Source organism: Pantherophis guttatus, chromosome 15 (genome assembly GCF_059756535.1).
Source record: "Pantherophis guttatus breed Tessera chromosome 15, ASM5975653v1, whole genome shotgun sequence".
In the NCBI taxonomy this organism is placed as follows: Eukaryota; Metazoa; Chordata; class Lepidosauria; order Squamata; family Colubridae; genus Pantherophis; species Pantherophis guttatus.
In genome coordinates this window covers 12,799,092-12,859,632 of record NC_142077.1, presented here as the reverse complement: position 1 = coordinate 12,859,632, position 60,541 = coordinate 12,799,092, and the positions used below count along the sequence as shown (strand labels likewise).

Sequence of the window (60,541 nt, the reverse complement as noted above, 5' to 3'; positions counted from 1 at the left end):
TGATAGGTTACCAATATGGACAGTACCCAGACACGCGATAGAGAACATAAATTTAGAGCAAAAGCAAGATAAGATTACATATAAGGAACTCCTTTATAAGGAAGGAGTCAGACTACAGTTAAAATCCATGGAACAATTAAAAGAAGAAGGGACTATTAAGACTTGGTTTCAATATGGACAGCTGCTGGCCAGATGGAGAGAAGATCAAAAAATTGGTATTTTGCAGCAGGATGAGAATTTGATAAAGCAAATAAGAGATGAAGGTCAAATGCACATAAAAAGGTTGTACAATGCATTATTGGAAATAGATTCAGAAACAGACTTAGTCAAGGGTTGTATGATAAAATGGGCACAAAATGTAGGTGAACCAATAATGATGGAAACATGGGAAAAGATATGGGTTAGAAATGTAAGATTTACACAAGCACAAAATTTAAGGGAGAATTTTTACAAAATGTTTTATAGATGGCATTTAGACCCAAAAAAACTAGCTTGTATGTATCCAAATTTACAACCCAAGTGTTGGCGATGTGAGTGTGAAGATGCTACATATTTTCATATATGGTGGACATGTAAAAAGATTAAGGCTTTTGGGATAAAAATATGGTGGATTATTCAAAATATTTTGAAGAAAAAAATTAAATTTACACCACAGTTTTTTCTGTTGGGAATAGTTACGGATTGTACTGTAATAGAGACTAAGCTGGTTTTGAACTTAATAACAGCTGCCAGATTACTGATGGCACAGTACTGGAAGAAGGAAGATCCACCTACTATTGAGGAATGGACATTAAAAGTTGTGCATTTGGCGGAAATAGCAAAAATTTCATCATACCTTAAAGACCATTCAAATGAGAGATATATATCGGAATGGAGAAAATGGATTGATTACATACAGAAGAAGTATCCAAATAAGAAGATTCATATAGCTTATGAATGAAATAATATTAAGTAGTTTATGTTTGTTTTTTCTGAGTTATAAGGAGTTAAGGACCTAGGGAGAATATGAAATGTAATAATTTGTTAGCACATTTTAGTTCTTGGTTTGTGAATGCTATACCCTGTGCTCATTCTGGGAAGTCTAGGGAGGGAGGTGGGGGGAGGGAGGGGAAGGGAGGGTGGGAAGGGGAGGGGGGGTTGAGGGGGGAAGGGTGGGGGGTGAAAATGTTTGTATTTTTCATAAAACTTTTCAATAAAAAAAAAAAGTAAAAAAAAAGGTTCCGATGATCACAGCTGTGCTGCGCGATCGTTGGAATCTTTTTTTTCCCCCTTTAAAAGTATTTTTTACTACCAGTTCACCCGAACTGGTAGTTTTTATTACTACCGGTTTACCTAAACCAGAGCAAACCGGTAGCATTTCACCCCTGCTTTGCCCACTTGAAATGGGACTCAGGCTTTGGAAAAAAGAAAAAAGACACAAATTTCTCCCACCTTATTGAGCAACTTTAGCCATGAAAGAACACCTTCTCTGATAGTAAGTCTCTGTCTTAGAGAATACGCCAGAATCTCTCTCCTGACATCCCCCTTGGGGAGAACCAAGAAGCTCTCAATGCCCAGATCTGCTGTTATCTCTCCATTTTGGTCCAAGTACAGTTTCCTCTCAGAAATATTCCAAAATTCATTCTTCTCCAGAAAGGGATGAAACTAGAATGGGAACATCCAGGAATTTGAAAAGTTCAAAACTTTGTTTTTTATCCCACATTGAATCTTTCTTCCACAATTGTCTAATCTCCAAATATGGTTAAATAGGATACAAATATGACCATTATCTTCATAAGGGGATGAAAAGGTTTAAGAAAAATTTGTCCATCATATACGGACAAAATAGAGAGAAAATATAATTGATACAATTCGTCAATTAGAGGGAACATTCTAGAGGCGATGACAAATAAAATGAAGAGAGAAAAAAAAAGATGATTCATAAACTCTTTGAAAACAGCAGATTGATTCCCAGAAAGCATGGGTTGATCAAGAAGAAAGTTGTCAGGCTAATCTTCTCCCTGGTCAGCCTGATGGAAAACACCTCCAGATGGAGAGTGGCTGGCTCTGGAGAATTTGATCGCTGAAGAGGGAGCCGGGCTTAGAGAGGGGAGGGGCACTACCGATCAGTGCTTAGTTCTTCATCAACTGATGGAAAAATACATATCAAATAGACCTGCATCATTCTACGCCTGCTTCATAGATCTCAAGGCAGCCTTTGATACGGTTCCCAGGACTAAGCTATGGGAGAAGCTGGAAGCTGCCTCAATTGACCACAGGCTTCTTCATCTATTACCTGCCCTACCTGACCATCTGCAGCCAGCAATGGCTTCCGATCGCCCGGCATTCTCACAGGGAGGGCTTTCTCCGGGTGCCGTCGGCTAGACAATGTCAGCTGGTGGCCCCCAGGGGTAGAGCTTTCTCTGTGGGCGCGCCCATTCTTTGGAATCAACTCCCCCTGGGGCTTCGGTTGGCTCCTGACCTTCGCACCTTCTGCCGCGAATTAAAAACATGGCTGTTCACATCGCCCAGCCTGGACTGAGGGGTTTTTTGATTATTTTAATTGGTTTTAATATATGTTTAAACTATATATTTATACACCCAGTTTGTGGGGGCAATAAGCTGACTTTGTATAAATATACAAAAGTATGAAGGCTATTGCTTAACGCATTTTAAGCCACCCTGAGTCTCCGGAGAAGGGCGGCATATAAAAAAAAAAAAAAAAAAAACCCGAGCCATTTTGCTCAAGTACTGAGCTGTATTAAATGTTGTTTTCAAATTCTGGCTGCAGATAAGGTGAGTCGCTTTGATATGGGATTCCCAATGGGTCCTTCGTTTGGTATATGGACCAAGGTACCTGCCTCTCACCCTCTTATGCAGGCAGCAATCAAATGGGATGTGAGCCAGGTCTTCTGCCTCTGCCACTCTGCAAATGCAGAGACGTCCATTATAAGGTCTAGAGTGGAATCTCCCATATCTGACCATTGTGTCCAGCTGTTTGAATCTCCCTCACGTAAATCTCTCCCTAAGATGTTTTGGCAGTTGTAACTTTAAATAGTTGTCTAGTTGAAAAGTAGGCTTTATTAGCTCAGCCATTTCAACTTACCCACCTTACTAAGAATAGCCATGTCATTTTGTGCTTCTACATCCTTAATTCTTTGGGCAGCTGTTTTTTTGAATTGTTCTCCTTTTACGCAAGAGACAAGAAGGACACAGCTAATCAGTTTAGTGATCCAAGAGGTTTGTGATTGTGAGTTTATCTGCTCTAGTAAGCATAACTTGGGGAGTCTAGCAGTCTCCATTTCATTGACCTTGTGCCAGTGGTTAAATGCTTTGATCTTGGATAGTGGATGAATTGTATACATTCCCAATTCAGCTCTAACTGCTGCAGCAGATGTCCTTAGATCTACACCCACAATACAGCTCAGGTGCTGGGACTGTGTTTGTTCTAGTACTGTGGTTGAGTAGAAATCCCAAACTTCTGCTCCATACAAGAGCATAGGGGTAACCTTTATATACTTCAATTAATGGGCCAGGGATTGAAGGCTAGGGATAACTTTTTGCTATTGGACATCAATTTTTTTATGTTATCATTAATATGGTCAAGTTGATAAATCCCCTTCACGCAAGATTTGATCTAAGATGTAGATCCTAGAGTAAGCTAATTTGATGTGATTTAATTTAAAGACTATAAAGTTTTTCTACTTAGAAACCTTATTTGAAACTTCATTTTAAAAGTTTGATAAAATAACAATGGTTTTAAATCAATTTAAAGGTGATAATCAGAAGCAAGCAACAATTGTTGAATCGGATGGATTGAATGGATGGATGTACTGGAACTGAATTTGCTGCGGGCATCCCTGAAGGAGGAGTCTGGTTTGAAGGCAGGCTGCTTGGAGATGGCTGGAGAGGCCATGGACCCTGAAGACTCAAAGTGGGCAGAACGGATGACTGAAGAAATGGATTCTTTCAAGAAGATTGAGGGAGATTGAGGGAATGGACTTGTCATATTTAACTGGAAAACAAATCTTAAGAGTCATTGACTTTCAATTTACAGGCAGTCCTGTGACTTTGGGGAATGGAAAGCAGTTGCTGGGAAAGTTCCTAATTAAAGTTTTAAGGAAATGAATTATTATTAAGAATCAAAAAAAAATATTGAATCATGAACAGATTCATGATGGATCAGAGATAATAATTGTGGTGGTTTGTGGTACATAATAACCCCCTGCAAATTTCTGAGAATTAAATAGAATAGCAGATAACAGACAGTTTTGAAGTTTTGACATTTATTTATTTATTTATTTTTGGATTACCTGTTACCTACATTTGTTATATACAGCAGACAGATGACAAGTCAAGTGGTTGCAAATTTATCGGTAGAAGTTTATAATTGTGGGCCTATTTTGCAAGGGGGGAAAATGTATATCTGTCAATATTCAACTGGGGAATAATATATGGGTATGTGGTTTTATCTTTTTTTAATGCACAATTTTTTTAAAAAATGTTTCATCTAATTTTGTTTTGTCTTTGTAATAGTTTTATTTTTTGAAGTTTATATTTTATCTTTTTGAATAAAATAAAATTTAATGAGAGGAATATCAAGTTTCCAGAAACAATATTTATCATTAGCACACAGAGAAGGGGGCATATGTAAAAAGCAGTAGAAAAATATCTGATTTTTAGCAACTAGGACTTGACTAACAATAGAGTCTCATATATAAGAACATGAATGATGGACTGGAAGAAAGATGAGGGATACCAAACTTGATATTTATGTTTGTGAAAATGATCTGAAAATCGTAGTTAGCTGGGAACAGAATCTGAGTCAGCAGGGAAATAAATGTCCATGGAAAGAAGGCAAATGCAGCCATAAGAATCTCAGGAAGTGAACGTTCTGATTAGGGGAGACCCCAACTCAAGGACCAGGATCCCTTGCAGGCACCACGCTTGGAGGAGAATTTTTAAAAAATCTACGTGAACTTCAGGGAAGGAGAAATAAGCCAAGGAAGAGATCAAAGGAGCTGGAGGAGAGAAAAAATATGATAAAAGTTTGAGCTGTTTTAGAGCTGAGCCAGTAAAGCAGAGAAGTTCAGTCTCCTCTTCATGGATTATCTGAGTGCAAAGACTAAGCAGCCATCAGTCAGAGAAGCTTTAACTGGGATTCCTGCAGAGAGGAGGGGTTGGGCTAGATGGTCTCAGGGTCTCCTCCAAATTTATAAAGGCTGTCATGCCACAACATGTATCTACTGTGCTGTTGTTGCTCTAGCCCCACCTAGTGGCCGGGGGCAGATAAGCCTCACTGTATGGTCTGAAGCCAGACTCCCTTTTCTGTCAGCCTTTGGAGGAGACGGAAGCAGCCGGTTTGACCGAGACACATGGTCATCCGGAGGCCTCCGTCCCTCACATGGAGCATCGCTGGAGAGGTTCCAGCTGCTTCTTTGTTGGCTCTTAGTTAATGCTGCCTATCTCCTATTTATATTTGATTCTCACTCTTTGCATTTCCTCAGTTTCTCCGTGCCCTTTTCTCCCAATGAAACACCCAGATCCACCCCAGGCTCCCTTTCACTGGAGGAGAAGAGGGGGGTTTAGCTGCCTGTTGAGCTGCACACAGACCCACCTGCAGTGGGGACGGAACAAAGGGGAAATTCCACCATCCTCATCACAAACCCACAAATACAGGAATTCATTTAAGAAAGAATACAGCATTTTCAAATGAGCAGAGTTTAATATCAAAATGCCATGGTATCTACTCTTTGAAACCATTATTCCCTGAGTAATCGAATTGGACAGATCTGTTGAGAAGGTTCCCCTCCTTCTCCTCTGGATTCCTCCTCCAAAGGATTTAAGATTGATGGATCCATATCGGGACCCCCATACCTGCCATGGCTGCAGCCTTGGAGACCCCAAAGTCTTTTCTCCCTCCTTCCTTCTCCTCCTCGATCTGGAGGAATAAGCGGCATTCAAGGCCTGGGCCAGAGTCTGAATGATACTGTAAAAGTGATAGTGATTTGGGAGCCTTCCTCTGTTCCTTTTCCATTGGGTCTCCAGTGGGGCTTTCTGGGTGCATCTTCTGCGGCCTTTGACAGAAAAGACATTCTTTGAAAGAGAACAGTGGAAATAATAATCTTGAAACTTTTCTTCCACAAAGAAATAAGGTTCAAAGGCAGAATCCCTTGGCCTTATTTTCCCCAGATAAGCAAAGTTCCAAATACTATGGATGTATTTGTAAAGTCTACGATTTTTCATTGCATACTCAAAAAAATTTGTGAGGATCCAGACTTTCCCTTCAATGGGTCCTGGCAGACGCATAAACGTTAAATGGAAAGGAAGAATTCTCTCCCAAATGGAAATAAATTCTATGAAGTGAACAAAGACGTTGACTTGTCTCCACTTAGAGAGGGAATCCCTGAGGGATGCTGTATATCCAGTTGTTGAGAACACTTGTGATATAACCACACAAATTCCACTCCTGACAAGCACAGGAGGAAAAATCCTCATGAAATTCTCTCCATTTTCTGTGTCTGAAGCAAAGAGGCCAATCAGGGTCCATCTGAAATGGAGGAGCAGCTGGACAATAACTGGGTACAGGATCCGTTCTTTGGGGAATATCTGGTGGAAAAAGGGGAATTTCCTTTTATCACTCAGAGCCTCTGAAACAATTGTATGACTGATCTGAAAAAGCAATGAAGAATGCTGTGTTATATTTGGGGTCAGATCAAGTCCAAAATATTAGATTTTAATAAATCCAACCTGGTTCTCATGAATGTATTAGAATAGTTTGTTAATCAGACATTGTTTAAAATATTAAAGACAGAATATTAGCAAGATTGTATCATAATAATGGAAAATAATAAGGAAATTAAAAAACAATGAAAATGTAAATCATATTACTGTATCACCCCTACAATTTATCACAATTAGATTAACATGTGCAAATGCCAATTGGAGTATTCTATTCCAATAAAGGGCCTATTATAATTTTCGAGGATTGCTGCATCTTTTTTTGCTTCTAAATCCCAGATTCTTTCTAGAGGATTTTTTTTTTTATTGCAAAAGTTTTACAATTACATTTTCACCCCACTTTCCCCCCCCAACCCACCCCTCTCTCCCCATCCTAACCCCCCCAACCCCCCCTAACCCTCCCCCTCTGACTTCCACAGAATATAATCCCATCAAAATCCCCCTTTTTTATAAAAACCTGAACCCCTCAAGCCCCCTTATAATTTTTTTCTCTCTTCACAATTCATACATTTCTATTTTTATATAACTTTCAGTGAAAAACAATTTGATACTTCCTAACTTGGTATTTTTTCTGCACATAATCTATCCACTTTTTCCATTCCCATTCATAAGTCTCTTGTGAGCGATCTTTTAAATATGCTGAAATCTTTGCCTCTCCGCAAAACTGGCCATCTTGAAAGTCCATTCTTCAATGGTGGGTAAAGCTTCATTTTTCCAATATTTACCTATCAATAACCTCGCTGCTGTTATCATGTACAATATCAACTTAGTTTCATCCAATGTAAAACCCTTTACTATACCCAATAAAAACAGTTGTGGAGAAAATTGAATTTTTTTCTTCAAAACATTCTGCATAACCCACCATATTTTTATCCAAAAAGCCTTGACTTTCTTGCAATTCCACCAAACATGATAATATGTAGCATCTAGACTATCACATCTCCAACATTTTGGCTGAACATTAGGATACATACAGGATAATTTCTTGGGATCTAAATGCCATCTGTAAAACATTTTATAGAAATTTTCCCTCAAATTCTGCGATTGCGTAAATTTAACGTTCTGAACCCATATTTTCTCCCATGTTTCCAACATCACTGGTTCTGCAAAATTTTGTGCCCACTTAATCATACAATCTTTAACCAATTCAGTTTCTGAATCCCTTTCTAACAAAACATTGTAAAGCCTTTTAATATGCATTGGACCTTTCTCTTTTATATGTCTAACCAATTCTTCCTTATGCAACATAATACCAGTTTTTTGGTCCTCTTTCCATCTCAGTTGAAGTTGATTATACTGTAACCAGGTTAAGTTAATCCCTTCATCCAACAGTGTCTCTAATGTCTTTAGTTGCCATCTGCCCGCATCTGTGAAAAGAACTTCTTTATATAACCCCCCCCCCCGAGTGACATTATATTTGTATTCCACATAATATGACCAAGATCCAACCATAGCGGTATTTTGTAATCCCATTTAAATCGGTGCTTCTTCCAAACTCTCATCAACGAATCTCTAAGTATGTGGCTTTTAAATACTTTATCCACTTTGTTTTCATAAAATAAGTAAGCATGCCAACCAAAATCAAGGTCAAAGCTTTCTATATTCAATATTCCAGTCTTTTTCCTTCCAAACCAATCGCTTGCTTGAGTCAAAGCTGCTGCTTCATAATATATCTGTAGGTTTGGGAGTTTAAGGCCTCCCCTTTCTGGAGCATCTTGCATTATTTTTAATTTCACTCTTGGTTTTTTCTCGTTCCAAACAAACTTATTCACTCCACTTTGCCATTCTTTCAGTTGTTTATCACTTTTAAGCACCGGAATCATTTGAAACAAAAAAAGAAATCTTGGGAAACTTCCGGTTTCCTTGTCTTCGGCGACGGCGGCGCTCTTTGAAGCTCCGCCAGCCCCGCCGCCTGTAGAGCCACTTCGAGACGAAGAAGCGGCTCGAAAACTTCTAAATCCATAGGATTGAAGAAGGAGAGATCGCAGGGCACAGGTTGAGCCCCTGTAACCCCCCAGGGAAGTTTCTGGGGAGAGAACAGGCGTGGCTCCCTTCCAACCTGCTGGAACTCCGGGCGACGTGGGACGATTCTGCTTTTGCAGAACAAGCCGGCTGCAGGAAACTTAAAGCGAAAGAACCAGCTTTAATAAACAGCGAAACTACCTGAATCCGAAATTTGGAAACGCAAGTATTAGCACTTTGTTGACTTTTTAATCTGAGACAATGCGAATGAGTGAAAGTGCTTTGAAAAAACATGGCGCCTAGCTTCAGAGTTAACGAGCCAGCGAGTGTGGATTGGTGAAGTTATTTTGTTTTGCTACAAAGTTTCCAAGTTGCTACTAAGCTGCCTTGCTTGTTATAAGAGAAATAACTGGGAAATTTTTTCCCTTTTCAATATTGGACTTTGCTTTATTTTAACCCTTGTTTGATCAAATCTGGGGGACTTTTTTAGAAGTCTTTGTGCAGGAGGGAAAGGAAAAGGAACCTCCCTCTTTAGAAAAACTAGATCACGAGCCAGGATGGCTTCAAAGAAGCAGGAAGGGAAGGCATTAGGGGGGGGATCCCCCACACATAAACATCAAACGCAACTTCCCCCTGCTCAACAGCTACAAACTCAGAAAAAAGAATTTGATGTGGGAGATTTAAAAGAATTTATTTCTAAAACTCTGGATGACAAATTTCAAAAATGTCAACAGGAGATAGATGATAAATTTCAAAAATCACATCAGGAACTTATGCAGGAAATTAATGAAGTTAAAGACATGGTGAAACAGAATCAAAATAAGGTGACCAAAAAAATATCAGAAGTGGCGTCTGGCCTGGCAGAATTTATTGGGAAAGTTGATTATAAAGTTGAAGAATTCAAATCAGAACTTAATGTCAAGATGAAAGACAATGATTATAAAATTGATGAAGTTGATAATAAAATGCAGAGAATTGATGATGAGATTGTTATGATACAATTCCGGGCGATGGAATTCGCCATACGGCTTCGGGGAATTCGAGAGGAGGAGAGACAGGATTTGAGACAAGTTTGTTCTGAAGCCTTGGCCAAGATTCTACAAGTTAATCCTGATGTGGTATTTCACAAAATAGATAAAATCTATAGAGTGAACTCTTGGGTGGCCAGACAAAGACAACTGCCTAGAGATGTGGTCATATACTTTACAGAAAGAGGAATTAGAAATGATATCCTGCAAAAATCTTTTTATACTTCTGTACAAGTGGGGGGTTCACGACTTCAAATTTTTAAAGAATTACCTCCTAAAATGCTGAAAGCCAGAAAAGAATTTGGTTTTCTTGTTAAGGAACTGAGAAATTTACAGATACCCTTCCGGTGGGACGCACCAGCTGGGATAATTTTTAGATATAAGGGAGAAGGGTATCGGTTGAATACCGTGGAGAAGGCACAACACTTTTACACTACTATTCTTAAGGAAAGAACACCATCTCCACGTACATCCACAGTTTTGGAGATTAAAGAGAGTGAAGAGAGGCAATTGCAAGAACAGTCCAAGCAGGAATTAGAAGTAGTGCAAGGTGCAGAAGGAGGTTTTCTGAGTGAGCCCTTGTTGGATTCTTCTCCAATTTTGGATTTGATTCAGTTGACAGAAGTTAAAGATCAACGTATAACTAGAGCCCAATCCAAGCTACTTAAACAAAAGCAACAACAACAACAGGAAAGACAAGACAAGAAGGCAGTTAAGAGTACCGTACAAGAGAGTGGAGCTATGGGAGGAGCGAGATCGAAGCTCTCGGATGAACTTCAAATATTTTGCTCTGTGCTCCAGAAAGAGGCTGATGACCTTTAAGTGTCTATCTTGGAATGTCAATGGGTTGAATTCAGCACAGAAAAGGAAGAAATTATTTACATATTTGAAACAATTTAATAATGATATAATATGTTTACAAGAAACGCATATCACAACTCAAGATCAAAAATATTTGATAAATTCAAAACTAGGAGCACATTATATATCTTCAACTTCGCAGAAAAAGAATGGTGTGGTTATTTATGTAAATAAAAAATTAACAGCGAAAGTTATAGAAGCAGATCAAGATGGTAGGTTTGTAGCAATTGAATTGCTCACAGCAAATGGTCAAATTCTTTTGATTGGAATTTATGCTCCCAACCAACAACAGGATTATTTTTACAAGATGTTACATACTAAAATATTGCAATGGGACTATAGATCTATTTTAATTATGGGAGACTGGAATGGAGTAATTGATTCTAAACTAGATAAAAAGAGCTTGGCAAAGTCTAGAATTAGACTACCACAGACTTTTTTGGATATGAAAGAAGATATGGAATTAAAAGATGTTTGGAGAATACATAATCCAAATGAATTGGACTACACTTTTTTTTCGGATAGACATAGATCTTTTTCTAGGATTGATTTTATCCTGTTGTCAAATGATCTACTTGTTAAGACAAAAAGAACAAAGATTTTTCCAAGAACTCTGACTGACCATAGCCCTGTATGGATAGAAATTGAGATGGATAAGGTTGAGAGACGTTCTTGGAGATTAAATGAGAACTTGTTTAGATATGAAAAAAATACAATAGAACTTAAAAAGCACTTGAAAGAATTTTTTGAAATAAATTTGAATAAAGGTACCCCAATTGAAATTGTTTGGGATGCAAGTAAAGCTTATATGAGAGGGGTACTCATCTACATGAATTCTAAACATAGACTGTTCCGACAAAAGAAAAGATTTGAGTTGGAAATGGAAATAAAGAATAAAGAACAGTTACTTATTAAAAACCCAACAGATGAAAGAATACGAAGTGCTATAAAACTTTTGAAAGACCAATTTCAAATGCTTATGGCGGAACAAGTTGCAACAAGTTTACAATATGCAAAGCATAATACTTTTTGCAACGCTAACAAACCGGGCAGATGGTTGGCTTACACATTGAGGAAAAAACAAAGTATACGGACTATTGATAGTATTGATATTGGAGGGAAAGAAATCTTTCAACAAAAACTAATTAAAGAAGCTTTTGTGGATTATTATACTAAACTATATGCTAAAGAAGAGGTGCAGAATGGACTTATAGAAAAATATTTAAAGGATAAGAGAGTTACAAAAATTACTGATCAACAAAAGGAAAGAATGAATTATCCTATAACAGAGGAGGAGATAACAGCAGTAATTAAACAGCTAAAAACAGCCAAAGCTCCTGGCACGGATGGTTTGACTGCAGTGTATTACAAAACTTTACAAGCTGAAATGGTGGGACAACTTAGAGATTTATTTTGCAATATTCAACAAGGGGGTAAAATACCCCCATCTTGGACAACTGCTTATATATCTTTGATACCAAAAGAACAAGTTGGTCCTAAAAAACCAGAGAACTACAGACCAATATCTCTTTTGAACACAGACTATAAAATTTATGCGAAGGTATTAGCCAACAGGTTGATGCCAGTAATCCAAAAGGTGATTCACGCGGACCAAGCGGGATTTATTGAGGGCAGATATATGAAGGACAATGTAAGGCAAGTAATAGACTTATTGGAATATCTTGACAAGAATAAACAGATTTCTGCAGTGCTGGTTTTTTTGGATGCGGAGAAGGCCTTTGATAGAGTGGATTGGAATTTTCTACTAAAGACTTTAAAAAAGATGGGCTTTGGGGACCAATTTATACAGGCGATCTCAGCAATTTATCAAGAGCAAAAAGCACAGATTATTATTAATGGAAGTTTGACGACAGAGTTTAAAATTGAAAAAGGAACAAGACAGGGATGTCCGTTGTCCCCACTTTTATTTATTTTAACATTGGAAGTCTTGCTAAATATAATACGGGACTCAAAAATTTTGAAAGGCATAATGATAAGGCAAGAGGATTATAGAATAAAGGCATTTGCAGATGATCTGGTGGTTACCCTATCACAACCAATGGAATCAATAATCCTGATGAACGACATTATACAAGACTATGGTAGAGTTTCAGGTTTTAGAGTGAATTCAAAAAAGACTAAAATGATAGTCAAAAATATGACACAAGATCGTAAACATGAGTTTGAAAGGAGGGCAGGTTTTGAAATTGTACCTAAGGTAAAATATCTTGGAGTTCAGGTTGCAGAATCAAATATGAAATTGTTTCAAAATAACTATGAGGTGTTGTGGCGAGAGGTTCAGAAAGACATGGAGACTTGGAAAAAGCTGCAACTGTCTTTACTTGGAAGAATAGCAGCAGTTAAGATGAACATTTTGCCAAGATTTCTGTTTTTGTTTCAAATGATTCCGGTGCTTAAAAGTGATAAACAACTGAAAGTTTGGCAAACTGGACTTAATAAGTTTGTCTGGAACGAGAAAAAGCCGAGAGTGAAATTGAAAATTATGCAAGATGTTCCAGAAAGAGGAGGCCTTAAACTTCCAAACCTACAGTTATATTATGATGCAGCAGCTTTAACTTTAACAAGTGATTGGTTTGGAAGTAAAAAGACTGGAATATTGAATGCAGAAAGTTTTGATCTTGAATTTGGATGGCATGCTTACCTATTTTATGATGACAAAGTTGATAAAGAATTTAAAAGTCATATACTTAGAGACTCTTTGATGAGAGTTTGGAAGAAGCACCGACTCAAATGGGATTATAAAATACCGCTATGGCTGGATCTTGGTCATACCTTGTGGAATACAAATATAATGTCACTCGGGGGGTTTTTATACAAAGAGGTTCTTTTTACAGATGCGGGCAGATGGCAGTTGAAGACATTGCAGACACTGTTGGACGAAGGGATTAATTTAACTTGGTTACAATATAATCAATTACAATTGAGATGGAAAGAGGACCAAAAAACTGGTATTATGCTGCATGAGGAAGAATTGGTTAGACATATAAGAGAGAAAGGTCCAATGCATATTAAAAGGCTTTATAATGTTTTGCTAGAAAGGGATTCAGAAACGGAATTAGTTAAAGATTGTATGATTAAGTGGGCACAAAATTTTGAAGAACCAGTGATGTTGGAAACATGGGAAAAAATTTGGGTTCAGAATGTTAAATTTACACAGTCGCAGAATTTGAGGGAAAATTTTTATAAAATGTTTTATAGATGGCATTTAGATCCTAAAAAGTTGTCATGTATGTACCCTAATGTTCAGCCAAAATGTTGGAGATGCGAATGTTTGGATGCTACGTATTATCATGTTTGGTGGACCTGTAGGAAAGTTAAGGCTTTTTGGATAAAAATATGGTGGGTCATGCAGAATGTTTTGAAGAAAAAAATTCAATTTTCTCCACAATTGTTTTTATTGGGTATAGTTAAGGGTTTTACACGGGGTGAAATAAAATTAATATTGTATATGATAACAGCAGCAAGATTGTTGATAGGTAAATATTGGAAGAATGAAGCTTTGCCTACTATCGAGGAATGGACTTTGAAGATGGCCAGTTTTGCAGAGATGGCGAAGATTTCAGCATATTTAAAAGATTGTTCACAAGAGACTTATGAATGGGAATGGAAAAGGTGGATAGAATATGTTCAGAACAAATACCAAACTAGAAAGTACCAAATAGCTTTTATTTGAAAACAATGTATTAGAAATATTTTAATGTAAAGAGATAAAGAGGGAAAATTTATATAGGGGGAGGGATGGGTTCAGGTATATATATCAGTATTATTAGTTATGAGTACATAATAGGGAAGTCTGGGGGGGAGGGTTAGGGAGGGCTAGGGAGGACGGGAAGTTTGGGGAGGGAGGTGGGGGGGTGAAAAAAGGGGTGAAAATGTAATTGTAAAACTTTTGCAATAAAAAAAAAAAAAAAGAAAGAAATCTTGGCAAAATGTTCATCTTAACTGCTGCTATTCTTCCAAGTAACGAGAGCTGCAGCTTTTTCCAAGTCTCCATATCTTTTCGTACATCTCGCCATAACACCTCATAATTGTTTTGAAATAGTTTCATATTTGATTCTGCAACCTGAATTCCTAGATATTTAACCTTTGGTACAATCTCAAAGCCTGCCATCCTTTCAAATTCATGTTTTCGATCTTGTGTCATATTTTTGACTATCATCTTAGTTTTTTTCTGGTTCAGTCTAAATCCTGATACTGTACCATAATCTTTTATAATGTCTTTCATCTGGATTATTGATTCCATCGGCTGTGAAAGGGTAACAACCAGGTCATCTGCAAATGCCCTTATTCTGTAATCCTCTTGCCTTATCACTATACCTTTCAAGCTGTTCGAATCCCGTATTGTATTCAACAAGACTTCTAGTGTTAAAATAAATAACAAAGGGGATAACGGACAACCTTGTCTTGTTCCTTTTTCAATATTAAAATCTGTTGTTAAATTTCCATTAATAATAATCTGTGCCTTTTGCTCTTGGTAGATTGCTGAAACCGCTTGTATAAATTGATCCCCAAAGTCCATCTTTTTCAAAGACTTTAATAGAAAATTCCAATCCACTCTGTCAAAGGCCTTCTCCGCATCCAAAAAAACCAGCACTGCAGTGATCTGTTTATTCTTCTAAAGATATTCCAATAAATCTATAACTTGCCTTACATTGTCCTTCATATATCTACTCTCTATAAATCCCGCTTGATCATCATGAATCACCTCTTGAATTACTGGCATCAACCTGTTGGCTAGTACTTTTGCATAAATTTTATAATCATTATTCAGAAGAGATATTGGTCTATAGTTCTCCGGTTTTTTAGGACCTGCTTGCTCTTTTGGTATCAAAGAAATATAAGCTGTTTTCCATGATGGGGGTATTTTACCCCCTTGTTGTATGTTACAAAATAAGTCTCTAAGTTGTTCCACCATTTCTGCTTGCAAAGTTTTATAATACACTGCAGTCAAGCCATCTGTTCCCGGAGCTTTGGCAGTTTTCAGTTGTTTAATTGCTGCAATTATTTCCTCCACTGTTATAGGGTGATTCATTCTTTCCTTTTGTTGATTAGTAACTTTTGTAACTCTTTTATTTTCTAAATATTTTTCTATAAGTCCATTCTGTATATCATCTTTAGCATATAGTTTAGTATAATAATCTACAAAAGCTTCTTGAATTAATTTTTGTTGATAAATTTCTTTCCCTCCAATATCAATACAGTCGATAGTCCGCATACTCTGTTTCTTCCTTAATGTATAGGCCAGCCATCTGCCCGGTTTATTGGCATTACAGAATGTATTATGCTTTGCGTATTGTAAATTTGTTGCAACTTGATCCGCCATAAACATTTGGAATTGATCTTTCAAAAGTTTTATAGCTCCACGTATTCTTTCATCTGCTGGATTTTTGATAAGTAACTGTTCTTTTTTCTTTATTTCTGCTTCAATTTCTAATCTTTTCTTTTGTCTATTCAGTTTATGTTTAGAATTCATATGAATGAGTACCCCTCTCATATACGCTTTACTTGCATCCCAGACAATTTCAATAGGGGTACCCTTGTTCAAATTAATTTCAAAAAATTCTTTCATCTGCTTCTTAAGTTCTATTATATTTTTTTCATATCTAAATAAATTTTCATTTAATCTCCATGATCTTCTCTCAATTTTTCCAATCTCAATTTCTATCCATACTGAACTGTGATCAGATAAAATTCTTGGAAAGATTTTAGTTCTTTTTGTTTTAACAAGTAAATCATTTGATAATAAAATAAAATCAATCCTTGAAAAGGATCTGTGTCTATCAGAAAAAAAGTATAGTCCAAGTCTTTTGAGTTGTGTATTCTCCAAACATCTTTTAATTCCAGTATTCTATTGGAATACTATTCGAGAGTATTCTAGAGTATTCTATTCCAATAAAGGGCCTATTATAATTTTCGAGGATTGCTGCATCTTTTTTTGCTTCTAAATCCCAGATTCTTTCTAGAGGAAATTTTTTAACTTCTTTCTCCAGTTATACAAGAAACAGGCAGACCTCAAAACCTAATAAGATTTCTCAGTTGCATAATCCAAGTTTGGTCTTTAATTGAAGTTTGTCTGTTCCAACACCCACAATTTTCAGAGTCTATCAGTTTCCATAGATTAAATTTTATACCAATACCCATGTTTTCTGAATTTAGACAAAGCAGAAGTTGTGTAAATTCCCAAATCAGCTCTGAGGGCAGCAGCTGGAGTCCTTTTGCCCACCCCAAGATCCTCCTCAGACGCTGAGATTGGGTTGGTTCTGCTGGTGGTTTCTCTCTGAAGCCCCAAACATCAGATTGATGGAAGAACATGGGGGAAAACTGGGCCTCCGATACTTTAATAATTGGGGCTGAGGAAGCTGGAGAGCTATGAGGTTTTCCTTTAAGCACCATTTTCACTCCTGCCCTTTGTCTAACTGAGCTCCTTGGATGATGAGGGAGCCAAGATTCAGGCTCAGAGAAAACAACCCCAGGAAAGGAAAGGTGTTACTTGCTCTAATGACTGACCATCTATGGCTACAATGTCATTTCAGAAAGACCATAATTTTTGAACTTGCTTTATAAATTATCAGATAATTATTAAGACAAAACAATCCAAGTCTATACAATCCAATGTGTAAGTATTATAATATCACATTATCTGTATAAATCAGTGTATTCCAATAGGAATTTAGCAGGCTAAACATGTGTACCTATAACAGAACTTATAACAAAATAAAAGGGTTGGAAGGGACTTTGGAGGTCCTCTAGTCCAACCCCCTGTTCAAGCAGTAAACCAGGCGTAATAGTTATAGTTTATAGTTTATAGTTTATTTGATTTGTATACCGCCCTACTCCCGAAGGACTCAGGGCAGTGAACAGCCAACAATAAAATACATAAATACACAAAATTTAAAAACCCGATAAAATCAAATTAAATTATTTGGCCCAGACAAATTAAAATACCCCAATAATTTAAAAACAGATTAAAATTTACGTATTTAAAAAGGGAAGAGATCAGGCCAAGCCCGCTTGATGGAATAAAAAGGTCTTCACAGCACGGCGGAAGGAGCGCAGATCCGGGATCCTCCGTATCTCCGGGGGGAGCTCATTCCAGATGGTAGGTGCCCCCACAGAGAAGGCTCTCCCCCTAGGGGCCGCCAGTTGACACTGTTTGGCTGACGGCACCCGGAGGAGTCCCTCTCTATGAGAGTGTACTGGCCGGTGGGAGGCTATTGGTGGTAGTAGGCGGTCCCGTAAATAACCAGGCCCTAAGCCATGGAGCGCTTTAAAGGTGGTAACCAAAACCTTGAAGCGCACCCGGAAGACCACCGGGAGCCAGTGCAGCTCGCGCAGGAGAGGTGTTACATGGGAGCGCCATGTCGCTCCCATTACCACCCGCACGGCCGCACTCTGCGCCAGTTGGAGCCTCTGGGTGCTCCTCAAGGGGAGCCCCATGTAGAGAGCATTACAATAGTCCAGGCGGGAGGTGACGAGGGCCTGAGTGACCGTGCGTAACAATAGCAGTAACTGTGGGAGGGATTCTGGAGTCTTAGTGGACAACCAGTTAAATATGAGACAAGAGTGTGCAGCAGCAGCCAAAAAAGCCAATGCAATCCTAAATTGCATTAACAGAGGTATACAATCAAGATCAAGAGAGGGACTAATACCACCCTATAAAGCCCTAGTAAGACCACACCTAAAATCCTGGAACCAGTTTTGATCACCACACTACAAAAAAGATGTTGAGACTCTAGAAAAAGTGCAGAGAAGAGCAACCAAGAGGATTAGGGGACTGGAGGATAAAACATACAATGAACGGTTGCAGGAACTGGGCATGGCTGGTCTAGTGAAGAGAAGGATCAGGGGAGACATGATAGCAGTCTTCCAATATTTGAGGGGCTGCCACAGAGAGGAGGGGGTCAAGCTGTTTTCCAAAGCACCCAAAGGCCGGACAAAGTCCAGACAAGGAATAATGGATGGAAACTGAACAAGGAGAGACTCAACCTGGAAATAAAGAGATAAAGTTGCCTTCAGAAGTTGTGGGAGCTTCATCACTGGAAGCTTTCAAGAAGAGACTGGACCGTCATCTGTCAGAAATGGTGTAGGGTCTGCTTGGACTAGATGACCTACAAGGTCCCTTCCAACTCTGTTAATCTGTATCTGTCTATACTATTCCAGACATGTGGCTGTCCAGTCTCTTCTTAAAAGCCTCCAGTGATGGACCAGCCACAATTTCTGAAGAGTAGACGTTCCATTCCTCACCATTAGGAAATTTCTCCTTAGTTCTAGGTTGTTTCTCTCCTTGATTAGTTTCCCTCCATTGTTTCTTGTCTTGCCTTCTAGAACTTTGGAAAATAGGTGGACCTCCTCTTCTCTGTGGCAGCCCCCCAAATATTGGTACATTGAGGACCACAGGCTGAGCCCATCTGGGGGTGATGCTGTCTATCCCACATATTTTCAGGTTACCAAGAAATAGGTTGTGGTTTACTCTGTCAAAGCCTTTCTGAAATCCAAGTACTGTATACTACATGCACTGCATTTCATTTGTCCATTAATTTTTGTCAAAAAATGAAATAACATTTATTCATGATCTGTTTTTTGATCCTGCATTAGTCCTAGTAAGTCATTCATATCTAGACTGAATAATAAGGGTTCAAATATGCATCTTTCCCTTCCTCCTTGGTAAGCATGGATCCTTCTTCTCATGGCTCCATTCAGCCCAAACCTTCCTCTCAAACAAGGGCTTGGATCAGGGCCAACAGGCTGAGCTCCATTTTGAGGGCCATCCATTTTCTCCATCATATTTCTCTGTTTATTGAGTCAAATGCTGCACTAACATCTAGAAAGCCTGCAAACCTTGTTTTACCTCACTGATATAGATGAGATATTTCAAGACAAATTTGTTGCCAATATTAGATTATTAATTTATGCATTATTTCTTATAAAATCTATTTGGTTTTTAACTCTACCTAAAACCTTCTACTTCTTCTGCAAAGAATGCATTTTTCTCAAGTTTAACTATGAGGATCATGGCATAAATTTTAGCCACAATATCTGCTAGTCTATTTGGCCTATAATTGCTAGAGCCTTTTTTATTCCACATTTTAGATGGATAAAATGCTACTATTGCCAACTTCAATCCGACTGGATAGGGCAGACATTATTTATCTGTGAAAATGAAGATGCCAATAGATGCCCCAACAACCAGGGATATTTTTTGATCAGTTAAATAGTTGGTAGAATGTCTTCTCCAGGGAATGTATTGCTTGCATTTCAGACCTTTTATGATTAATCTCAACATGAACATAATGGGGTAAAATATTGACATTTTTGCTAATATGGAGAAAAGCAGCTCTTGAATTCCATGGAGAAGATATGATTGCATCTATTGCTCACCCACCTCCACCAACCCCTCACTTTACCAGAGGGAGAAAAACACACACAAACCTGTGGGACTTTGTAGGTGCCTCCTAATGTTGACATCTGGATGGAGATGTCCCTGTAAGCTGCATCAAGAAGGGCCAGGACGTTCTCCTTCCTTCCACAGCTGTAGTTGGGGACATTGGCTTCTCCAGTGGAGAGCATGTCCAGCAAGGCATCTGAAGTGTGGAAAGTGCTCACATAGTTGTTATGGATGTTGTAGCCAAGTGTGAGATTGTGCAAGAGATGGGAATTCTTGTTGGCTAGTTGAATGTTGAAAATGAATTTTAAGCAATAAAAAAATTTGGAAGAAGTCCTATTGAAAAAAAAAATACCAAGTTAGGAAGTATCAAATTGTTTTTCATTGAAAGTTATATAGAAATAGAAATGTATGAATTGTGAAGAGAGAAAAAATTATAGTGGGCTTGAGGGGCTCAGGTTTTTTCTAAAAAAAAGGGGACTTTGATGGGATTATATTCTGTGGAAGTCAGAGGGGGAGGGTTAGGAGGGGTTTGGGGGGGTTAGGGTGGGGAGGGAGGGGTGGGTTGGGGGGGGAAAGTGGGGTGAAAATGTAATTGTAAAACTTTTGCAATAAAAAAAAAAAGAAAAAAAAGTTATTATAATCAGCAGTCACAACAAATAGTTTTGTTATATATAATATATATAACCACAAGCCTACTGAGCCTTAAACCAACATTGATCCAAAAGCAAAGATCAGTTACACAAATATGGGAATTGATTGAGATAGAGCAACTACAACTGATTCCACGACTACTTTAAATACAATTCATTATCCAAGTGATAAATTAAGGATTGAAAAGAGAGAGGAAAATAATCTGCAGGCCTTTCAGCTTTTTTTCAGATCCCTTTTTGAGTCTCTTTCACAAAATCAGACGAAAGAGAGAAGCCATGGAAATCAAAATCATTCAGGAAATTAGACATATTCCCCAATATAGGAAGAAATGAAAAATAAAAAACTGAAAAGAAGGAGAGTGTTAGAATGGAGGGACTGCAACTCCATCACCCTGAATGACTTACGGATCATGGAAAACAAACTGAAGAGAAGGAGCCACATTGAAAAGGAACTTTGCCTGCAATCTTTTCGTTCCACTAGTGACTATACTGATTAGATGGTCTCCTGGTCTGTAATAGCTCCATGGTTTCCCATCCTGGTTCTCCGAACTCAGCGGGCATTTCATTCTCAGCTTCCCAGAGACTGAATGGGACAAAAGCAGCATCAGAAGCAGATGACGGCCGTGACCGGGAGGATTTTTCATCAGGTTCGCCTGATTCGCCAGTTGCGTCCCTTTCTAGATCGGGACTCGTTACGCACAGTCACTCATGCCCTCGTCACCTCTCGTCTGGACTATTGTAATGCTCTCTACATGGGGCTCCCCTTGAGGTGCACCCGGAGGCTCCAACTGGCGCAGAGTGCGGCCGCGCGGGTGGTTATGGGAGCAACATGGAGCTCCCATGTAACACCTCTCCTGCGCGAGCTGCACTGGCTCCCGATGGTCTTCCGGGTGCGCTTCAAGGTTCTGGTTACCACCTTTAAAGCGCTCCATGGCTTGGGACCTGGTTACTTACGGGACCGCCTACTACCATCAACAGCCTCCCACCGACCAGTACGCTCCCACAGAGAGGGGCTCCTCCAGGTGCCGTCGGCCAAACAATGTCGGCTGTCGGCCCCTAGGGGGAGAGCCTTCTCTGTGGGGGCACCGACGATCTGGAATGAGCTCCCCCCAGAGATACGGAGGATTCCGGATCTGCGCACCTTCCACCGCGAGTTGAAGACGCTTTTGTTTCATCAAGCTGGCCTCGCCTAAATCTCCTCCTTTCTAAAGTGTAAATTCTAAATTTTAATGGATTTTAAAATATGGGTATTTTAAATTGGGTATTAATTCAGCCAAATTTATTTAATTCATTTTATTCGATTTTAAATTTTGTATATCTATGTGTTTTATTTCATGGCTGTGCACCGCCCTGAGTCCTTCGGGAGTAGGGCGGTATAGAAATTCAATAAATAATAATAATAATAATAATAGAAGCAGGAGGTCCATAATTCATGGCGTGAATCAATGAATCCCTTTCCTGTTTCTAAAGAAGTAGAAGAATTCAAAGGAGTCTCACAAGGTGGAATCTCCAGTTGCTTTCTTAATTCAAACACAGAGAAACACTCAGCTTCATCTGGAAAGGAGAGAGACGTAGATTCAAGAGCACAGACCCTGCCTGTCTCAAAACTCCGTATTTCTCTGCCCAAAGTCTCCCCTGGAGGATTTGGCCCAACAGCAGAGCTGAAACTTTTATCATAATTCTCCCTCTCAGGAGGGATCCCTGGATAATTCAAGTAGTTCTTGCAGTCAAAGATTGTTGGGAAATTCTCTGGAGGGAAATGAAAGGGAAATAATCTCCATGTGACTCATAATAACAGGGGCAGAGATGGAATTATATCCATCATCTAGAATTGAGCGGTTTGGGAGCTCCATGCTTGAAAGTGGCCCCGGAGGGAATACACGGCACCTGTGGCTGAAGAAAGAAAGAAATCTGATATTTGTTTGCATAGTGATGAAAGACAAAACTCGGGGGGTGGGGGTGGGGGCAGTTAATGCCAGAGCATGTCACAGATCTGAAATAGCTGCCAGCTGAGTTGGAAGCAAAATTTACTTTATTTTGAAAGCTAATGCTCAAGGGCATTACAATTGTAAGCAGATTAAGGGAAGCCAGTCAGTTTTATGAAAGGAGTGGGCCAGAGGATCCAGGACAGAAAGCAGCAGGAGGGGAGATGATGGACTGAGGGGGAGCTGATTGATCCACTTGATCCCATTAATCTTGGACAGAGAGTGATTCAAAGGTCATCTCTAGTGCCTGAAAGAAATTCCTGCAGTCTTCACAGTTGAAGGATAGGAAGCCAGTTAAGCATCCCTTCCCTTCGTTTTCTCTTCCATCTCTCCTCTCCCTCCTCTCTCTCCCTCCTCCTCCTTCTCTCTCCCTCCCCCTCCCTTTCTCTTCCCTTCCCCCTCCTTAAGACAGTTAGCAGATTAAAGACCTTCTGTGTGCTGAGCTTCTTGGGAACCTTGGAGGTCCTTCCCTCCATTTTCCACCCCCATTTCCCCCCCTTCTTTTACGCCAGAGACTTTGCCTGAGGCCTCTCAGAGTCCCCCTTTTAGCTTCTCTTCAAAGGTCCCCAGTTGCTGAGGGGTCTCTGAGGGGGCACCCCCAGCATCTCCCCACCGCTGGATCAATGAATAGGACATATCACAAAATGCCAGGAAACCTTTCCTGGGCTGACTTTGTCTGGTGCTGCTTCAAGGGGGCTCCCTCTGGGGGTCTGCCCAGCCCTTCAAGGGAAGGAAGGCCTCGCATTGGGAGCCCCCTCCTTGTTGGAGGGGCTGAGGAGGGTCCCCGTAAGGAAACTGATCTGAAGGGTCACAAGTCATCTACATACTTATTTATTTATTGGTTATTTATTGGTTCAATTTATATGCCGCCCTTCTCCGGAGACTCAGGGTGGCTTACAATGCGTTAAGCAATAGCCTTCATACTTTTGTACATACCTGCTTAGTAGGGCTTTCAGCCCCCACAAGCGGTGTTCTTTTTTATACAAAGTCAATTTATTGCCCCCACAATCCGGCTCCTCATTTTATCTACCTCGAAAGGATGGAAGGCGGAGTCAACCTTGAGCCTGGTGAGATTCGAACTTGCAGTAATTGCAGGCAGCTGGTGCTAATTAACAGCACTTTAGTCTGCTGCGCCACCAAGTTACATACACCTAACTTTTAAAATGAAGTTTAAGATCAGGAGAGATCCCAGTCCATCCTTCCTTGCCCAGAATGTCTTCTCCTCCACCTTTGGCCCTTTGCCTTTTCTATGGAGAGGGGGAGGAGGACGGAGGGCAGCAGGAAGCCTCGAGAAAGCCCTGAGATGCCCTCACCCACCACGGATTTTCTAAAAAAGCTTCTGGAGGCCATAGAAGCCTCCATGGAAATCCCCTTTCATGAAGACTGGCGCTCTGCTTTGCAGCACCCGAACTCTTGACTGCATCTTTGCTTTCGGCATTTAGTTTTTACATCCAAATCGGCTGGCAGAGACCTTGATGGATGTCTGTCAAACTCTGGTCCCCCATCCCCTTCTTAAAGGCAGATCAATGGTAGGATGGAGGAAGAAGACTAAGGAGACCTCAGCTCTACATGGATGTCTCTTCTGATCAAAGTTTCAGGAAAAAGGCTGGGACAAGCAATAGGCTTTATTGCTTGAATTTTAATTGACCCATCACAGTTTTCACTATTGTGACTGTTCCTCTAGCTCCTTTAGGACAGGAATATGATTTATTTGCTCACCATAATTTGCCCCGGCTGTTCAACAATTATCCCAAAGGATCATTAATCTTCATCTCTCTTATATAATTCTTTGTTGATTTCCTCATAAAAACCTCCGTTGCAGAAAGAATTCAGCAGAACAGCTGTCTGGGATTTCAGTTTAGGATTGTTTCTTTTTTGGTGTGTATTTCACACCAAAATAAATAAATAAACAAAGTAAAGTAAAAAATGAAAAGTGTAAAGAATTTTCCACTGTGTTTTTTTCTTTCCTCAACCAGAGAATTAAAATAGCAGTTTACAGGCCCTTTAATTTTCCTCTCTACGATTTCTGCCTAAAGCATTTTCTCTGCTCCTCTTCCATGCCTGGTTTATCTGTGAAGGGCTGGAGAAGATGCCCAGAGAAAGGGGACCTTGAGATTCTCCCCAGGAAGAGGTTGAGGGGATCCTGTCCAAAGGCAGCCGCATCATTGACCAAGTCACAAACCTTCAATGCTGCATAATATTCATCCAGGTCCAAAAAGGGGATGAATAAGAGGGGGGGGCACTTTCAGGTTTCTAGGAAGAGGCACCCATGGAAGCTGTTCTGCTCTCCAACCACACAGTTTGTTGATCAATCGGGAATCAATGTTTATGTCTTATAATGGCTCCTAATTGCAAACAGGATCCCTTTGCAGATTCCATTCTAAGGAGATAAGAAAAGCTCTGATGGATCCGACCAAGATCAGTCTAAGATTCACAGTGACCACACAAATTCCTCTGGTTCTCTCACAAGCAGAAGGCAGAGAGATTTGTGGCTTTGCCCAACATGGAACAGGCATTTTCCCACAATTTCACTTTCCTCCATCAAACCACACAATATTGGACCATCTCACACTCTAGGAATCCCCAATTCTGATATCCCACATCAATCTCAGAACATTTTTCCAAGTTTCACTCCCCCAATCAAAAAGAACTAAGGCAGGTCTGGAACAGAGATGGGTTTCAGCAGGTTCTGACCAGTTCTGGAGAACCGATAGCGGAAATTTTGAGAAGTTTGGGGAACTGGTAAATTGCACCTCTGACTGGCACCACCCCCAACTATTCTCTCCCTCCAGAATCCCAGCTGATCGGGAGGAAATGGGGATTTTGCAGTAACCTTCCTCTGCCACGCCCACCAAGCCAAACAACCTCTAGTTCTTGCATCTTGTAGCATTTTTATGTTAATTTTTGCTCTCTTTCCTTGCCACACATATTTCCATGTTATTTTCTTCAGCTCTTCAAAGTATTTTGTCTTCAGTTTTATTGGTATAGTTTGAAATAAAAATAATATTTTTGGTAATACATTCATTTTTATTAATGCTATTCTATGTCAGCGTCTCACCGCTGGCATAGAGAGGAGAGAGATAAGCCCTGAACTTTTGCCTGCTAAATCCCTTTGAAGCTGGGTCGTCGTGGAAATGAAGGGAGGGGGGACATTCCTGTGAAATGACGAGACAAGAAGTCAGTGGAGTGACTTGGAAGATAGCCAATGAGAAGCAGATAATTGGGGATCGGAAAGGGAGGATTGGGGGACAAAAGGTCAGTCTTGTCCGCATCGAGTCATGATCCGGTTGCTGTGCTCAATTAAAGAGAAGATTTCCTTAAAGATTGGCAGTTTGGAAATTCATTTATTTTGAGATAACATCGAAGTCTGACATTCTACCCATTAGTGATAATTGCAAGATTCTCCATTTCTCCAGTCTGTTTTATTTGTTTTTTCAGTTTATAATGATTGTCTTCCTTGAGCATTGCACATCTTGATGTCAGATGGATGCCCAAATATTTCACTTTCTTCACAATTTGGATGTTCAGTTTCTCCGTCATCTCCTTCTTTTGATTTTCTCTCATATTTTTAACTAATATTTTTGTCTTATCTTTGTTGATTTTCAGTCCTGCTACTTTCCCATATTCTTCTATTTGCTCTAATAGGTTTGGCACTGTCTCTATTGGAGCTTCCATGATAAACACCAAATCATCCACAAATGCTTGTAGTTTATATTCTTCTTTTTTTGATTCTCATTCCTTTTATTTCCTTTTCCTGTCCACTTTTCTATTTAAAACCTCTAATGTCAATATAAATAATAACGGAGATAAAGGGGATCCTTGTCTTGTTCCTTTTCTGATATCTATTTTCTTTGTCATTTCACCTTTGCCACTTGGTCTCTCTATATAGTTTGGATCCTATTTATGAATCTGTCTCCAAAATCCATCATTTTCAACTGTTTTATCATAAATTGCCATAATTCATGTTATCAAACGCCTTTTGTGCATCTGAAAACAGCAGCGCTATTTGCTTCTCTGAGGGTAATTCATAATATTCTAATTCTGGGGAGCCAGGAGGGGATCTGAGGGGAGAAGCTCTGGCCTTGGGACTCAGGGGCTCAGCCGGCCTGAGGGGGAGACAGGGAGGCCCTGAGGAAACTCTGGGGCTTCAACCAAGGTGGACTTTATTCAAGCAGCCAAAAGAAGAGATTAAGTTCCACACACAGAACAGAGTTTAGAAAGGGATGAAAAAAGCCACGAAGAGAATTCTAGCTACATCCAGTTTCCTCCTTTCCCTCTTTCTACTAGAGGTTCCCACCACAAAATGGAGGAGGCTGCGCTTTAGCTGTCCCTCTCACTGCCTGTAGGGGGCAGTCTGCAGTCTGGCCTTTAAGCCACACCTGGCCTCCGCAGGCAGTGAGAGGGACAGCTAAAGCTGGAAAAGACCCCGCATCCTCCATTTTGTCACCCAAGTCCCTTTTTGGAGAGGATTCTTTTGCCCTCCATAAAGAGGGGAGGAGTTAGAATAATGGACAAATGGAGTCGAAAGAGACCTCAGAGGTCATCCCTCCAACTGCCCAGTGAAGGGTTTACTAGAGCATCTTTCTCAGCCTTAGCAACCTGAAGAGGTGTGGACTTCAACTCCCAGAATTCCAGTCAGCACTCAGGGTCCTTCCTCCACCGGGTCCTTCCATGAGTCAGCAGTCCCTCTCACTGCCTGTAGGGGGCAGCCTATACTCTGGCCCTTAAGCCATACTTGGCCTCTGCAGGCAGCGAGGAGGACACCTAAAGCTGGCAAAGACCCCTGTGTTCCTTTAGGTACATTTTCACAAGGCCTTTTGGATACGAATAATATTTAATCTTTTGTGGTGTTTCCCTCTCAGCTCCCCTTCATCCTCTGGGCCTGGAGAGGAAAACCTGGACTCTCTGGAGCTTTCATTCCAGATCCAAGGGGCGACATTTCAATCAGGGCTCCATCCCCACAGAAGAATTCAACTCCCAGAATTCTCCTGGCAGCTTTAAGACTTGTGGACTTCAAGCACGGCTGGCCGGAGAATTCTGGGAGTTGAAGTCCACAAGCCTTAAAGCTGCCATGTTTGGGGGCCCCTGGACTACAAGGCCTCCAAAGTCCCTTTAAGCTCTTTTATTCTCTTACTCCTAAGCTAAATAGCTGAGACCAGAGGTGGGTTGCTCCCGGTTCTCCCCAGTTCAGGGAGATGGCAGGCAAAGCGCATGGACGAAGGGAACCGGTGGTAATAGCGGTTGGAACCCACCACTGGCTGAGACCCTCACTGGGACCCTCCCTCTTTTGCTCCCTCCGGACTGAGGAGTTCGAGAGCTGCCTCCAGACGTTCCTCTCAAGGAGAGTTTTAGAATCCTGCAGTTGAAAGTTCTTCATGTCTCCTTTCCCTGAAGACCCCATTTCATTTGGACTTTAGTCCCAAACTGATTCTCCTTTTGGCATTTCTCTTGACGCTTCTCCAAAATGCATCCCCAGGAAGCCCCCTCCCTCTCCCTCTCCCCCTCCCTTCCCCTCCCTCTCCCCCTCCCTCTCCCCCTCCCCTCCTGCTCCCTCTCCCCCTCCCTCCCCCTCCCCCTCCCTCTCCCTCTCCCACACACACACACACACAGAGGGGTTGGATTGGGTCTCCCTCTCCCCCTCCCTCCCCCTCCCCCTCCCTCTCCCTCTCCCCCTCCCTTCCCCTCCCTCTCCCCCTCCCTCTCCCCCCTCCCCTCCTGCTCCCTCTCCCTTCCTCTCCCCTCCCTCCCTCCCTCTCCCCTCCCCCTCCCTCTCCCCCTCCCTCTCCCCCTCCCTCCCCCTCCCCCTCCCTCTCCCACACACACACACACACAGAGGGGTTGGATTGGGTCTCCCTCTCCCACCCTCCGTCCCTTCTGCTTCAGGCTTGGAGAGTCTGCCAGGGCTGCTCCTCATGTGGCAAGGCTGAAGGGGAATCGGGGGCTGGAGCCAGGTGAGGGTCTCATCTCTGCCACAGGTGAGGCTCCCGGAGAGACTTTCTGGCAGGCAGCCAAGCCTTCTCCTCAGCCTCTCCGCACTCAGGAGAGATGCAGCTCTACTGCCCAGCGGAGGCAAAGCTTCTCATTTTGGACAAACCATTTGCAGGGATTTTTTTTTAAAAAAAATATTTTTCCTAGGAAGTGGGGGGAGGGGGCTACCGAAATGGGCATCGTGCCTCTGCCTAGGGGGAGACTCTCCACCCCGCAAAAGCCAACGGCTTGAAAGCGGCTCCTCTGCCCCCCCCCATTCCCCCCCCGCCTTCCCCAAACCCCTCCCCCCATGGCAAAGGCGGCCTGCCCTTCGGGTGGGAAACGCCTGGAGCGCAGTGAAGCCCCCCGACTCACCTCCGGCTGGCAGGCTGGCTGATGGGGGGGGGGCAGAGGAGAGGCGGGGGAGCCGATCGGAGGGAATTGCAGGGGCTCCAGGATGCTGCGGCTGCCCTCGCTCGCCCTTTGCCTGCCTTCCCTCCGCAGGGCTCGCTCGGGCTCCCCCCTCCCCAGTCCAGCTTGCCTGCAGGCGGAGCCCCGGTGCCTTGTGCGAGGCCGCTGTGGGAGGAGCCGGTGGGGGCTCTTTGCATCCTTTGGTCCGGCTGTCCGGGGAGCGTGGCTTCCTCCCTTCCCTCCAGCCTTTGCCCAAAGCCCCGTGCTGCACCGGGAGCCCAAAGTTTGCATTTCTTCCCCCTCCGACCCGCACGTACCTTGGGACCCTTTCTCTCCCCCCCCCTTTCCCAGCGGCTGCATCGGAGGGACGAGCCGAGCTTTGCTGCCCGTTGCAGCCAGGAGCCTCAAAGCCCCGGAGGAACCTTCGTGCTACACGCAGCCCCGGATCGGCCTCCTGCCACCTCTGCCTCTCCAGGAGCCCCGCCGGACTTTCTGGCGCCACTGGCGGCGGCGGAGGCTGGGCTGGAGCTCCTGGGGGCCCCAAGGACCCGTCCCGTCATCGGGAGTCCCGGAGCCTCCGCGGGGGAACCTTCGGCCGGGCTCCTCGGAAGACGCCGGAGCTCGCAGTCTCCTGCCTGGCTAGCGCCCAGAGTGGCGGCTGCAGCACCAGGATTCCTTCCGGGCGTTACGTGAGGTTCCCAGCCAAGCTCGGACCGGCCCCGGCCGCCTTTCCCACCCAGGAGCCTCTGCTGACCGGGAGAGAAGGCGCCGCCTCCCCCCTTGCAAGAGCGGAGGCAGGAGGGCAGAGCCAGCGGTGCTTCCGAAGGGCCGGCTGGCCGCTTCCTTCCCCCTCCCTCCCCAGGCAGCCGGGAAGCCCAACAGGAGGCCGCAGAGGCTGCGCAGCGTTGCTGGGACGACGGAGCTGCTGCTGCTGCTGCCCTTCCAGAGGGGGGGGGAGCAGCTGGGAGGGCCTGACGGGGGGGGGGCAGCTGGGAGGCCAGGCACCCCCACAACCTGACCAGGCAGGGGGATGGGCCAGGGCCAGCTGGTGGAGGGCGATCGTTCCTTCTCACGTGGGTTTGGGCTGGGCTGGCTGGCTTGCATAATGGTGACAGGGATCACCGCTCGGGAGGGCTGCGAGGGGTGCCCTCACCTAGGTGGCTCCAAAATTAAAATTAAACGCAGGAGGCGGCATACCATCAGACCTGCCCGTTCAGCCGAAGGCAACGTGGCAAAGCCATTGTCAGACACATCAGCCTCATCCGAGGCAAGTGGCTGGGAGGGGCAAGGGGCGTGGCTGGGCGTGGTTACCTACCGGTTTGGGCGAACCAATGCGAACCTACTGAATCCCATCACTGGCTTTGAGCCAATCACCTGGAGGCCCCGATTTCAATTCCCAGGGCCCAGCTAGGACTTCAGGGCCAGACTCTATGCTGCCCCCTACAGGCAGTGAGTCTCAGCTGAACCCTGGCAAGAGGGAGGGGCTGTGATGGGGGGAGGGGCTCTCTGTGTCCAGGAGTTTCTCTCCTTTGCTCTCGGATGGGGCTGCTCTACCCCAGAAAGACCTTTGCCCAAAATCTGCCCTGCCTTAACATTGACAATGGTTAAGGCAGCAGGCTAGGAAGCAAGTGATCCTGAGTTCAAGTCCTGCCTTAGCCCTGAAAGCCAGCTGGGTGACCTCGGGACAGACACTCTCTTTCAGACAAGCCCACCTCACAGGGTGATTGTTGTGGGGAAAAGAGGAGGAAGAAGAAGAGTTGGACATGGTCACCTCCTTTAGTTATTTGTAAAAATAATAAAACACTGAGGAAAAATCTAACAAAAATAAAAACTGGCTTTCTTGCTTCTGTTTGCATGGATTCTGTCACAGCCTTGTGCAGATACAGGAATTTCTCTTCTCACAAGGAGGAAGAGGTTTTTTTAAATCATCTCTTCCAATTTTACTCACTCCCTTTTTTTGCAGTTTTGGGGGCATCAGACCCCCTCCCAGCCCTGGGACACAGCGGGTTTCCCTGTTTCTTTGGGAAAGATTCCTTCCCCAATCAGAGTCCGCCTGAGCCCCATCATCCACTTCCCTCCCTGCCTGGGATCAGCTGAATTCATTCAGACAACAGGAAAAAGGAAGTTTGAACCAAGCCTCCGGGTCAGTCTCCATTCTTCAACAGAGGGTCCCACTCACTCTGCAAAGCCAAATTCTCCCCCAGTTCCTGGATACCTCCAGACATCGCTCGGCTGCGCTCACAGCAGGGCCAGGGCGGCTGAGAAATTGAGACGGAAGGAACCACAAACCTTTCCAGCCACAAGAGACACTCAGACACAGACTGTGGTCTGACAGAAGCTCCTATGATGCCTTTATGTGGCAGTGGGAAGGGTTATGGGATCAATCTCACAACACTCACCCTATAGGGCTGCCCCATCTGTTGTCCCTGATGGCAGATGAAAGATGGTGAATCCCACTCCTGACACCAATTTCTGTGGAATCAAACACAGGAGCCAAAAACCCAATAATCCAATCTCACTGCAGTTGTTATTTATTCAGTGTCCACTGGAGGAATTTCCCTCCAGAAAATAGCAGGAGGAAATCTTAAGACAGAAGGATGCACTCATACTTATACATTCCAGGAAAGGAGGAGAAAAGGACAATCATACATATGCATATTTCATTTAATAGATGATGTGAGCATGAATATTCAGAATTAGCAAGACTCAAGTTACCACCCCAGCCTTGTATTGTTGCTACCCTCAAGAAAGAGTTATTGTGTAAACAAAAAGAAACGTCTCAGTTGCGTTGCCACAGCAGTTTGGGTGAAATGTACTGAGAAATGAGGGCATCAACGTTGCTCCATACATTCCTTCTATATTTCTGTCTTGCTAACATGCTCCCATTTCTCCCAGAAATTTGTCTCCTCATAATCTTCCACACACCCTTTATTTATTTCAAGAAAAATAGTTGGCTCACTCATACATGGAGAAGAGCTTGGACCATTTTCTATGTTTGGACTGTGGAAAATGTTAAAAGTTGAAATTCCTCAGTCTCACATTTACACATTTCTTCTGGCTGTAAGCTGCTCCTTTGTGAAGAATTCAAAAATTTCCAAATTTGAAACATATACATATGATTTTCTTTGACTCCTGCGTACTATCTAAATGGAAAGAATATCTTTCAAATTCTTCCATTATCATAATGGTGTTATATCTCATGTTTTTATATTTGTTCTGGCTGTGAGTTGCTCCTTTGTGTTGAGGTCTGGCCTCAGAAGGATAATGTAGCACTTGGGGATGAAGATGCAGCCCAGCAGACCAGCACTGGAGGCCAGGATGGAGAAGACCTGCACAGCCACCATGGATTTCCCTTTGGTGCTCAGGTAGGTGGGCACAAAAGTCACCCAGACACTGCAGAAGACCAGCATGCTGAAGGTGATCAGCTTGGCTTCGTTGAAGGCCCCAGGCAGGTTCCTGGCCAGGAAAGCCACCGTGAAGCAGATAGCAGCCAGGAAGCCCATGTAGCTGAGGGTGACGTAGAACATGACAACGGCCCCTTCATTGCATTGCAGGATGATCTCTCCAGGTTGGGAGTGGAGGTCAGAGTCAGGGAAGGGGGGAGAAACTCCCAGCCAGGTGGAGGAGATGATAATTTGGAGAGCAGAAGAAGAAAGGATGATGGAGTTGGCCAAGCTCTTCCCCAACCATCTCTTCACTCGGTTTCCTGGTTTTGTGGCCAGGAAGGCCAACACCACCGTGATGGTTTTGGCCAAGAGAGACGAAACAGCAACTGAGAAGGTGAGGCTGAAGACTGTTTGTCGGAGAAGGCAGGTGGCTTTCCTTGGTTGACCAATGAAGAGAGAAGGAGACAAGAAGCAAAGCAGGAGGGAGACCAGGAGGATGTAGGAGAGGTCCCGGTTGTTGGCTTTGACAAGGGGAGTTTCTAAGTATTGAATGAAGAGGATCAAAACAAGGCCTGTGATTAAGAACAAGAACAGGGCAAAAGAGACCAGGATGATGCCCAGATATTCTTCATAAGACAGGAAGGTTATGACTTTGGGGACACATTGGACTCTGGCCTCATTTGGGTATTTATTGTCTGGACACTTGGTGCATTTTTCTGTATCTGAGAAAGCAAAAAAGCAATATATCTTTAATATTATGTCCTTTTCTCTTGCAAGAAAAACCTTCTTGGATAACAGCTGATACCACCAGGCATTTTCCAAGAAGTATTTCTTAGCTATTTCATTAAAAAGAGCATAAGAATGATATTTTTTTAATTAAAAAATGTAGCTAGGTATATGAAGTTGAGGGAGGTTCTAGGATGTTAATTATTTCCTGTGTAATGTGTAGAATCTTCATAGGAACCTACATTATTAGAGGTAAATAATGAATCATATAATCTTTTTAGGCAAACATCCTGAGTCCTGTCACATGGCAGTCAATTTCCTGGACTTAGAGGAAACCTACAGCATCTTGTAACACCTAGAAGCAACCTGGAATTAAGGAGGAACTTGCTATCAGTGAGAACAATTAACCAGTGGAGCAGCTGGCTTCCAGAAGTTTTGGGTGCTTCAACATTGGAGGTTTTTAAGAAGAGAATGGACAGTCACTTGTCTGAAATGGTCTAGGTTCGCCTGCTTGAGGAGTGGGTAGGACTAAAAGACCTCTAACGTTCCTTCTAGCTCTATTCTGATTGATTGATTGATTGATTGATTGATTGATTGATTGATTGATCTACATGACTGGCAGACTATTTGTGTAATGAGTTCCCCCCATAACTATCCACAGCACCAGATTATGGCCCAGTGACACCTTCTCAGTGATCCTCAAGGGAGGCCAATAAACAATGAATTGCAACGTCTTTCAGAAGGTGGACCTGAAACAATTCATCTAGTTTCAAAGATCTCAGAGGTTCCTAGAAAGGTAAACTTAGCAGCACATATCCAGACTAAAAAGCAGGAGAGATAATTCCTCTGCTGTTAGTAAAGCTTGCCCAGTCTGCCACCCCCTCCTCCCATCTCTTCCCAGCCCCTCCTTCCAAGTCTTTTTGATTTACTTCCGTTTAGATAAGAAATTGTGCAGGTTAAAAACAAAAAACCCAGGTGAGCTTCAATCTGTCTTTTAACTTACACTTTCATGAAAAGGTTCTGGATGGATCCAGTTCCACAAAGCCTCCCATTTTCCTCAGTGTGACCCACCTTCCTGCATGGAGAAGGTCCCCTCCGGACAAGGAACGCAGTCATAGCAGCAAACTGGCTCTCCTTCTCGAGCCCTCTTGACAAATCCAGGATGACAACTTTCCACACATTTGGACTGAGGCAGAGACTGAGCAGAAAAACAAGGAAAGAAAAGAAAATATGTTAGGACTCTCCGTCCATGGAAAGTGGAGGTAGAAATGGATGTAGACAAGTAGCCTCTGGTCTTCACTGAGGTAAATATGAAATCTCTGACTACTTCTAAAGAGATGCAGGAGGTAAAACTACTGGCAGATTCTTCCTTTAGTTCCTCCCTTTTGCTTTTGGAATTTAACATTACAATAAAGTACTTTTCTATTTAATAAAGTCTTGAGGGATGGAATAGAAAAAAATATTTAAGCATGATGACATATTCTTATTAAAACTGAGAACAAAGTTTACTGTAAAAATTTGAGGAAGCTTTTATTCCATTAGATTTTTTTAATGTAGAATAAAACTATGATGGAGAAAGAAACCTCTGACCAGTAAGATCTTGAAAGGTTTCCAGAAAACATGGCAAAGCCACTCCACTTAGGTCCCGTCTCTTGAAGAGCTTCCATGAGATGACACCACCTGGCATGGGAGGCCAACCACCCTGGAGACTCCAGGCTTTGCCCACTTGAAATGCGACCTCTGGCTTTGGAAAACGGAGAAAAGACACCAAAATTTCTCTCACCTTATTGAGCAACTTTAGCCGTGAAAGAACATCTTGGTTGATAAAAAATCTCTGTCTTACAAAATACCCCAGAGTCCCTAGCTTGGGACCCTCAGGGAGAACGAAGATGCTGTCAAACATCAGATCTGCTGTTATCTCTCCATTTTGGTCCAAGTACAGTTTTCTTTCAGAAATATTGAAAAACTCGTTCTTCTCCAGAAATGGATGAAACTAGAATGGGAACATCCAGGAATTTGAACAGCAGAAAACTTTTTTTCTTATGCCACATTGAATCATTCTTCCACAATTGTCTAATCTCCAAATATGGTTAAATAGGACACAAATACCATGGCTTAGGACCTGGTTATCTACGGGACCGCCTACTACCACCAATAGCCTCCCACCGGCCAGTACGCTCTCATAGAGAGGGACTCCTCCGGGTGCCGTCAGCCAAACAATGTCGGCTGGCGACCCCTAGGGGGAGAGCCTTCTCTGTGGGGGCACCTACCATCTGGAATGAGCTCCCCCCAGAGATACGGAGGATCCCGGATCTGCGCACCTTCCGCCGCGCTGTGAAGACTCTTTTATTCCATCAAGCAGGCTTGGCCTAATCTCTTCCCTTTTTAAACATGTAAATTTTAATCTGTTTTTAAATTATTGGGGTGTTTTAAATTTGTCTGGGCCAAAATGATTTAATCTGATTTTATCTGGTTTTTTAAATTTTTTGTATCTATGTTATTTTATTGTTTGGCTGTTCACCGCCCTGAGTCCTTCGGGAGTAGGGCGGTATACAAATCAAATAAAACAAACAAACATAAACATAAACATAAATACTGCCATTATCTTCAGAAGTGAATGAAAAAGTTTGAGAAAGATTTGTCAATCATATACTGACAAAATATAGAGATAATTGACAAAATTTGTCAATTATAAGCAACATTCTAGAGCAGATGACAAATAAAATGAACAGAGGTGGAAAAAGATGATTCATAAACTCTTTGAAAACAAGAGGTTGATTCCCAGAAAGCATGGGTTGATCAAGAAGAAAGTTGTCAGGCTAATCTTCTCCCTGGTCATCCGGATGGAAAACACCTCCAGATGTCCTAATTCTACTTGATTGTAATGCGACATTAACAAAATTTTGCAGATCTGAAAGAACAAATCTCCCACCAACTTTTTTCTCAGCTTGAAGAGTTACCCAGGATCCTTTCTGAGTTTCTTTCTCTCCCATTATGCAGCTGCAGGATTCTCCCCTCTTCTCTGATGCTTCCCCAGGCAGCCTCTCTTCCCCTCATCCCAAAAGTCATTCTCACACATCATTACACTTCCTAAATAGATTATGGGAACTCTGGTGATATAACTGGATTTCAGTAAAGGACTCACAAACAATCGTGTGATGTGATTAGAAACCTGACGGGTGGATTGTATGATAACTAAGTGAATAAAAACGTCTTCAAAATGATACTCAAATAATTGTTAACCCTTTTTAATCTTTCCTATGAAACCTGAAGGTGATGGATAACAATTTGCCATATGTCATCAATTTTTCTATGTTGACATTAATACAGTAATTAATACGATCTTAGAGTAAGCTAATTTGATGTGATTTTTAGTATAGTATAGTTTATTGAATAGCCCGAAGGCCTTTTCAAACAAAACAGAAAAGAAAAAGGGAAAAAGAGTAAGCTAATTTGATGTGATTTTAAAGACTATAAAGTCTTTCAATTTACAAGCCTTAATTGAAACTTCATTTAAAAAGTTTGATAAAATAACAATAGTTTTAAATCAACTTAAAGACGATAATCAGAAGCAAGCAACAATTGTTGAATCGTATGGATTGGATGGATGGACTGGAACTTAATTTCCTGCTGGCATCCCTGAAGGAGGAGTCTGGTTTGAAGGCAGGCTGCTTGGAGATGGCTGGAGAGGCCATGGACCCTGAAGACTCAGAGTGGCAGAATGGATGACTGAAGAAATGGATTCTTTCAAGGAGATTGAGGGAGATTGGGGAATGGACGTGTCATATTTAACTGGAAAACAAGTCTTAAGAGTCTTTGTGTCTCAATTTACAGGAGGTCCTGTGACTTTTGGGAATGGAAAGCAGTTGTTGGAAAAGATCCTAATTAAAATTTTAAGGAAATGCATTATTATTAAGAATCAAACAAAGGTGTTTAACCCTGGACAGATTCTGGATGGATCAGAGATAATGATTGTGGTGGTCTGGGGTAGATAAGAAGCCCCTGTAAATTTTCTGTGAGTTAAATATAATAGCAGATAACAGACAATTTTGAAGTTTTTAAATTTAACTTTATTGTTGGATTGCCTATTAAATATGTTTTTTATATACAGCAGATAGCTGACAAGTCAAGTGGTTGCAAATACAGTCAGGTCCAGAAATATTGGGACATCGACACAATTCTAACATCTTTGGCTCTATACACCACCACAATGGAGTTGGAATGAAACAAACACAATGTGCGTTAACTGCAGACTGTCAGCTTTAATTTAAGGGTATGTACATCCAACTCAGGTGAACGGTGTAGGATTTACAGCAGTTTGCATATGTGCCTCCCACTTGTTAAGGGACCAAAAGTAATGGGACAGAATAATAATCATAAATCAAACTTTCCCTTCTTAATACTTGGTTGCAAATCCTTTGCAGTCAATCACAGCCTGAAGTCTGGAACGCATAGACATCACCAGACGCTGGGTTTCATCCCTGGTGATGCTCTGCCAGGCCTCTACTGCAACTGTCTTCAGTTCCTGCTTGTTCTTGGGGCATTTTCCCTTCAGTTTTGTCTTCAGCAAGTGAAATGCATGCTCAATGGGATTCAGGTCAGGTGATTGACTTGGCCATTGCATAATATTCCACTTCTGTCCGTTCAAAAACTCTTTGGTTGCTTTTGCAGTATGCTTTGGGTCATTGTCCATCTGCACTGTGAAGCACCATCCAATGAGTTCTGCAGCATTTGGCTGAATGTGAGCAGATAATATTGCCCGAAACACTTCAAAATTCATCCTGCTGCTTTTGTCAGCAGTCACATCATCAATAAATACAAGAGAACCAGTTCCATTGGCAGCCATACATGCCCACGCCATGACACTACCACCACCATGCTTCACTGATGAGGTGGTATGCTTAGGATCATGAGCAGTTCCTTTCCTTCTCCATACTCTTCTCTTCCCATCATTCTGGTACAAGTTGATCTTGGTCTCATCTGTCCATAGGATCTTGTTCCAGAACTGTGAAGGCTTTGTTAAATGTTGTTTGGCAAACTCTAATCTGGCCTTCCTGTTTTTGAGCCTCACCAATGGTTTACATCTTGTGGTGAACCCTCTGTATTCACTCTGGTGAAGTCTTCTCTTGATTGTTGACTTTGACACACATATACCTACCTCCTGGAGAGTGTTCTTGATCTGGCCAACTGTTGTGAAGGGTGTTTTCTTCACCAGGGAAAGAATTCTTCGGTCATCCACCAAAGTTGTTTTCCGTGGTCTCCCGGGTCTTTTGGTGTTGCTGAGCTCACCGGTGCATTCCTTCTTTTTGAGAATGTTCCAAACAGTTGTTTTGGCCACGCCTAATGTTCTTGCTATCTCTCTGATGGGTTTGTTTTGTTTCTTCAGCCTAATGATGGTTTGCTTCACTGATAGTGACAGCTCTTTGGATCTCATCTTGAGAGTTGACAGCAACAGATTCCAAATGCAAATAGCACACTTGAAATGAACTCTGGGCCTTTTATCTGCACATTGTAATTGGGGTAATGAGGGAATATCACACAGCTGGCCATGGAACAGCTGAGAAGCCAATTGTCCCATTACTTTTGGTCCCTTAACAAGTGGGAGGCACATATACAAACTGCTGTAAGTCCTACACCGTTCACCTGAGTTGGATGTACATACCCTCAAATTAAAGCTGACAGTCTGCAGTTAACGCACATTGTTTTTGTTTCATTCCAACTCCATTGTGGTGGTGTATAGAGCCAAAGATGTTAGAATTGTGTTGATGTCCCAATATTTCTGGACCTGACTGTATGTGTGTAGAAGTTTATAATTTTGGGCCTATTTTGCAAGGGGGAGAAACTATTATTGCTGTATTGTATTCAACTGGGGGGACAATATGCATGTTTTTGTCTGTTTTTAATGCACAATTTTTAAAAAATGTTTTGTCTAGTTTTTTTTTTTTGTCTTTGTAATAGTTTTATTTTCCAAAACTTGCATTTTACCTTTTGAATAAAATAAAATGTAATAAGAGGAATATCAAGTTTCCAGAAAAATGTTTATGATTTCCACACAGAGAAAAGTGCATGAGTAAAAAGCAGTAGAAAAATATCTAGTTTTCAGCAACTAGGACTTGACTAACAATAGAGTCTCATATAAGAACATGAATGATGGACTGGAAGAAGGATGAGGGATACCAAACTTGATATGCATGTTTGTGAAAATGATCTGAAAACTGGAAACAGACTATGAGTCAGCCGGGAGATGTTCATGGAAAGAAGGCAAATGTAGCCATAAGAATCTCAGGAAGTGAATGTTCTGGTTTAGGGAGACCCCAACTCAAGGACCAGGTCCCCTTGCAGGCACCACGCTTGGAGGAGAATTTGCTGTTTTAGAGCTGAGCCAGTGAAGCAGAGAAATTCAATCTCCTCTTCATGGATTGTCTGAATGCAAAGACTGAGCAGTCATCAGTCAGAGAAGCTTTAACTGGGATTCCTGCAGAGAGGAGGGCTTGGGCTAGATGGTCTCAGGGTCTCCTCCAAATGTATAAAGGTTGTCATGCCACAACATGTATCTATTGTGCTGTTGTTGCTGTAGCCCCACATTATATTTGATTCTCACTCTTCGCACTTCCTCAGTTTCTCCGTGCTCTTTTCTCCCAATGAAACATCCAGATCCACCCCAGGCTCCCTTTCACTGGAGGATAATAGGGGGTGTTAGCTGCCTGTTGAGCTGCAAACAGACCCACCTGCAGTGGGGACGGAACAAAGGGGAAATTCCACCATCCTCATCACAAACCCACAAATACAAGAATTTATTTAAGAAAAAATACAGCATTTTCAAATGAGCAGAGTTTAATATTAAAATGCCATGGTATCTACTCTTTGGAACCATTGTTCCCTGAGCAATTGAATTGGACAGATCTGTTGAGTTGGTTCCCCTTCCTTCTCTGGATTCCTCCTCCAAAGGATCTAAGATCAATGGATCCATATAGGGATCCCATACCTGCCATGGCTGCAGCCTTCGAGACCCCAAACTCTTTTCTCCCTCCTTCCTTCCCCATCTCGATCTGGAGGAATAAGCAGCTTTCAAGGCCTGGACCAGAGTCTGAATGATACTGTAAAAGTAATAGTGATTTGGGGCCCGGATCCTGTTCCTTTTCTCCTGGGTCTCCTGTGGGGCTTTCTGGGTGCATCTTCTGCGGCCTTTGACAGAAAAGACATTCTTTGAAAGAGAACAGCGGAAATAAAGATCTTGAAACTTTTCTTCCACAAAGAAATGGGGTTCAAAGGCAGAATCCTTTGGCCTTTCTTTTAACAGATAACGAAAGTTCAAAATATTATGGATGTATTTGAGAAGTCTATGCTTGTTTAATTTATAATCTACAAAACTTGTGAGGATCCAGACTTTCCCTTCAATGGGTCCTGGCAGATGCATAAATGTTAAATGGAAAGGAAGAATTCTCCCCCAAATGGAAACATTTTCTATGAAGTGAACAAAGACGTTGACTTGTCTCCACTTAGAGAGGGAATCCCTGAGGGCTGTTGTGTATCCAGTTGTTGAGAACAGTTGTGATATAACAACACAAATTCCACTCCTGACAAGCACAGGAGGAAAAATCCTCATGAATTTCTCTCCATTTTCTGTGTCTGAAGCAAAGAGGCCAATCAGGGTCCATCTGAAATGGAGGAGCAGGTGGACAATTGCTGGGTATTGGATTCCTTCTTTGGGATTCATCCGGTGGAAAAAGGGGAATTTGCTTTTATCACTCAGAGCCTCTGAAGCAATTGTATGACTGATCTGAAAAAGCAATGAAGAATTCTGTGTTATATTTGGGGTCAGATCAAATCCAAAATATTAGATTTTAATAAATCCAACCTGGTTCTCCTGAATGTGTTAGAATAGTTTGTTAATCAGACATTGTTTAAAATATTAAAGACAGAATATTAGCAAGATTGTATCATAATAATGGAAAATAATAAGCAAATTAAAAAACAATAAAATGTAAATCATATTACTGTATCACCTCTACAATTTATCACAATTAGATTAACACGTGCAAACTGGAGTATTCTATTCCAATAAAGGGCCTATTATAATTTTCGAGGATTGCTGCATCTTTTTTTTGCTTCTCTATCCCAGATTCTTTCTGGAGGAAATTTTTTAACTTCTTTCTCCAGTTTTCTACAAGAAACAGGCAGACCTCAAAGCCTAATAAGATTTGTCAGTTGCATAATCAAAAGTTTGGTCTTTAATTGAAGTTTTGTCTGTTCCAACAGCCACAATTTTCAGAGTCTGTCAGTTTCCATAGATTACATTTTATGCCAATAATACCCATATTTTCTGAATTGAGACAAAGCAGAAATTGTGTAAATTCCCAAATCAGCTCTGAGGGCAGCAGCTGGAGTCCTTTTACCCACCCCAAGATCCTCCTCAGAAGCTGAGATTGGGTTGGTTCTGCTGGTGGTTTCTCTCTGGAGCCCCAAACATCAGATTGATGGAAGAACATGGGGAAAAACTGGGCCTCAGATACTTTAATCATTGGGGCTGAGGAAGCTGGAGAGCTATGAGGTTTTCATTTAAGCACCACTTTCACTCCTGCCCTTTCTCTAACTGAGCTCCTTGGATGATGAGGGAGCCAAGATTCAGGCTCAGAGAAAACAACCCCAGGTAAGGAAAGGTGTTACTTGCTCTACTGGATTACCCTCAAATAGGCATCTATGGCTATGATGTTGTTTTCCAAAAACCATCACTTTTGAACTTGATTTATTAATTATCAGGTAATTATTATGACAAAAGAAATCAAGTCTTCTTCACAGGGTATACAACCCAATATTTAAGTGTGATAATATCATATTATCAGTGCAATCAGTGTGTTCCAATAAGTCTTTAGCAGGCTAAACATGTGTACCTATAGCAGAACATATAACAAAATAAAAGGGTTGGAAGGGACCTTGGAGGTCTTCTAGTCCATCCCCCTGTTCAAGCAGGAAACCAGGTATAATAGCAGTAACTGTGAGAGGGATCCTGGAGTCTTAGTGGACAACCAATTAAATATGAGTGAAGAGTGTGCAGCGGCAGCCAAAAAAGCCAATGCAATCCTAAATTGCATTAACAGAGGGATACAATCAAGATCAAGAGAGGGACTAATACCACCCTATAAAGCCTTAGTAAGACCACACCTAGAATCCTGCATCCAGTTTTGGTCACCACACTATAAAAAAGATGTTGAGACTCTAGAAAAAGTGCAGAGAAGAGAAACCAGGATGATTAAGGGACTGGAGGCTAAAACATACAATGAACGGTTGCAGGAACTGGGCATGGCTGGTCTTGTGAAGAGAAGGACCAGGGGAGACATGATAGCAGTCTTCCAATACTTGAGGGGCTGCCACAGAGAGGAGGGGGTCAAACTGTTTTCCAAAGCACCCAAAGTCCAGACAAAGGCCGGAGAAGGAATAATTGATGGAAACTGAACAAGGAGAGATTCAACCTGGAAATAAAGAGATAAAGTTGCCTTCAGAAGTTGTAGGAGCTTCATCACTGGAAGCTTCCAAGAAGAGACTGGACCATCATCTGTCAGAAATGGTGTCGGGTCTGCTTGGACTAGATGACCTACAAGGTCCCTTCCAACTCTGTTAATCTGTATCTATCTATACTATTCCAGACAAGTGGCTGTCTAGTCTCTTCTTCAAAGCCTCCAGTGATGGACCACTCACAATTTCTGAAGGGTAGACGTTCCATTCCTCACCATTAGGAAATTTCTCCTTAGTTCTAGGTTGTTTCTCTCCTTGTGTAAGGATCGCCTCTCCTTCTAACTTCAGAAAGTAAGAACTCTTGAAACGTGTTTGTTCAAAAGGATTTCTTTTATTAAGAAGAAGTGATAGCCATCCAGATAAAGCACGATCTGAATACCCTTAGGCAAGACAAGTAGGATTAAAGCAGTAGAGGCCCCTCCCTTTAAGTCAGAATGTAGATTTTAGCCAATACACAAGTGTGAAAATGTTTTCTTTGCTAGCTTCTCTGAGAACTTGAAAAAACATGCATTCCCACCATTATCTTTTAAAGTGAAACAACCCACATGGCTATCATAAACATTCCTCCACGTTAAGAGGATCTCAGGGATCTTTGGCGCCAGGATATTGGTTGTAAAATATCTGATGACACAGGCCATGCTAGTAAATTGAATCCAAGTCTCCCCCTTCTTCCGATTGAATGGCAGTATCACTTTTAGGGATCTGACATGCTACCCTCCTTAGAAACCAAAAGGATCCACCTGTAAAACAAATATACACAATATTTCATGATAGTATATTAACAAGGGTTGTTAGGATATTGGGAGTGAAATTTTCTCAGTAAAATTGGAGCCCTAACATGGTGTTTAGTGACCCATTCATTGTGTGCTGATGGTAAATGTTTCCAAGCAACTAAGTATTGGATTTTCCCTCTGTGGATCCTAGAATCAGGGATTCCCTTGATCTCAAAGTGTTGTTCATGTTCAATCATGATGGGAACAGGTGGTGTAGATGCAGGTGGTCTGAGGGATGAGGTTACTTTTTGTTTGAGTAAACTGATATGGAATACTGGGTGGATCTGCCTGAGTGTCTTTGGAAGAAGTAGCTCAACTGCTACTGGATTGATGATTCTAGTGATGGGGAAAGGTCCAATGAACTTTGGCCCTAGTTTCTTTGATGGTTGTAATGATTTCAGGAATTTTGTAGATAAGTATACTCTGTCTCCAATATGAAAAGGTTTGGGTTCCATGCTTTTCTTGTCAGCTTGAATCTTAAAAGCTTCTCTAGCTTCCTGTAAGGCTAATCTAACCACTGGCCACATGTTTTGCAAATTATCCATACACTCCTTAAGTGAGGGGATGGTTGGTTCTGCCGTGGGTTGTTTGTTTAATTTAATTTAATTTAATTTAATTTAATTTAATTTAATTTAATTTAATTTAATTTAATTTAATTTAATTTAATTTAATTTAATTTAATTTAATTTAATTTAATTTAATTTAATTTAATAATTTAATTTAATTTAATATTTAATTTAATTTAATTAATTTAAATACCGCCCTTCTCCCGAAGGACTCAGGGCGGTATACAGCCAATCTAATAAAAACAAAACAATATGAATATTAAAAACAATATTAAAATAGATTAAATTCATTTTGGCCTAAAACAATTTAAAATCATATATAAAATCCCCCAGAACAAGACAAATTGAAATCAAAATTAAAATCAATTCAAAATTGAGGAAGTTAGGCTAGCCCGGCTTGATGGAAAAACAGCGTCTTGAGGGCCCGCCGGAAGGTGCGCAGGTCCGGAATCCTCCGGATCTCTGCACCATTCCACAGGGCTGGTGCTCCCACAGAGAAGGCTCTCCCCCTGGGGGTCGCCAGCCGGCACTGCCTGGCTGACGGCACCCTGAGGAGTCCCTCTCTGTGGGAGCGTACTGGCCGGTGGGAGGCAATTGGCGGCAGTAGGCGGTCTCAAAGGTATCCTGGTCCTATGCCATAGAGCGCTTTAAAGGTGGTCACTAACACCTTGAATCGTACCCGGAAGACCACTGGCAGCCAGTGCAGCTCGCACAGGAGGGGGGTCACTTGAGAGTGCCACCTCGCTCCCATAACCACCCGCACGGCCGCATTCTGGACCAGTTGGCGCTTCCGAGTACTCTTTAAGGGGAGCCCCATGTAGAGAGCATTACAGTAGTCCAGGCGGGATGTAACAAGGGCCTGAGTGAATGTGCATAAGGAGTCTCGATCCAGGAAGGGATGCAACTGGCGTATCAGGCGAACCTGATAAAAAGCCCCCCTGGCCACGGCCATCACATGGTCTTCTAAGGACAGCCTAGTGTCCAGGAGGACTCTCAAGTTGCGAGCCCTCTCCTTGGGGGACAGATGTTCACCCCCAATAGTCAGTGATGGTGTCATCTGACTATATCGGGAAACCTTCCTTTTCCAACAAGCCGGGCTGGCCTAATTCTTTTTAAGTGTTTTTAATTGTTTTGTTTATTGTTTTAATTAATGGGGCCAAATTTATATATATATTTTAACTGTATTTTAATATTTGTATTTGATGTTTTTATTTGGCTGTTCACCGCCCTGAGTCCTCAGGGAGAAGGGCGGTATACAAATTAAAAACAAATAAAAAACAAATAAATAAATAAAACACCGGAAACCACAGCCACTCGGTCTTGGAGGGGTTGAGCCTGAGCCTGTTGCTGCCCATCCAGACCCGTACGGCTTCCAGACACCGGGACATCACTTCCAAGGCATCACTGGGATGGTCCAAGGCATCACGGGGTGGAAATGTACAGCTGAGTATCATCAGCGTACTGATGGAAGATCACCCCAAAACCACGGATGATCTCACCCAGCGGCTTCATATATATGTTGAACAGGAGTGGCGAGAGGACTGACCCTTGTGGCACCCCACAAGTGAGGCGCCTTGAAGTCGACCTCTGCCCTCCTGTCAACACAAACTGTGACCGGTCAGAGAGGTAGGAGGAGAACCACCATAAAACGGTGCCTCCAACCCCCAACTCCCCCAGCCAGCGCAGTAAGATACCATGGTCGATGGTATCAAAAGCCGCTGAGAGATCTAATAGGACTAGGACAGAGGAGCAACCTCTGTCCCGAGCCCTCCAGGGATCATCCAGCAGCGCGACCAATGCCGTTTCCATGCTGTACCCAGGTCTGAAACACGACTGGAACGGGTCTAGATAGACAGTTTCATCCAGGTACCGAGGGAGCTGTCGCCCCACCACACTCTCAACAACCTTCACCACAAAGCGAAGGTTGGAGACTGGACAGTAGTTTGCCAAAACAGCCGGGTCCAGAGAGGGCTTCTTGAGGAGAGGCCTCACCACCGCCACTTTCAAGGTGGCGGGAAAAGAAGCGTTGGTAATCCCCTGGAGCCAGCCTCGTGTAACCTCCCGGGAGGCCAGTACCAGCCAGGAGGGACACGGGTCCAACAAACATGTAGCGGTGCTAAGCCCACTCAGAACCCTGTCCATGTCCTTGGGAGCAACAGAGTCAAACTCCTCCCAGATAACGTTCTCAAGACCGCCCTCCCACACCCCATCTGAAACCACCCAGTCGGAGTCCAGGCCATCCCTAATCTGAGCGATTTTATCGTGCAGATATTGCACAAAATCCTCAGCCTTGCCCTGCAAGGGGTCTTCCCGAGTTCCCTGTTGGAGTAGGAAGTGGGTCACCCTGAACAGGGTGGCCGGGCGGTTATCTGCTGATGCAATCAGAGTGGAGAAGTACCTAGACTTTGCCACCCTGATCGCCACTAGGTAGGTCTTGATATAAGACCTCACCTGTGTCCGGTCGGATTCGGAACGGCTGGTCCTCCAACCACTCTCTAGGCGTCTTTTCCGGCACTTCATCTCCCTCAGCTCCTCAGTAAACCAAGGAGCTAAGTGAGCGCAACACCAAATCAGTGGCCGCAAAGGCACGATGCAGTCCAAAGCCCCAGCCACCTCCCTATCCCAGGAGGCCACCAGGTCTTCAGCCGAGTCATGTGCCATCACCTCCGGGAATGGCCCAAGCTCCATCTGGAATCCATCTGGATCCATCAGGCGCCTGGGGCAGAACCATTTCATTGGTTCTGCCTCCCTGCGGCGGGGTGTAGCAGTATGAAAATCAAGCAAAGGAGAGAATGATCCGACCATGACAAGGGTTCTATTCCTATTTCCCCTATATCTAGGTCATTCAACCACTGACCAGAGATAAAAATCAGATGCAGAGTGTTTCCCCCCGTGTGAGTGGGGCCATGACTTACTTGAGTTAAGTCCATGGCCGTCATGGAAGCCATGAACTCCTGAGCCGCTGCAGATGTCTCGCCGACAGATGGCAGATTGAAGTCTCCCATCACCATCAACCTGGGAGTCTCCACCGCCACCCTGGCTATTACGTCATACAAGTAGATACAAGTCATACAAGCTCAGGCAGGGTCACTGTCATATGGCAGGGAGCCAGGTACGTAAGCAGCAGACCCAATTGCCCACCACAGCCCCACTTCACAAGGAGGGACTCACAACCGGCTATCTGAGGTACAGTGGCCTCCCTTGGAACAAGATCCTCTTTTATAATAACCGCTACCCCCCCACCCCTTCCCTGAGCCCTTGGCTGGTGGAAAGCCCAGAAACCTGGTGGGCACATCTCAACGAGGGGGAATCCCCCCTCTGGGCCCAACCAGGTCTCCGTGACACCTGCCAGGTCCGCACCCCCTCCCGAACCAGATCACAAATGAGGGGGGCTTTATTGGTCATGGACCTGGCATTACACAACAACAGCCTCAGGCCTGGGTCCCGGGGATCCGTGCAACCCAGATCCCGAGAGGAGCACTGGGGGTCGGGGCGCACCACCGCTTGTAACCAGCAAGTGAGTGCCTCTGAGACACGATGTGGCCGCCTACTCCCACCATACCTGCCCCTCCCACTCACAGTACCAATGGTCAAGCCTTCCTTAGTCCCCAATTTCGCACCTCCCGCATCGCCCTCCGCCCGGTCACCGCCCCCCTCCTGTGGGGTTTCCCCCAACCCCACATAACCACCCCCCCTTAAAATTCCCCCTAAAAATCTCCTCATGAGACCACTCAACCCCTTTGTTGCATCATGCCACCTCTCAGGGTTCCAAAACCCGTCCTTAAGGTGGGCCCTCGATAGCGAGGAGGGCCAGGCCTGCGAGAGGGGGGAGTCTCGCAGTGCCAAGAGTTCGGCTGCGGTATATGTCATTCAGTTGGGCGGTAAGTGAAGGATGGCAGGGGGACCGATGATCTATGGTAGTGTAACAGTCCATTATTTCCAGTGGACTCCACTGCCCTCTCACAGCAGTAGGAGGAGTCTCCAGGCAGTTCCACATAGTCCTGAGGGCAATGTCCAAGCTGTCGTCTCATGGCGGCTGCCTGGCTGATGTAAAAAATTGATGACCCGGCCCATCTGACATGGCTACTTCCTCACTGATCTCATAACGGCTGTCCTACATCTTCTCCCACTAGGGGTCAAGTTGTAAAAAGATACACCATTCAGCAGGTACCACTCCCCCAGGGGAGAAAGACAGATTGTCCGGAGGCAGGGGGGTGGATGACAGTCCTTTTTTTTTTCTCCCAGAGGCCAGGTTGATGATACACCCGTCACACGCTCCAGTATTTGCCACATAATCAGGGCGGGAGAGGGAGAGGGGGAGGGCAAGGGGGGGAACATCCAAGGGGACCAGAAACCGGTCGACCTCCAGCCCCCTCCGACCCCATATCTCTTCCACCCTCCACCCTTCATGGCTTCAATCTCAGGTCTCCAGAGTCAATGCAGGACCGGTGTTAAAGTCCTGCTTCCCAGCCCAAACCTTCTGAGGTAGAGTTCCCACACAGACTTCCTCTGTCAGCCTCTATCGGCCTCTGTTGGCCTCTGCCTCCACCACGAGCCTCCACCTCCAGTTCCTCCTATCGACATCACGGTTGTGGCCGCCATTGCCCACCGCCGCTGGCCACCGCGCCAGCCACACCAGGATCCCAGCAGAATCTTTCCCCCCCATCCACATCCCCAGGTCTCCAAAATGTTTGGGGGGGATCCGAGGGGGTCGCCAGGTCCCTGCGCTACCATCACAGCTGCCATCGCAGCCGGCATCGCCGCCGCCGCCCTGGCCACCGCTTTCTCCGACACCGGGAGGCTCCTGTTGATCCGGCGTCTTGGTTACAGCCACCATTGCCCGCCGCCGCCAGCCACCGCATCAGCCTCACCAGGATCCCAGCAGAATCTTCCCCCCCTCCACACCCCCAGGTCTCCAAAATGTTCGGGGGAGATCCGAGGGGTTCGCCAGGTCCCTGCGCTGCCGTCGCAGCCGCCATCGCAGCCGCCACCCTGGCCACCACTTCCTCCGACACTGGGAGGCTCCTGTTGATCCGGAGGCTAGGCCGTCTCTCCCCCGGCGCTCCCGGCACTCCCGGAGCTCCACATACCCAGCCACAGGTGTTTCGGGGGAAGAAAAAGACCTTCCCCCGCTGGGTGGGGTCCCCTAACTGGGGCTAGGGGTGGTGATGTTCATGCCATCCCCCAAAGGGCCCCCCATCGTCCGATCTTCAGCTTACTCGCAACGCAATCTTCTTACTGCCGCCAATTTGGCGCATGCGCAGATGGTTCAGTTCAGGCATGGGGCTGAAATCCTGGCCTTCGCTACTCTAAAAGGGGTAAAACCTTGAATGTACAGCATTATTAAACGCAACTTCAGCAAAAGGCAAAAGTTCGGTCCAGTTATCCTGTTGAAAATTAATGAAACATCTTAAATATTGTTCTAGCACTGAGTTCAAAATTTCAGAATTACCATTAGTACACGGATGAAAGGATATGCTCAACCCCTGGCCAGTACCAAGTAAGCCCAAAAACGCCCTCCAAAAGTTGGAGGTGAATTGAGCCCCTCTGTCGGAGATGATCCTTTGTGGAGCACCATGAAGTCGATAAATGTGTATTAGGAATAATTCGGCTAAACTTTTAGCAGTTGGGATCTTTTGGCAGGGTATAAAATGTGCCTGTTTTGAAAATAGGTCTGTCACAACCCAAATAACAGTATTTCCCTCACTGTTTGGCAATTCCACGATGAAATCCATAGCGATCTCTCTCCAAGGCGCTGAAGGATCAGCTACCTTCTGTAATAGACCTGGGGATTTCCCCTGGCGTCTTTTTGCTGCTGCACAAATGGGGCAGCTAGCTACATAGCTTTCTATGTCCTTTTTTAGTGATGGCCACCAAAATTGTCTTTTAATCAGGTGTAAAGTTTTCACAAACCCAAAATGTCCAGCTAATTTGGAGTCATGGCACCGTACCATTAAGCATAGTCTTTGGCTTGCAGAGACATACAACTTCCCTCCCACTCAAGCCAAGTCTTCTTTCATCAGACAGCTGGATTTGTTGTTCAAAAACCATTCATCAGTGGCCAATGCTTGTTTAAAAGTATGGGTGGTGTCATTGCCCATCAATGTCTCTTGTTTTGCCTGGGATCTGGTGACTACTTTAGCGGCTAGTTGATTGTTTTTTCTTTTTGTTGTTGTTGTTTTTTTTTTAATTTGATTTATATGCCGCCCTTCTCCGGAGACTCAGGGCGGCTTACAATGTGCTCAGCAATAGCCTTCATACTTTTGTATATTTATACAAAGTCAGCTTATTGCCCCCACAAACTGGGTCCTCATTTCACCTACCTTAGAAAGGATGGAAGGCTGAGTCAACCTTAAGCCTTGGAGAGATTCGAACCAGCAGTAATTGCAGGCAGCTGTGTTAAAAACAGGGTGCTTAGACCACTGTACCATCAATTGCACAATGGGTTTGATTACGTCTGACTTTGCACTATTGTATTGCGGTTTTCTGGATAGCACATCCATCAGAAAGTCCCCCCCCCCAGGAGGTATTTTAGAGTAAAATCAAACCGTTTTAAATACTGAGCCCATCGTACTTGTTTTGGGGAGAGTTTCCTTGGGGTCTTTAGGGCTTCTAGATTTTTATGATCAGTCCAGACTTCAAAAGGGGTCTTATTGCCTTCTAGGAAGTGCCACCAGGTTAACAACGCCCAACAAACTGCATAAGCCTCTTTCTCCCAAATGGCCCACCTTTGCTCAGTTTCATTCAACTTTTTGGATGTGTAAGCGCAGGGTTGTAGTTGGTCTTGCTCATTCTTCTGAAGCAGGACCGCTCCTATTGCCACATCGCTGGCATCTGTTTGTATGACAAATGGTTTCTCTGTGTCTGGGTGTTTTAGAACTGGTTCTGCTGAGAACAACCATTTAAGTTTTTCAAATGCCGCCTGGCATTCCATAGTCCAGTTCAATGGCTGCTTTGGTTTAGGATTGTCCTCCCCCTTTGTTTTTAAGAGCTTGGTGATGGGGAGGGCAATCTGAGCGAAAGCAGGAATAAACTGGCGGTAAAAGTTGGCAAAACCCAAGAAGCTCTGTAGCTGTTTATGCATGCATGGAGGCTCCCAATCAAGTACAGCCTGCACTTTTAGAGGATCCATCTCAACCCCCTGGTGTGAAATGCAGTATCCCAAATAGTCAATCTTCTCTTGGTGGAATTCACATTTGGAAAGTTTGGCATAAAGTTTGGCAGAGCGGACTTTGTTTAAAACCGCCCTGACTAGTTTTACATGTTCTGCTTTGGTCTCGGTATAGATTAAAATGTCGTCCAAATAGACCAGGACCCCTTTATATAAATGCTGATGCAGCACTTCATTTATTAACTGCATAAACACTGCAGGGGCTCCTTGCAACCCAAAGGGGAGCACCTTGAATTGGTAGCAGCCAAGGGGGGGGGTGTTAAATGCTGTTTTCCACTCATCCCCCTCCTTAATTCTGACATGGTAGTAAGCCTCCCTTAAGTCCAGCTTTGAAAAAAATTTCCCTTTAGCGAGGTGTGCTAGCATATCTTTCATAAAGGGGAGGGGATACATGTTCTCCACACTGATCACATTTAGGGTCCGAAAGTCAATGCAGAGACGTTTTGAGCCATCTTTTTTCTCTCTAAAGAGCACTGGAGCTGCAATTTTTGGCTGGGCTGGCTTGATGAAACCCCTTGCTAGGTTTTTCTCAATAAATGTTCTCAGCTCTTCCAACTCCCTCAGTGACATGCTGTAAATCTTGGGTTTAGGGAGTTTTGCGCCAGGTAAGATTTCTATTGCAGTCAGTGGTGCAGTGGGGGGAGGGGAGCTCATCTGAGGCTTTTTCGCTAAAAACCTCAGCCAAATCCTTGTACTCTATGGGTATGCCCTCAGTTGGTATGGCGTGACCAGGCATGGCTGTTTCTCGATCCTCTGCCCCCTCAGTTCCTTTATGTGGATTCTCAGCAAAAGTCACATTCCTCTGAAATTTTATGATGCCTTGTTTCCAATTGATTTTTGGGTTCCATTTTTTCAGCCATGCAAGGCCCAGAACCAACGGCCATTCCATGCCAGGTGCCACTATAAAGGTAAGCCTTTCCTTGTGGCTTCTGATGCCTATATGTAGAGGCTCGGTAGCAAAAGAAGCTGGCTCCCCTCCTGCTATTGACCCATCTAGTTGGCAGAAAGCGATGGGTTTTTTCAGCTTTTTTACGTTAATCCCTAACTTCCCTACTAGGGATGGGCTGATCAAACAACGGGTGCACCCTGAGTCCACTAGAGTGGAGATATTTATCTCCCTGTTCTGGTTTGGGATAAATAGTCTTAAGGGGAGTGTAAGCGGTTTAATTGGTTTGCTTACCAGTGGTTGATCATCTGGATCGCTTCCGAACGAGTGTGATTCCTCCTGTTCAGATGCCAGGGTTTCCTCCCCAAAGAGGGGAGGGGATGGGAATTCTACGGTCTCCTTGCTCCTCAGGGCAGTCTCCTTCCCACGCCGACCCAGTTTTGCAGGGCCCTCCTCCAGTGGGTGGTTCCGGGCGGGTGTTTGTGAATGACACTCTGCAGCTTGGTGCTCCTCTTTTCCACACTTGAAACAGGCTGAAAATCTCGGAGAAAATGTGGTTTGTGATTTATGGGGATCTTGCTTCCATTGGGGTGAGGATTTCTTCCATGCTCTCCCCCCTCAATACTGGTTTCTGGCCATATCGATCTCAGCTTCTTCGGCAGTGACGTACCATTCATGTAGGTGATTCGGTGCCCCTCGGGCCACGCAGGCATTGTATAGATCATCACTCAGCCCGTCCTTGAAGCAGCTCACCAAAATATCTTCTGGCCATTGCACACAACACGCGAGGTCCTGGAATTCTTCAGTATACTCTGCTACTGGCCGTTGTCCCTGTTTCACCACCTTAATGCAGTCCCGGGCTTTGCGGTCTGCTAGTGGGTCCTAAACCGGTGTCGCAGGGCCATCATGAAATGGTTGAAATCCCGCAGTTCTGGGGCGTTGGCGTTATGTAGGGTCACCATCCATCTGGCGGCAGCACCCTCTAGGGCTAGGGTCACAACTCGCACTCGGGATCCTTGGGTTTGGAAATCACACCCGTACTCTTGCATGTAGGTTAGCACATGTGCCACAAAGGAACCTAATTGTTGTGGATTCCCATCAAACTTCACTCCAAGGGGGGGAGTTTCTCTTTCCAGTTGCGGGAGTCAGGGCTGGTTGGGAATGGGCGCTGCTGCCTGGGGGGGAGGGTTTTCTGGGTTTTCTCCCACTGCTGCTGCGCCATCTGCTCGATAGGTAGGCTCCAGGAGAGGGGTGCCTCCTGTGGCATCATCCGCGACTGCTGCCCTTTCCGCGCCCTTTGGTTGTTCTTCTGGCCCCCTTCGGATATTGAGATTTTCCAAAGTTTCCATCACCAATTGGGTTATATGCCTCTTCAGATAGTCCTCCCTTAGTGGAGTTTCGGTCAGTCCCCCCTGGTCAGCAAGGGCTTCTAGTTCCAGTTTCCACCCCGGTTTTCGGTTGCCACGGTTGAGGGTGACTCCTCTGGTTCTCTCATCCCAGCCATCTTTCTTCCTGATGCCAATTGACCATCAGGGCTTTTCAGGATTCTCCAGGGTTATCTCATCCTCTCCGATGGGGTGCATGAAACAGGCATCTGACTGGGTGGCAGTTGCTGTCTCTCCCCAGCAATCGGTTTCTCCCAGCTCTCTGCTTCGTTCAGACATGGTTTGCAAGGTCCCCTCAGTAAAGCGAAGTGCCAGGCTGCTGATGTTGTCTCAACATCGCCGATCTCGCCTGGCTCCTTGGTTCACCGAGGAGCTGAGGGAGATGAAGCGCCAGAAAAGACGCCTAGAGAGCAGTTGGAGGGCTAGTCTTTCTGAATCAGACCAGACACTGGTAAGATCTCATATTAGGAATTACCTAGTGGCGATAAAAGCAGCAAAATCAAGCTGGCCTGGCCTAAATCTTCTCCCTTTTAAGTGTAAATTTTAATTTGTTTTAAATTACTGGGTATTTTAAATTCAGCCAAATTATTTAATTCATTTTATTCGATTTTAAATTTTTTGTATATATGTGTTTTACTTCATGGCTGTTCACCACCCTGAGTCCTTTGGGAGTAAAATAATAAAATAAATAAATAAATAAGTCGCATTTCAAATGTACAGTCTTTGATAAAAATCATCATTTATTGAGCACAACGATCTTTCCCTAACTCATTTGGTGCCAAGACTAATTTCCTGGCGTGAAACCCTCCCTTTCCTTTTTCCCCGTCTGTGCTTTCCATTGGCCATCTTCCAAGTCACTCTGTCAGTGCTCTACTATCTCAGCTCAAAGGAATGTCCCCTCTCCCTCTCGTCTCCCAGGAGATGTTGCCTCTAGAGAAAATAAGTAGGTGAAAAGTCAAATGCCCCCTTCTTCTCCTCCTATGGCAGCATTGAAGCAAATGCAGTTTGCAATGCTGACAATTTATATCTAAGACCTATAATCTTTTACTATCAAGCTTTATAGCCAAGGAGATAGTAAAGGATACGATGATAGCCTGGGGGAGAAACTTAGGAAAACCGATGCAACTTGAAGAATGGCAGGGAATATGGAATAGATCAATGAAATTGACACTATCAGCGGCATTTAAGGAGAACTTTTACAAAATGATTTATAGGTGGTACCTCCCACCAGCTAGGATAGCTAAAATGTTCCCTGAAACTTCGGACAAATGTTGGAAGTGTAATTTGGCCAGGGGTACTTTTTTTCACCAGTGGTGGACCTGCCCTCAGATCAGGAAATTTTGGGAAAAGATTCAAAAATGGATGAATGAGATTACAGGTGCAAAGTTTCCCCTAACTCCAGATGCTTACTTACTCGGAATCAAACAAAAAGACGTGGGCAAACAAGATTGGCACTTATTTATCCATATTACAACAGCAGCGAGAATGGCACTTGCCCAGCAATGGAAAAATACAAACACACAGATCAACTTATAATAAATAAGATATTGAATTGTGCCGAATTGAACAAATTAACGTATTTAATTTGAGAGAGAAAAAAGAATCCATATATTACAGTAATTGGGAACGCTGGTATACATGGTTAAAGAAGAGGACAAACAGAGTAAACAATAGAGTATTAAATACTTAGTTATAATTTGATAGCGTCTGGTATTCAAAATAGTCAATGTTATCTGAACAAAAAGATTTACCGGGATGTAACTATGAATAGGTATCTGGGGGATGTTATGACCCCCAGTCAGTCCTTTTTTGTGGTTGTCTCTATGTATTGTGTTGTTTATATGTTTTTTTATTTGTAAATAATTAATAAAGATTATTTTAAAAAAAAAGATTTTGGCTTGGGCCCTGTCTTCCCCACTGCTGCCTTTGGTGCCCCCTTGTGGAATGAGGAGGATGGCTGATCCCAAGTGCGGCCACCACGGATCCGGCTTCGGGCCAGGTCGATCTCCATGTCTGCTGCCGCTACGTACCAGCTCTGCAGATCTTCGGGGACCCCCCGCGCCCGGCAATCTTTGTAGATGTCCTCATTCAACCCATCTTTATAACTCTCTAATAGGGCCACTTCTGACTACCCTCTCATGAAGGGTGCCAGCTCGCGGAACTCCTGGGTGTACTCCGCCACCGATCTCCGGCCCTGGCAAATGCCCTTCATTCTGATTCTCACCTTTCGCTCGGCCAAGGGGTCCTCAAAATGTGTTCTGAGGGCTCTCATAAATTGGTTGTAATTTCTCAGCAGGGGGGAGTTGTCATTGTGAAGGTCCACCATCCATTCAGCTGCTACTCCTTCTAGGGCTTTGGTAACGCACCTCACTCGTGCCGCATCCGACAAGAAGTCCTCCCCCCAGTCCTGAATATGGTTCCACACTTGGGTCAGGAAAAACCCCAAGGTCTTCGGATCTCCTCCGAACTTTTCTGAGATGGGGGAAATCTTGGGCTTTCTCTGCCTCTGGGGTGGAGCCTGTACTGCCGGGGCCCCTTGGGCTGCTGCATCTCTCTCCTGAGCTCTGGAGGCTTGAGATGTTCCTTCCCCAACTTGCTCTTCCTCTCCCCCACAAGCAGTGGTCTCTGGTTCATCCCCGGGGTGGTCTCCCCCCTTCCCAGTTGGGTAAACATACCTCTCCCAGCTTCGGCGGTTTTCATCTGCATCTCTCAGAAGTTGCATAGCCTGGGCAATCATGAGGCTTTCTTTCTGCTCCTGCATCCATGAAGGTTTCCCCCTCCCCCCATTCCCCCTCCCCTCTGCCTCAGATCTTGCTTAATGTCAGGCAGGTTTCACCTCATCTGTAAGTGGACATTTGGTTTTTCTAGCCTAAGTATAAAACCTTACTTTTCTCTACATTCAATTTCGTTTTGTTAGATAGGCCCAGGGTTCAAGTCTACCTAGATCCATCTGGATCTTGAGCCTATCTTCTGGGGTGTTGGCTATTCCTGCCACTTTAGTGTTGTCTTCAAATTTGATGATTTCCCCATTTCTCTCCTCATCCAAATCATTCATGAAGACGTTGAAGAGTACTGGGCCTAAAATGGAACCTTGGGGTCCCCCACTGCTTGTTTCCCTCCATGCAGATGTAGTTCCATTGAGGACCACAGGCTGACTCCATCTGCGGCTGATGCTGTCTTTCCCACATATTTTCAGCTTACCAAGAAATAGGTTGTGGTTTACTTTGTCAAAGCCTTTCTGAAATCCAAGTACTGTATACTACATGCACTGCATTTTCACTGGTTCACTAATTTAGTCATTTTTGTCAAAGAATGAAATAACATTTATTTATGATCTGTTTTTTTTATTCTTCATTACTCCTAGTAAGTCATTCATATCTACACTGAATAATAAGGGTTCAAATATGCATCTTTCCCTTCCCCCTTGGTAAGCATAGATCCTTCTTCTCATGGCTCCATTGAGCCCAAACCTCCCTCTCAAACAAGGGCTTGGATCAGGGTGTCAAGTATTTACAAGCCATTGGCACATGTGTCATACAGACACTAGTGGAGGCAGAAAGTGCCCCCACCCCTATGTGGAAAGGAGGGGCTTACACTGAGTATAAAACCCCCTCTAACCTTTCCACCATGCTCTCTTTTACGTTTGTTCTCCATGAGACATGATCTTTGATCAGGGTAGTCACACACGCTGTGTGCCCCCTATCCTAATGAATATTAAGACAGCCTTTGTATATAGTTAATATGCTTTGTTATATGAATAAATACATTTATCACATTTATTCATGCATCTGCCTTTGGACTCTTCTATGCTCCTGGGTGTTTCTACAATCCCAATTTTCATAGAATGGTAGCAGAGGGAATGGTAGCAGAACTCCACTCCAGGAGCTGCTGAAAAGGCAAGATGCCCTCCAAAATAACCTGTGAGAGAAGCTCTCCTGTTGTGACCAGAGGCCTTCAACGGAGGAGAACTTCACAGCAGCCCCAGACTGAATCAACGATGGAAAACATTGAAGGGGGTTTCCATCCAGCTACACCCTGGCAGCCAGAGGCCACCCAGATACAGCACAAGATCCCAGGGGCTGAGCCAGGCAATGTTGGAGAAGGCTTCTTCAGCACTGACGAAGAGGGGGCAGAAGGACAAGATGAAAGCCTGGACAGGCAAGTGGCTGAGATGTCAGAAGAGGAGTGCCGAGCAGTGCTCATTTTCCTCCTGAAGACAAGGGCAGCAGCCAGAAAGAGGCCTGAGAAGGCAGCACCAGAGATGCCTGCCATCCCAGTAAGGACTCCCCTGCCTGATCTCTCCAAGATGGCGCCTGCCGCCAGAGAGACTCCCCCCAAGTTTCCCGCCAAACAAAATGGCCGCCAGGCCACTTCCGTAGGCAACTTCCTCCAAGATGGCGGCTCCCCTGGGCACTTTGCCAGAACCACGAGCCGGGCCATCCCCAGCTCCACAGCCCAGGCCTACAACGCCAGCCAGTCAGTTCAGCATTCCAGCGGCCCAGAGGACCACTTCGAACCCACAAGCCCCTTGCCAGGCCCCGCCTGCCAAGACAAACATCAAAGAGGCCATAGAGGCCCTGGTCGCTGCCCTGGAACTTATGGAGCATGCTCCATTTCCTGCATGTGCCCAGTTGCTGAAGGACTACAGAAGGAGTACAAAAAGGAGCCAGACCTAAGCAATCGATCCCAGGCTTAGGGATCCCAATGCCATTCACAACAGGCTCTTTTCAGCCATTTGAACAACTCCCCATGCAGTTTAATGGCAATAATTTTGTAACTTTGCCAAATAATTTTGAAAAATTACATTTAAGTGGTCAGAATTTTAAAAAATGGTGTAAAGAGATTGAGATAATTCTCTTAAGAGAAAATACTCTGGACATGATCAAAAGACCACATCCTTTACCTTGGAGCCCTGAAATTGAGTTCCTGCATAAAAGAGCTTACACAACCCTGTTAAGTTCTATAGACACAGCTCTGTATGCCAGTCTTTCAGACGGCCTCACAGCTCAGGAAGTTTGGACTGCCCTATATAATTTGTTCCATAGTGACAATATGGCTGCAACCAGCAGATTGTCAAGAATTTTCCACAATTATAAATTCAAACCTGGTGTCAAAATGGGGGAACATTTGGCAACACTTAAAGCCATGAGGGATGAGCTTATACAGAGGGGGGAGCCTGTTTCTGAATCCACTTTAATTAGTGTGATGTTGAACTTCCTAGACAAATCCTGGAGTCCCTTTATTATTTCTCTAGAAGGGGTTTCTAGGGAACAAAGAAATATAGAATACTTTTCTGGCCGCTTTATTGAGGAAGATTTAAGGCGCAGAGATGAGGAACAACAAGAAATGAAGAAGGCATATCACAGGCCTAGGCCTCAGAGGAGGCGCCAGGACACAAGTGAAAGGATTAATACCCTTCCCACCTGCTTTGACTGTGGCATACAAGGTCACTTTAAAAGGGAGTGCCCTCGCTCTAGGGCCAACACGGCTGGACTTAAGCACAATAAAAATAAAAGAGGCCGTGGAAGAGGGGGAGGTGGTCATAAAGGATACCAATTCTGTAGTGTCACAGGTGACAATCCCACCTCCCAGGTACAGGATGCTGAGGGGCTGTGGCTTCTTGATTCAGGTGCATCAATGCATATAGCCAACACGAAGCAATGATTTAAGGTTTTACACCCACTCAAGTCCTCAGTAAAAGTTGCCACTGGGAACAAGGCAGAGGTAACTGGGGAAGGCGTGATCAATGTGCCTGGTATAGGAGATGTCACAGGGGCACTGTATGTTCCCTCAGTCAAGAACAACCTTTTAAGTATCTTAAAATTGACTGAGGATAAAAATGTAAAACTGGTTTTTGAGAAGGGTGGAGGTTATGTTTTCAAATGTGGGGGTGTTGTTGGCGATATTGTAAAAATCAACAATTTGACTTATTTTCCCCCAAAAGCAAAGGTCAAAAGGCACAAGAAACCTAACAAGAGGGCTCAGGGAGCTAACGCCCAGATAGAGCAGAAAGCTTCTGTGCCAGCCCCCAGGTTGTCCAAACTCAAGGACCCTGGACCTAAAACCAATGAAGCTTTTAAACCAGTTCCTAGGACATCCAAAACCATTAAGGCTGAGCCCATTAAGCTCACAACTCCTCAGCCAACCCTGAGGAACTCTAAGGTGACCATTAATCCAGTGCCTACTCTCATTACTAAACAGACCAAGGCTTGTAATGGTAAGATACATAAGGTTGACAAAGTATGCATGGGTAAACCTTTACATTTGGATTGTGCTCATATATTACACCGCAGGCTCAGCTATGCCAGCTTCCCGGTTATTAAGAAAATGCAAGATTTTTCTGATGGGCTTAAGATAAAGAATTGTAATACCTATTTGGAATGTGCCATCTGTAAGGCAGCAAAATCTAAAACTGCTGCTATACCTAAGGTCTCTTCCCGTCGTGCAAGGTACCCTTATCAGCTGGTACACATGGATTTGGTTGGTCCTTTTAGACCCTCCCTTGGCAAGGGGCATTATTTTTTAACAGTAGTAGATTATTACTCTCGTTATGGCCATGTATTTATTTTAAAGGACAAAACTGAAGTCTTTACCAATTTCAAATATCTTTACAACCAGATCCAAACGCAACACAAGGTGTGCATAGCTCAGGTAGGGGAACTGAGTTTACATCCAGGACTTTTGAAAAGTGGATGAAGGAGAGAGGTATCCTCCATTTTAAATCATTGCCTCAAACGCCTTCGGAGAATGGCATTGTAGAAAGGAGAAATGGCGTGCTGCAGAATGTCATGAAGTGCCTACTTGCAGATGCCGACATGAGCCAAGTTTTTTGGGCAGAAGCGGTCAAAATGGCTAATTATCTAGTCAACAGGATGTGGAGTAGTGCCATTGACCAAACCCCATACTTCCTAGTCCATGGAAGGAAACCTAGCCTCTCACACCTGAGAATTTTTGATTCCTATGCCTGGGTCCATATTCCCAAGCACCTCAGAAGAAATGGGGGTAAGGCATCAAGGAGGCTCAGATTTATAGGTTATGCAACCGGCAGCAAGGCCTCTAGGTTTGTAGACAAAAATAACCTTGTCATTGTCTCTAGATCAGCTTCCTTTGAGGAGGGGTCAAATTGGTCAAAAATTCATTCCAAT

At 43.7% G+C, this 60,541-nt stretch overlaps 2 protein-coding genes across 2 annotated transcripts; both read right to left on the bottom strand.

The window, feature by feature from the left end:
* Nucleotides 1-5,419: 5,419 nt before the first annotated feature.
* On the bottom strand, nucleotides 5,420-21,227 carry LOC148111922 (uncharacterized). The gene is made up of 3 exons (XM_087879169.1): nucleotides 21,033-21,227; nucleotides 20,022-20,310; nucleotides 5,420-6,588 (listed from the first exon to the last, which is right to left on the bottom strand). The coding sequence occupies exons 1-3, from the start codon at nucleotides 21,191-21,193 to the stop codon at nucleotides 5,542-5,544; spliced, it is 1,497 nt and encodes a 498-aa protein (XP_087735295.1). The 5' UTR covers nucleotides 21,194-21,227; the 3' UTR covers nucleotides 5,420-5,541.
* A 10,271-nt stretch (nucleotides 21,228-31,498) lies between these two features.
* On the bottom strand, nucleotides 31,499-34,304 carry LOC132710304 (vomeronasal type-2 receptor 26-like). Its single transcript, XM_087878845.1, has 2 exons — nucleotides 34,174-34,304; nucleotides 31,499-33,098 (listed from the first exon to the last, which is right to left on the bottom strand). The coding sequence occupies exons 1-2, from the start codon at nucleotides 34,181-34,183 to the stop codon at nucleotides 32,188-32,190; spliced, it is 921 nt and encodes a 306-aa protein (XP_087734971.1). The 5' UTR covers nucleotides 34,184-34,304; the 3' UTR covers nucleotides 31,499-32,187.
* Between the last annotated feature and the right edge of the window lie 26,237 nt (nucleotides 34,305-60,541).

What these genes read in the sequence shown, in the direction of transcription:
- LOC148111922 (XM_087879169.1), bottom strand. Translation starts at nt 21,193, where the DNA reads ATGAAATGCCCGCTGAGTTCGGAGAACCAGGATGGGAAACCATGGAGC. An exon ending in CAGTTTGTTTTCCATGATCC is followed by an intron (nt 20,311 to 21,032) that starts GTAAGTCATTCA and finishes TTTTTTCAATAG; the next exon opens with GACTTCTTCCAAATTTTTTT. An exon ending in GCACCTACAAAGTCCCACAG is followed by an intron (nt 6,589 to 20,021) that starts GTTTGTGTGTGT and finishes TTTTTCCACCAG; the next exon opens with ATATTCCCCAAAGAACGGAT.